This window comes from Arachis ipaensis, chromosome B5, assembly GCF_059453495.1.
Source record: "Arachis ipaensis isolate K30076 ecotype BB chromosome B5, ASM5945349v1, whole genome shotgun sequence".
Lineage (NCBI taxonomy): Eukaryota > Viridiplantae > Streptophyta > Magnoliopsida > Fabales > Fabaceae > Arachis > Arachis ipaensis.
Genome location: NC_142440.1, coordinates 39,383,104 through 39,455,192, shown reverse-complemented (window position 1 = coordinate 39,455,192; position 72,089 = coordinate 39,383,104). Strand labels below are relative to the sequence as shown.

Here is a 72,089-nt window from a genome sequence, read left to right as displayed (position 1 = left end):
TGTGCCCATTTTTGGCGTTAAACGCCAGCTCTGTGCCCCTTTCTGGCATTAAACGCCCAGAATGGTGCCAGACTGGGCGTTTAACGCCCATTCTGCTACCCTTACTGGCGTTTAAACGACATTAAGCTTCTCCTCTAGGGTGTGCTATTTTTAATACTATTTTTCATTTTGTTTTTGCTTTTTCAGTTGTTTTTGTGACTTCACATGATCATCAACCTATAGAAAACATAAAATAACAATAGAAAATAAATAGATATAATAAAATTGGGTTGCCTCCCAACAAGCGCTTCTTTATTGTCTTTAGCTAGTCCTTGACTGAGTTTTATTCTAGTCTCAGTTTTGAGCATTCTTGCTCAAAATTGCTTTCGAGATAGTGTTTGATTCTCTGTCCATTAACAATGAACTTTTTGTCAGAATCAATATCCTGAAGCTCAACATATCCATATGGTGACACACTTGTAATCACATATGGTCCTCTCCACCGGGATTTTAATTTCCCGGGGAATAATCTAAGTCCAGAGTTAAACAGCAGAACCTTCTGTCCTGGCTCAAAAACTCTAGATGACAGTTTCTTATCATGCCACCTTTTTGCTTTTTCCTTATAAATTTTTGCATTTTCAAAAGCATTGAGTCTGAATTCCTCTAGCTCATTCAGCTGGAGCAATCTTTTCTCTCTAGCTAACTTAGCATCCAGGTTTAGGAATCTGGTTGCCCAGTAGGCCTTATGTTCCAATTCCACGGACAGATGACAGGCCTTGCCATATACAAGCTGGTATGGAGAGGTTCCTATAGGAGTCTTGAATGCTGTTCTGTATGCCCACAGAGCATCATCTAAGCTTTTTGCCCAATCCTTTCTACAGGCAATTACTGTCCGTTCCAGGATTCTTTTTAGTTCTCTATTAGAGACTTCAGCCTGCCCATTTGTCTGTGGGTGATATGGAGTTGCTACTTTGTGGTTAATTCCATATCAGACCATAGCAGAGTATAGCTGTTTATTGCAGAAATGAGTGCCCCCGTCACTGATTAGTACTCTGGGGATGCCAAATCTGCTGAAGATATGTTTTTGGAGGAATTTCAGTACGGTCTTAGTATCATTAGTGGGTGTAGCAATTGCTTCTACCCATTTAGATACATAGTCTACTGCCACCAGAATGTAAGTATTTGAGTATGATGGTGGGAAGGGACCCATGAAGTCAATACCCCATACATCAAAAAACTTAATCTCTAAGATCCCTTGTTGAGGCATAGCTTAACCATGAGGCAAGTTGCCAGCTCTTTGGCAACTATCACAGTTACGCACAAACTCTTGGGCATCTCTATAGAGAGTAGGCCAGTAGAAGCCACATTGGAGGATCTTAGTGGCTGTTCGCTCACCTCCAAAATGTCCTCCATACTGTGATGCATGGCAGTGCCATAGGATCTTCTGTGCCTCTTCTCTCGATACGCATCTGTTGATCATTCCGTCTGCACATTTCTTAAAGAGATATGGTTCATCCCATAAGTAGTACTTTGCATCTGAAATTAGTTTTTTCGTCTACACCCTGCTGTACTCTTTGGGTATGAACCTCACAGCTTTATAATTCGCAATGTCTGCAAATCATGGTGCTTCATGAATGGCGAAAAGTTGCTCATCCGGAAAGGTTTCAGAGATCTCAGTAGGAGGGAGGGACGCCCTGCTACTAGTTCTATCCGGGATAGGTGATCAGCTACCTGGTTCTCTGTCCCTTTTCTGTCTCTTATTTCTATATCAAACTCTTGCAGAAGCAACACCCATCTTATGAGCCTGGGTTTTGAATCCTGCTTTATGAGTAGGTATTTAAGAGCAGCATGGTCAGTATACACAATCACTTTTGAACCTACTACATAGGATCTAAACTTGTCAATGGCATAAACCACTGCAAGTAACTCTTTTTCTGTGGTTGTGTAATTCTTCTATGCATCATTTAAAACATGGCTAGCATAGTAAATGACGTGCAGAAGCTTGTTATGCCTCTGTCCCAACATTACACCAGTGGCATGGTCACTAGCATCACACATTAGTTCGAATGGTAATGTCCAGTTTGGTACAGAGATGACTGGTGCTATGACCAGCTTAGCTTTCAGAGTTTCAAACGCCTGCAGACACTCTGTGTCAAACACAAATGGTGTGTCAGCAGCTAGCAGATTGCTCAGAGGTTTTACAATTTTTGAAAAATCCTTTATAAACCTCCTATAGAATCCTGTATGCCCCAAAAAGCTTCTGATTGCCTTAACATTGGCAAGGTGTGGTAATTTTTCAATTACCTCCACTTTAGCTTGATTCACCTCTATTCCCTTGTTTGAAATTTTATGCCCAAGGACAATTCCTTCAGTCACCATAAAGTGACATTTTTCCCAGTTTAAAACTAGGTTGGTCTCTTGGCATCTTTTCAGAACAAGTGCCAAATGGTCAAGACAGGAGCTGAATGAGTCTCCAAATACTGAAAAGTCATCCATGAAGACTTCCAGAAATTTCTCTACCATATCAGAGAAGATAGAGAGCATACACCTCTGAAAGGTTGCAGGTGCATTGCACAAACCAAAGGGCATCCTTCTGTAGGCAAATACTCTAGAAGGACATATGAATGCTGTTTTCTCTTGGTCCTGAGGATCCACTGCAATTTGGTTATAACCTGAATAGCCATCCAAAAAGCAGTAATGTTCATGACCTGCTAGTCTCTCTAGCATCTGGTCTATGAATGGTAAAGGAAAGTGATCCTTCCTGGTGGCTGTTTTGAGCCTTCTGTAGTCAATACACATACGCCACCCTGTAACTGTTCTTATAGGAACTAGTTCATTCTTTTCATTATGTATCACTGTCATGCCTCCCTTCTTGGGAACAACGTGGACAGGGCTCACCCAGGGACTATCAAAAATAGGATAAATAATCCCAACCTCTAGTAACTTAGTGACCTCTTTCTGCACCACCTCCTTCATGGCTGGATTTAGCCGCCTCTGTGGTTGAACCACTGGCTTAGCATCATCCTCCAATAGGATTTTGTGCATGCATCTTGCTGGGCTAATGCCTTTAAGATCACTTATGGACCACCCAAGAGCTGTCTTGTGAGTCATCAGCACCTGAATTAGTGCTTTCTCTTCCTGTGGATTTAAAGCAGAGCTTATGATCACCGGAAAAGTGTCACCTTCTTCCAGAAATGCATATTTCTGGGATGGTGGTAGTGGTTTGAGCTCGGGTTTAGGAGGTTTATCCTCTTCCTGAGGAATTTTCAGAGGTTCTTTTATTTCCTCAGGTTCCTCTAGATCAGGCTGAACATCTTTAAAGATGTCCTCTAGCTCTGATTCGAGACTCTCAGTTATATTGATCTCTTCCACCAAGGAGTCAATAATATCAACGCTCATGCAGTCATTTGATGTGTCTGGATGCTGCATAGCTTTGAAAACATTTAACTTGAACTCATCTTCATTGACTCTCAGGGTCACTTCCCCTTTTTGGACATCAATGAGAGTTTGTCCAGTTGCTAGGAAGGGTCTTCCTAGAATGAGAGTTGCACTCTTGTGCTCCTCCATTTCCAGCACTATAAAGTCAGTGGGAAAGGCAAATGGCCCAACCTTGACAATCATGTCTTCAATTATGCCTGATGGGTATTTAATGGAGCCATCAGCAAGTTGAAGACATATCCGGGTTGGTTTGACTTCTTCAGTCAAGCCAAGCTTTCTGATAGTGGATGCAGGTATTAGGTTGATACTTGCTCCAAGGTCACATAGGGCTGTCTTGGTACAAGCATCCTCTAATGTGCATGGTATCATAAAGCTTCCCGGATCTGTAAGCTTCTCTGGTAAGCTTTTCAAAATGACTGCACTGCATTCTTCAGTGAGAAACACCTTTTCAATTTCTCTCCAATCCTTCTTATGACTTAAGATCTCTTTCATGAACTTAGCATAAGAGGATATTTGCTTAAGTGCCTCTGCAAATGGGATCTTTATCTCAAGAGTCCTGAGATAGTCTGCAAAGCGGGAAAATTGTTTATCCTGTTCCGCTTGGTGGAGTTTCTAAGGATAAGGCATCTTGGCTTTATATTCTTCAACTTTAGTTGCTGCAGGTTTATTCCCTACAGAGGTGGTTGGAGAAGCCTTCTTAGAGGGGTTACTATCAGCACTTGCAGGTGTCTGATCCCTCATTGGCATTTGAATGCCAGGATTGGGTCCTGGATGGGCGTTTAACACCAGCTTCCCACCCTTTTCTGGCGTTTGAACGCTAGAACTGGGCAAGGAACGGGTGTTCAATGCCAACTTTTCTCCCTTTTCTGGCGTTTGAACGCCAGAAGTTGGCATCCACTGGGCATTTGACGCCAATATTTCACCCTTTTCTGGTGTTTGAACGCCAGAATTATTCCTCTCTGGGCTCTTGCTGTCCTCAGAGGGATTTTGGTAAGTGGTTTGGTCATCGTCTGTCAGTTGTTCCTTTCTTGGCTTTCTGCTACTTTGAGCTGATTTATTCAATGTTTTCCCGCTCCTTAGTTGAACAGTTTGGCATTCTTCTGTTATCTGTTTAGATAGCTGCTGCCTTGTCTGATTCAATTGTGCTTCCATATTCTTGTTAGCATTTTTATTGTCTTGGAGCATCTCTTTAAATTCTGCTAATTGTTTTGTCATAAGGAGTAATTGCTGATTAAGTTCAATGATCTGTTCTTGAGGATTAGGATCAGTAGTTACTGCCCTAGCCTCTTCTTTTATGGAGGACTCACTGCTTGAGTACAAATGTTGATTTCTAGCAACCGTATCTATGAGCTCTTGAGCCTCTTCAATCGTCTTTTTCATGTGTATAGATCCACCAGCTGAGTGGTCTAGGGACATCTGGGCTCTCTCTGTAAGCCCGTAATAGAAGATGTCTAGCTGCACCCACTCTGAAAATATTTCGGAGGGGCATTTTCTCAGCATCCCTCTGTACCTCTCCCAGGCATTATAAAGGGATTCATTATCCTCTTGTTTAAAGCCCTGGATATCCAGCCTTAGCTGTGTCATCCTCTTTGGAGGGAAAAATTGATCCAGGAATTTGTCTGATAACTGTTTTCATGTTCTTATGCTTGCTGTGGGTTGGTTATTTAACCACCTTTTAGCTTGATCCTTCACAGCAAATGGAAACAGTATTAATCTGTAGACATCCTGGTCTACATCTTTATCATATACGGTGTCAGCAATTTGTAAAAACTGTGCCAGAAACTCAGTAGGTTCTTCTTGTGGAAGACCGAAATACTGACAATTTTGCTGCACCATGATAACGAGCTGAGGGTTTAGCTCAAAACTGCTGGCTCTAATGGGAGGTATACAGATACTACTTCCATATGAAGCAGTAGTGGGGTTAGCATATGACCCCAGAGTCCTTCTGGACTGTTCGTTTCCACTTAAGTCCATGATGGAGAAAGGGAGATGATGTGGATGAAAATTTTTTTTTATTCTTTTATTATTATTATTATTATTATTATTATTATTTTTTTTTTTTTGAATACCGAAATTAAAATAAAATAAAATAAAATAAAATAATTGAAAAATTGAATATAAGTTCGAAAATTAGAAGAAAATGAAATAAAAGCAAATTGAAAACTAAGTTAATTAATTAATTAAAAAGATTTTGGAAAAATAATGCTTAGTTAATTTCGAAATATGAAAGAGAAAAGTAGTTAGGTGATTTTTTGAAAAAGATTTTGAAATTAGCAATCAAAAAGATATGATTGAAATTATTTTGAAAAAGATATGATTGAGAAGATATGATTGCAATTTATTAAAAACAAGATATGATTGAAGAAATTAAAAAGATTTAATTTTTGAAAAAGATTTGAAAAGATCAATGTTTTGAAATTAGAATTTTGACTTGACTAAAAAAAAAGATTTGATTTTGAAAATCTTTGACTAATTTAATGCAAAATTTCAAAATTTATGAATAAAATAAGGAAAAGATATTTTTTTAATTTTTAAATTTTAATGAGGAAAGAGAAAAACAACAAAATGACACTAAACTTAGAAATTTTAGATCAAAACAAAGAGAACAAACAAGAAAACTTTGAATGTCAAGATGAACACTAAGAATACTTTGAAGATCAAGATGAACACCAAGAACAAATTTTTGAAAAATTTTTAAGTAAATAAAAGCACAAGGGACACCAAACTTAAAATTTTTAGAAAATCAAGCACAAATTTTCGAAAATTTAAAGGAGAACACAAAGAAGACACCAAACTTAGAATTTTTAAAGATCAAGAAAGAACTAAGAACATGTAATTTCAAAAAATTGAAAGAAAATAAAAGCATGCAATTGACACCAAACTTAAAATATGAAACTAATCTCAAATAAAAGACTCAAATTTAGTGACTCTAAACCAACAAAAATAAATTATTCCTAATCTAAGCAACAAGATAAACCGTCAGTTGTCCAAACTCGAACAATCCCCGGCAACGGCGCCAAAAACTTGGTGCACGAAATCACAATCATACTTTTGCAATTCCGTACAACTAACCAGCAAGTGCACTGGGTCATCCAAGTAATACCTTACGTGAGTAAGGGTCGATCCCACGGAGATTGTTGGCTTGAAGCAAGCTATGGCTATCTTGTAACTCTTAGTCAGGATATCAATAATTCTCAGATTTAATTGTAAAAAGAACATGAAATAAATACTTGTTATGCAGTAATGGGGAATAGGTTGAGGTTTTGGAGATGCTCTGTCTTCTGAATCTCTGCTTTCCTACTATTTTCTTCTTCACACACGCACGGCTCCTTCCATGGCAAGCTGTATGTTGGTGGATCACCGTTGTCAATGGCTACCATCCGTCCTCTCAGTGAAAATGGTCCAAATACGCTGTCACCGCACGACTAATCATCTGTCGTTATCACTCATGCTGGAATAGGATCCATTGATCCTTTTGCGTCTGTCACTACGCCCAGCACTTGTGAGTTTGAAGCTCGTCATAGTCATCCCTTCCCAGATCCTACTCGGAATACCACAGACAAGGTTTAGACTTTCCGGATCTCAGGAATGGCTACCAATAATTCTAGCTTATACCACGAAGACTCTAATCTGAATCAGGAGGCTAAGAGATAAGCACTCAATCTAAGGTAGAACGGAGGTAGTTGTCAGGCATGCGTTCATAGGTTGAGAATGGTGATGAGTGTCACAGATCATCACATTCATCAAGTTGAAGTACGAGTGAATATCTTAGAATGGAAGCAAGCGTGATTGAATGGAAAACAGTAGTAATTGCATTAATCCATCAAAACACAACAGAGCTCCTCACCCCCAACCATGGGGTTTAGAGACTCATGCCGTAGAAGATACAATATGAAACGTGTAAAGTGTCATGAGGTACAAGATGAATCACTAAAAGTAGTTTTTATAATAAACTAGTGACCTATGATTACAGAAAATGAGTAAGCTAGAATAGTTAGTGTAGAAATCCACTTCTGGGGCCAACTTGGTGTGTGCTTGGGCTGAGAATTGAAGCTTTCACGTGTGGAGACCTTTCTTGGAGTTAAACGCCAGCTTTTGTGCCAGTTTGGGCGTTTAACTCCAGTTTTCATGCTAGTTCTGGCGTTTTGACGCCAGAATTTCTATGCTAACTTGGAACACCAGTTTGGGCCATCAAATCTCGGGAAAGTATAAACTATTATATATTACTGGAAAGCCCAGGATGTCTACTTTCCAACACAATTAAGAGCGCACCAATTGGGCTTCTGTAGCTCCAGAAAATCCACTTCGAGTGCAGGGAGGTCAGAATCCAATAGCATCTGTAGTCCTTTTTTAGCCGCTGAATAAGATTTTTGCTCCGGTCCCTCAATTTCAGCCAGAAAATACCTGAAATCACAAAAAAAATACACAAACTCATAGTAAAGTCCAGAAATATGATTTTTGAATAAAAACTAATAAAAACATAATAAAAACTAACTAAGATATACTAAAAATATACTAAAAACAATAAAATAAATTTACAGCTTCAGCCCACAAAAATTTTGGAACATCATTTTCACAAAGCATAGCCCTAGTCATCTCTTGAAGGCTTCTATTCCTTCTTTCAACTACCCCATTTTGTTGAGGAGTTCTAGGGCATGAAAAGTTATGTGCAATTCCAAAATCATCACAAAATTTTTCAAAGTCTTGATTTTCAAATTCTTTTCCATGATCACTTCTCAAGTGGGCAATTTTCAAATCTTTTTCAATTTGAATTCTTTTACAAAGGGTTGAAAAAGCATGAAAAACATCATTCTTATGAGCAAGGAAAAGTACCTAACCGAATCTAGAGTAATCATCTACCACTACTAAGCCATAGTGTTTACCTCTTAAGCTTTGAGTTCTTGTGGGACCAAAAAGATCAATGTGCAACATTTCTAATGGCCTCTTGGTAGAAATTTCATCTTTTGGTTTAAAAGAGATTTTTACTTGTTTGCCTAATTGACAAGCATCACAAGTAATATCCTTATCAAATTTAATATTTGGAATTCCTCTTACCAAGTTTTTTTTAACAAGTTTAGAGATTTGGTACATGCTTGCATGACCCAATTTCTTATGCCATAGCCATTTTTCAGATTCAAGAGAGGTAAAGCATGTTACATTTTGATCTTTTAAATCTTCAAGAGTTAATCCATACACACTGTTACATCTCTTGGCTTCAAACAAAATATTCCCAGATTTTTCACAAATAACTAAGCATACCAATTTTCTAAAAACAACTTCATATCCAAGATCACATAATTGGCTTACACTTAGTAAATTGTGTTTCAAACCATCAACAAGAAGCACATCATTTATAGAAGATGAGAAGCTTTTACCAACTTTTCCAATAGCCACTATTTTTCCTTTACCATCATCATCGAATATGACAAACCCTCCATCATACTCATCAAGCATAATGAAGAAGGTTGCCTTTCCAGTCATATGCTTAGAGCATCTACTATCCATGTACCACATATTGTCCTTCTGCTTGGATGCTAGGCACACCTGTTCAACGTGATCTGCCATGAGACATGTGATAAACCACTATTTTATGGTTTATCATGTGCTCAATTGAGTAGTTTTTATCAAGTCTTTGCACACTTATTCATACTAATTACATGGTTTTACATTTTCCTTCCTGATTTTGTGCTATGATTGAAAACATGCTTCTTTGGCCTTATATTTGCTAATATTAATCCTCTCTTATTACCATTCGATACCGTGATATGTGCATTAAGTGATTTCAGGGATTACAGGGCAGGAATGACTTGGAGGATGGAAAGGAAGCATGCAAAAGTGGAAGAAATACAAGAAAATAAAGGAACTGCTAAAGCTGTCCAGCCTGACCTCTTGGTACTAAATTGACCATAACTTGAGCTACAAAGATCCAAAGGAGGCGGTTCCAGTTGTGTTGGAAAGCTAACATCCCGGGCTTTGCAACGATATATAATTTTCTATATCTGCCCCGAAGATAGGTGATGTGCACACGTGGATCACGCGCATGCATGACCTGGAGAAAATTCAATCCACGCGTATGCGTGACTTTGCCGCGTGCTGGACGTATCAGAAATCGCTGGGCTGTTTTTGACCCAGTTTTTAGCCCAGAAAACACAGATTAGAGGCTATAAAGTGGGAGAATCAATCCATTCATTCATATAACATTCATAATTCACAATTTTAGGTTTTAGATGTAGTTTTCTAGAGAGAGGCTCGCTCCTCTCTCTAGGTTTTAGAATTTAGGATTTCTCTTAGGTTAGGTTTACTTCTTCTCAATTCCAGGTTTAATGTTCCTTTAATTTAACTTCTCTTCTACTTTTATTTGTTTTAGCTTACTTGTTTATTCTATTTTTCTTGTTGATTCTCTTTTTATCCAAATTGGCTTATGAACTCTTTATGTTAGATTTGAATTTCTATTTAATGCAAATTGAGGTATTTTAGATTTATGATTTTAATTTAGCTTTTTAAATTCTTAGCTTGAATTGATTAATTGGTGATACTTGAGTTATCAAACTCCATTGTTGATTGATAATTGGAATTTGCTGGTTGATTTGGATCCCTCTAAAGCTAGTCTTTCCATAGGACTTGACTAGGACTTGAGGAATCAAATTGATTAGTCCACTTGACTTTCCTTTATTTAGTAAGGGTTAACTAAGTGGGAGCAATAAACGATTCTCATCACAATTGATAAGGATAACTAGGATGGAATTTTCAGTTTTTATATCTTGCTAAGAGCTTTATTAGTTATTATTTTAATTCTTGCAATTTACTTTTCCTGTTCATTATTCAAAAACCCCAAAAAGATAATCTTTCATAACCAATAATAAATACACCTCCCTGCAATTCTTTGAGAGACGACTCGAGGTTTAAATACTTCGGTTATCAATTTTATTAGTGGTTTATTACTACTGACAAACAAGTTTTTGTACGAAAGGATTCTTTGCTGGTTTAGAAACTATACTTGCAACGAGACTTTATCTGTAAAATTCTTTACCGGCAGAAATCCGTTCGTCAAAATGGTGCCGTTGCCAGGGAATTACAAACGTGTGCCTTATTATTGGTTATTGTAAATATTTGCTTTTTCGTTTCTTTGTTAATGTTTCTAGTTTTAGGAGTTTATTTTTATTAATTTTTATTTTCTTTAGCTACTATGAATTCTCACCCCTCTGGTTTCAAGTTTGGTTCCAATGTTGTTGTAAGGAATGGAAGCTATAATGAGAACAGGCATCAAGGTTGGAAGAATCAAAGATGGGAGGAGCCACAAGGATTTGATTAACCCTCTTGGCAACAACCCCTTCCAATGCGCTATAACCAACAACCATTTTGTGATGCATACCAAGACAATAGTTATGGTGGACCCTTTCGTGACAAACCACCTCCACCAAATTACTATGGTCAAGAGCCATTCCAGGGAGCATACTAAGATGATGAATATGGTGACCCCCTTGTAGTTACCAACAAGCCCCTGATGGATATTTTGGAAAACGAATTCCAAAACACCTAAAACTCACCGGCAAGTATACCGGGTCGCATCAAGTAGTAAAACTCACTTAGAGTGAGGTCGATCCCACAGGGATTGATGGATCAAGCAACTTTAGTGGATGATTAGTTTAGTCAAGCTAACATTGAGTGAATTGTGTGAAGTTGATCAACAGAAAGTAAATAGCAAGTAAAATTAAAGTGCAGAAAGTAAAGTAACTGAAACTTAAAGAACAAGAAATGTAAATTGACAGAATCTTAAATGACAAGAAATGTAAATTGCATCAAATGTAAAGGAGATTGGGTGCAGGGAATTTAAAGAAAGCAATAGATCAAGGCTTAGAGCAACTGCAGAGAATTAAACTTGCTAAAAAAGTAAATCAGATCATGAACAGAAATGTAAAATGCCAAACAATTGTAGAAGAATTAAATTGCTTGAAAGTAAATTGAATTGGGTGCTAGGAATTTAAATTCAACAATCAAGTGTAAAGTGAAATCAATCAGAGAGCTAGAATATGAAATGGGATGCAGCAGATCTCAAACAGAAAAGAAAAATTGCTTGAAGAAGCAATGCAGAAACTAAATTCAGCTCAGTTGCAATAGCCAAAAGAAAAGTTGAAGATCTCAGGGGTGGAGGAGACTAGAAAACAAGTCTAGATCTCAATTCTTTCCTTGATCCAACAGGGAACAATTTGCAAAAGAGAAGAAGATGAAAGCAGTAAAGGAAACTCAGATTAAATTTTCAATTCACTAAGATTATGCAGAAAAAGAACAAAGAGATTTTAAATCAAGATTTGAAACAGAATTCCTTCAAATCTCAATCCAAAATTCAGAAACAGAAAGTAGAATTTCAGAAGTAAGAGCAAAGAGAAGAGAGAGCTCTCTAATGGAGCCAACCTCCTATGCTCTCTAATGGAGCTGACCTTCTTTACAAAGATGAAAATGATGCCTTATATAGGCTTTACAAAGTGAAAATCAAAATGATATTGAAATTAAAAACAAATTACAATTTAAATGAAATTCCTATTCTAACTTGTTCTTGTGCCTTTGAGTGATGATGTGGGCTTTTCTTGCTTTGGATTTGAAGAAGAGTGGATCCAAAATGGCTTTTTAATTGAAATTGTGCCATGGAGCACCTCCCAGGAATGGCTCAGTTGTGAAAGTTAACTGAGCACTCAATCCTTGCTTTTGGCCTTGCAATTTGTTGCGCAACAAGTCTTCCTTGGTGCAGGCCCGATAAAGCTCGGTTGATTAAGTGAACTGAGCGCTCCTTGCTTATTGATGAGCCCCAGCTTCAAACCTTGGTGGAAGCATTGTGGAGTAAATTCTTTGTGAATTAGTGGAAGGTGGCGCCTTGCCTTGAGTGGAAGGCCTCAAGTTCGAATCCTTGCTGAGCCATTTTGCTTATTTTCCTTGCAAGAAGTGTAGCGCTCCTTCCTTGCGTCATGGATTCGAGAGTTGGTAGCTTCATTCCTTGAAATTGTGCCTTAAATTTATTTTGGAGAAGCCCCGATAAAGTTAACTTAGTGAACCGAGCTGTGTATGTCTTTGTGCTTCTTTGTAGCACTCAGTTTGGTGTTTCAACTGAGCTCCATTGCCTTTCAACGCTGGGCTTCCAGACAATGCATGCTTTCATTGATTTAATAATAATACCGTATGCATTGCACTCTCACATAACAATAATGATTTAATGCCTCATGCATGCATGCTTGTTTAATGATGCCGTATGCATTGCATTCATTTCCAATCAGCATTAATGATTAAATGCTTTATGTATGCATGCTTCCCTTGGCCGTGGCATAATGAATAAGCCAATGAATATATAATGCCAATTACTTTATATTACTTAGTAATGTGTAAAGCTTGATTGGCATTATTAAATTCACGCATGCTTTAATGAATGCATAAGGCATTGCTAAATGCCACGGTTTCATGGTCATGGGCCACGCTTTTAAAAGCGTGGCCTAAAGTTTCAAAGCGTGCTCAATCTTTAAAGCGTGCCCAAAATTTCTTTTTCTTCTTTTTAGCTTATTTTGTACTCTTTTGCTTCTTTTTCTTCTTATTTCTTACAAAATTTATAAAATCAAAAGATCAAGAAAATCTACCATTTAAGCACAAAAGAATGCAATATTTAAGCACTAATCATCAATTTCTTGTATGAAAAAGCATAGAAAAACATGACATGATGACATGTCATCACAACACCAAACTTAAACCTTACTTGTCCCCAAGCAAGAAAAGAATCATGCAATTAAGATTGACAACCCAAGGTAAGAAGAATAGCAACTCAATGTTCATGGTTAGCTAGTTTTCTATGCATGCCACAATCACAAAAGAAATATATTGATTGATGCTTCTATCTAGCTCAATTTATGAAATCTTTTTCTTATATTTCTTCCTTGAAACAAGCTTTTGATTTTTTTATTAGCTTCTTCTTTTGGGTGCTTTGCCCCATGAGTTGATAACAAAACTACGACTCTAAATGCTTTGTCTTCAAGTATTACCACTTGATACATAAGCACTACAAGCATTTAATTAGAGGACTTCATTAAGCTCATTTGTTTCTTTTCTTGACTCTCTAATCATTGATGCTCAGAGCCTTGAGCTTTGAGGGAGTGCTTTTTGCACTTTGAGCCTAACCTTGACTTCTAAGTGTTTTGTTTTCAAGTATTTTGCTTGATACATAAACACCACAAGTACTTAACAATTTAATTGTCATTGGTACTCAGAGCCTTCAGCTTTCTCATTCTTTCCCTTTTTCTTTTCTTGCATTAATTGTATTTGCTTCTTCAAGATTTTCATGATTTTCAAAAGATTTCACAAAATGTACTAGATGAAAACTTTAATTAAATAAAATCCAATGCAATTAAGCAACAATTAATCATACTAGCTTTCCAATACTTGTATGCACATGCTAATTTCTTCTTTAATTCCTTGTTTGTTTATGATCATGATGCTTTATTGCTTTTGAACTCATAAAACTCAAGTTGGTAGTCATAATGCCACAGCAACATGTTACAAATCAAGATTCAAGCTATGCTTTATTCATACACACATGTAAACAGAGAAGATGAAGATAATCATGCAATTTAAGTGCTGGAAACAAATGAGAAGAAAAGAAACTCTACAACTTTGTAGTTCATCTTCATTATTGTTGTTCTTTTTCCTCTATTCTTCATCTTTCCCTTGCCAAACTCAGAATGCTTGCTCATCCTCAAGCAACAATTCGAACAATGGCTATGGGGCTAAGATGGATCATGAATGTCTTACATAATGAAATATTAGTAGCACATGTGTTTTAAGCAAGAAAAATTAAAGATAATAATCAAGGCACAAGAGAGAGAGACATTGTGATTGCAAACTTAAGAAGGTGTGCACAATACTTTACATAAAGAATAAGTGGCACACCAAACTTAGTGTGACACTTTCACTTGAAATTGATGAAAGTATCTAGTAGATATGGGAACCAAATTTTTGTTGCATAGCAACACCAAACTTAGAATGCAATCACATGTCAATTTTATTTGAATTAAAACTAAGCAAATGAAACTGTTATTTGTTAAGTACAATCACCAAGCCAAGAATCTGTCATGAATAAGGATCTCTTGGTGATGTACTAACAAACACACTTAATAAGCAAACTAGAGGAAAGCATTAAAAAAAAAACAGAAAAATAACTATAGCAAGTAGAATAAAAAAGTGTTAAATCAAAAGAGAAAAATAAAACTGCAGAGGCATTATGATTATGCAGACAAGTAGTGTTGCTTGAATGACTTGCATAGAAAATTAAGTGGCACACCAAACTTATAATTTTAGTGTGACACTTTAAAATTGATGCAATCATCCACGGGATTGAAAACAAAGTGTTGCATGGCAACACCAAACTTAGAATGTAACCATATGCCAATTTGTTGAATTTAAACAAAGCAAAGAAAGAAATGTACCTACGGTCTACCTGTTCTTCACTTTCTTCCTCTTCTTCCAATTTGTTAAGAGGAATGACCTCAAGGGGGATAGGTTTCAGCTATTGTCCCCTTTCTTGGTTTTCTCTCAGCAAGCTTTCTTTTGTACATGGCTTGATTGAGCTTGCTTGCTAATGGTCCAGGGGTTGGATTGCTTGTGGTTGACCCTTTATTCTTCATGAATATTGTCCTTGGTAGCTTGGTCACAATCCTCTTCTTGGTGCTTTTGTTAATTGCCTTCACTTCCTTGAATCCAAGTCTTGGTGGTTGTGTGATTGTTGGAGTCTTCTTTTCATCAAGAGCCTCTTGTATTGGTGGTTCCCTGAGCCTTTCCTCTTTCTTCTTTACTTCACTTGAGTGTGAATTCTCTTGAGTATCTTCCTCCATTTTTTCTTCATGATTTTCCACTAATTCCTTTGGGAGGGAATCTTTATGTTTCATTGTCACCTCAAGTAGCTTTTGTGATTGTAAAATCCTTGGCTCATATCCCTCATCCTTTATTGCAATTTCACTTGCAACAGGGACCTTTTGTTCTTGTTTTTCCACTTCCTCACTCACAAATTGGTTTTCATCTTCACTGTTTGATGGTTCTAAGTTCCCCCTTGTTTGCTCTAAGGGCCCATTCATCTTCTTGAAGATGATTTCTTTCCAGGATTGGGATTGTGTGTATCTTTCCATGAGTTTTCTGTGTATTTCAATGGCTTGGCATTGGCTTTCTAAGGGTTCTTTGGACCATTGAAGGTAATCCTCATCCGCTGGTTCAAGAGATGAAGGTTGAGAGTAATTTTGGTGACATAGATGTGTTGTGGTGAAGTTGTGTTGAGGGGTGTGGAATGAGTTGTGTGATTGATAGGATGACTTGTATGGATTTTGGAGGAAACATTGTGTTGAGGCATAATCAAGTGATGAAGAACTTTTAAATGAGAAACTGGGACGTGAGGGTGGATGCTCTTTCATTCCTTGGTAATACTCCTAGCCACCATTAGAATAATGACTTGCATCATTTTGTGGTGGAGAAAAATATCCCATATGATTCTCTTGCTCATCTTGTGTCTCTGAAGTAAATCTCCATGAATTGGAGTGCTCAGAATTTGTATTTTCTTGGTGATATTTCCAGCCATCATTAGAGATTGATGATGGTGGGTGATATCCCATAAAATTTTGTTTGACCATAAGATGAGTTGAACTCTATTTGTATTTTGTAAAATGTAACATCAATGAAAATTAAAATTACTCATACAGATATGAGAATTTCTTAGTGAGGAAAAAACACAAACACCTTGGTTTCAAGAACAAAAACAAAAAAATGCTTAATCTAGACTTCTCACCCACTTAATCATTATTGATCTAAATGAATCCCCGGCAACGGCGCCAAAAACTTGATGGATATTTTGGAAAATGAATTCCAAAACACCTAAAACTCACCGGCAAGTATACCGGGTCGCATCAAGTAGTGAAACTCACTTAGAGTGGGGTCGATCCCACAGGGATTGATGGATCAAGCAACTTTAGTGGGTGATTAGTTTAGTCAAGCTAACATTGAGTGAATTGTGTGAAGTTGATCAACAGAAAGTAAATAGCAAGTAAAATTAAAGTGCAGAAAGTAAAGTAACTGAAACTTAAAGAACAAGAAATGTAAATTGACAGAATCTTAAATGACAAAAAATATAAATTGCATCAAATGTAAAGGGGATTGGGTGTAGGGAATTTAAAGAAAGCAATAGATCAAGGCTTAGAGCAACTGCAGAGAATTAAACTTGCTGAAAAAATAAATCAGATCATGAACAGAAATGTAAAATGCCAAACAAGTGTAGAAGAATTAAATTGCTTGAAAGTAAATTGAATTGGGTGATGGGAATTTAAATTCAACAATAAAGTGTAAAGTGCAATCAATCAGAGAGCTAGAATATGAAATGGGATGCAGCAGCTCTCAAACAGAAAAGAAAAATTGCTTGAAGAAGCAATGCAGAAACTAAATTCAGCTCAGTTGCAATAGCCAAAAGAAAAGTTGAAGATCTCAGGGGTGGAGGAGACTAGAAAATAAGTCTAGATCTCAATTCCTTCCTTAATCCAACAGAGAACAATTTGCAAAAGAGAAGAAGATGAAAGCAGTAAAGAAAACTCAGATTAAATTTTCAATTCACTAAGATTATACAGAAAAAGAACAAAGATTTCAAATCAAGATTTGAAACAGAATTCCTTCAAATCTCAATACAAAATTCAGAAACAGAAAGTAGAATTTCAGAAGTAAGAGCAAAGAGAAGAGAGAGCTCTCTAATGGAGCCAACCTCCTATGCTCTCTAATGGAGCTGACCTTCTTTACAAAGATGAAAATGATGCCTTATATAGGCTTTACAAAGTGAAAATCAAAATGAAATTGAAATTAAAAATAAATTACAATTTAAATGAAATTCCTATTCTAACTTGTTCTTGCTTGCTTTGGATTTGAAGAAGAGTGGATCCAAAATGGCTTTTTAATTGAAATTGTGCCATGGAGCACCTCCCAGGAACGGCTCAGTTGTGAAAGTTAACTGAGCACTCAATCCTTGCTTTTGGCCTTGCAATTTGTTGCACAACAAGCCTTCCTTGGTGCAGGCCCGATAAAGCTCGGTTGATTAAGTGAACTGAGGGCTCCTTGCTTATTGATGAGCCCCAGCTTCAAACTTTGGTGGAAGAATTGTAGAGTAAATTCTTTGTGAATTAGTGGAAGGTGGCGCCTTGCCTTGAGTGAAAGGCCTCAAGTTCGAATCCTTGCTGAGCCATTTTGCTTATTTTCCTTGCAAGAAGTGTAGCGCTCCTTCCTTGCGTCATGGGTTCGAGAGTTGGTAGCTTCATTCCTTGGAATTGTACCTTGAATTTATGTTGGAAAAGCCCCGATAACGTTAACTTAGTGAACCGAGCTGTGCATGTCTTTGTGCTTCTTTGTAGCGCTCAGTTTGGTATTTCAACTGAGCTCCACTGCCTTTCAACGTTGGGCCTCTAGACAATGCATGCTTTCATTGATTTAATAATAATACCATATGCATTGCACTCTCACATAGCAATAATGATTTAATGCCTCATGCATGCATGCTTGTTTAATGATGCCGTATGCATTACATTCATTTCCAATCAGCATTAATGATTAAATGCTTTATGCATGCATGCTTCCCTTGCCCGTGGCATAATGAATAAGCCAATGAATATATAATGCCAATTACTTTATATTACTTAGTAATGTGTAAAGCTTGATTGGCATTATTAAATTCACGCATGCTTTAATGAATGCATAAGGCATTGCTAAATGCCACAGTTTTATGGTCCTGGGCCACGTTTTTAAAAGCGTGGCCTAAAGTTCCAAAGCGTGCTCAATCTTCAAAGCGTGCTCAAAATTCTTTTTAGCTTATTTTGTGCTCTTTTGCTTCTTTTTCTTCTTATTTCCTACAAAATTTATAAAATCAAAAGATCAAGGAAATCTACCATTTAAGCACAAAAGAATGCAATATTTAGGCACTAATCATCATTTTCTTGTATGAAAAAGCATATAAAAACATGACATGATGACATGTCATCAGCCCCACCATATGCTTATGAACCACCTCCTCAACATAACTTTGAACCACCACACTCACAAGCCCCTGTCCATCATCACTTCCATATGACCCTAATCCTTATCCACCACACCAACCACCATATGAACCACACCCAGAACCACCACCTCAATATTCACCATCTCCATATCCTTATCAAGAAGAACCACCTCCGTATTATGAGCCATTTCTCCCAACAAATGAACCCTCCTATCCACCCCAACCTCCATTGGATAACAACACACTCATCTCTAATATCATTGGTCTCACCTCTACACTCCAAAATCTTATATCCCGCATGAACCAACCATCTACCTCCAATATTCAACCCTCAAGCTCTAGTATACTTCCTTTTCAACCACATAATGATCTTTCCATCCCATCACCACCCTCCATGGAAGAGCACCCACATCCATCAATCCAAGAGTAAGATGATCCCAATTATGCTATTGATATGGAACAAGAAAGAAGGAATCATCTTCGCGAATCCATACTTCATAAGAAGCTAGAGGTGGCCCTAAAGGTAGCGGCAGGAGAGACCCTTGAAGATGAAATAATAGTTGAAAGGAGTTGTCATAGAAAGGAAGACATCAAGGAGGAGTCTGATTTTGTACTAGAGCAAGTGGAGGAAGCCAAAATTACTAAAGAAGAGGAAGTGGTTGAAGATTTAGGAGATGATGAACCTCCATGGGAAAGTCCAGTCATAGAGCCTCCTTCCAAGGTGTTTGATGTTGATGTTGAGGAGGGTGTACAACCTCTGAGGCATATCATGGTTGAAGACTTTGCAGAGGTTGATCAAGAGATGGAGATTAAAGAGGAAGAGGTTGAAACTGAAGAAGCTTACAAAGAGGTGGAAGTTGTCAAGGAAGAGCTCAAGGGAATGGAGCTGGAAATCACCTTGCCAAAGTTGCTAGAGACCTCTCCCCCAAAGCCATCACCATCCATTCCTTCATTCAAGTGGGTAAATCTTTCATCTCTAAGCTTAATTAGTCCACTTGAATATGCTTTGCTTGAGACGGATGGTCAACTTAGAGCTCTTTGTGGCTTTAAGAATAAGAGGGAGATGGTTAGTGGTAGGAGTTGCCATGCAAGGCTCAATATGGTTGCATACTCCAATTTGAAGTGCAAGGGTTAGTATAATTCTTAATTGAATGGGTCTAGAAGGATGTTTGGGCGCTTAATTGAGAATTCCAAGGCTGAACCACCCGGAATCATGATGATCAACAAGAAGACGGCTGTAAAAGCAAGGTCTGGGACCCCAGAATTCATTCTAGCAATCAACACTCTTGGGGCCTTGTCACTTGCTTTAACTTGCTTGAAGGCTTTCTATGCTTAGTTTGGGATCCCAAAGGCCATTGGAATTACAAACATTGGTGGAGATTCCTGGAAGAGTTCAAGCATAAGCCACCATGACAAGAAGCTCACTAAATGTCCAACTTAAGGACTTTAACTAAAAGTGTTAGGTGGGAGACAACCCACCATGGTATGATCGTTCTTTTTCAATCTTAGTTTTATTTTATTTTATTTTATTCTTAGTTTTATTTTATCCTATTTTTATTAGTGTTCATTCATAATGTCCGCATCAGCATCTGTATTTTGAATTCTGCATTCTACATAATAAAAAAAATGGTGGATGACACGCAAGCGTCCCTGACCCGTGCGTGTCACCCTTAAATTCGGCGTAAATATGTGTTTGGCAGAGAGTTGCGATGGCCTGGCGATGGTATCGTGCTAAAAGCACAAATTCACCCACGCATGTGTGTCCCTGACGCGTACGCGTCACTTTCACCATATGGTCATCCACGCGTGCGTGTACCTGACGCGCACACGTCGCAAGCAATTTTGGCCATTGTGCGAGACGAACAAAGAGTTGTGCGTGCGCGGGGCTGGTCTCGCGCGATTCGCACACCCAGAGGCACGCGAATGGGTCCCAGACGCGTACGCGTCGCCTGAAATTAACGTGATCCACGCGTACGCGTGATGCACGCGTACGCGTCGCACACAACGCCCAACTAAAACACCTCAGCGCCTGATTTCAAATCATCCACCCCTCAAATCCTAATTCTTTTCAATCCGAATTATTTCTTACTTTCTTCTTCTTCATCTCTTTAACTTCTCATCCTTCTTCACTTTCATTCTATTTTACTTAATTTATTTGCATACTTTCATTCGTTGCATTATAATTTTGTGCATATTTTTATTTTCTTTTCTAAATTTATTATTTTTCCATTGGTGTTAAATTTTCTTTTTCAACTGTTGTATCTTTTCTGGTATTATTTTGGTGCTTAGTGACTTGTTTTACACTGTTGGATGATATTATTTATCTGTCACTGCCAATCTTTTATGTTACCTGTATCCCTTTTGCATTGACATGAATTTATATTTTCTTGCATTACCCACATTCTCTTCCCCATTGTTGCAAATTTTTTCACTCTTGATTTGCCATGTGCTTCTACTATTTTCTCACTTGCATGTTGTAGCTACCATGTAATTGAGACTCTCACCATTTGGCATTAACCCAACCATATTTTAAATTGTTTCCTATCTTTGTTTTTGGGTTACTTTTCTTCTTTTTCCTCTTCTTTTAGGATGGCCACCGAGGAAGGGAAACAAAAAATGTTTACATGGGGTGACAGACAAGTCCATCTGCATAATCTTTGGAGAAAAGCATCAGTTGTAGCAGCCCATTCACTTGCACTTCTTTTCATGCACCGAGGACGGTGCAATCTTGAAGTGTGGAGAGGTCGATACCGATCTCCATGGGTTAGTTATTTTTTTCTCAACACCAATATTTTACTTTATTTGTTAGTTCATTGTTGCATTTGCATGTTTGATTGCATATTTGTTTGATTTTATGCATTTAGCTACTACTTGGTTAAAGTAATGAGTTTCTTTTTCAAAACCTTTTTATAGTATTTCACTAATTTAATTTAAAACTTTTGTGTCAAACTTGTTTGAAGACTGTAAATTGGAACATGATTTTTGAGTTAAGAACACACAACCTGTGAGATTTGAGCTTAATTACATGGTTACATTATTTAACCATAATATTTTATTCTTGTGTGTTCTCTTCTCTATGATTGTAATCTTTGCTTTGTTTCATTCTATATGTCCAATGTTTAGTGTATTTATATGTATGCATATGATTGAGGCCATCATTTGTTATTAGCTCACCTATCCCAAATAGCCTACCCTTTTAATCACTTTTGTTAGCCACCTAGAGCCTTTTTATCCCCATTTGTTCTATATGTTACCACATCACTAGCCTTAAGCAGAAAAACAAATAATTACCCCAAGTGAATCTTTGGTTAGCTTAAGTTAGAGATTGTGTATCAATTAAGTGTGGGGAACTGTGAAAACTTGGGTTGATGAAAGTGTGTTGTGTTTAATGACAAAAGTATTGGAAGTTTGGGTGCATACTCATATGAGACCAGAAAAAAAAACTCATGTACATTGATATGTTATGTTTACTTTTATATTTTCAATTAAAAAAAAAGAAAAAGGAAAAAGAAAAAATATATATACAATATAAATAAATAAATTAAATAAATAAATAAGGGGACAAAATTACCCCAGTGCTAAGTTCAATAAAAGATCAATGCATATGTGGTGAAATTAAAGAAAAGTTGATACATGAGTATGTGAAATATACAAAAGTGGGAATTTTGGGTAGCTAGGCATAATTTTAAAGAGTGTATGTATAGGTGAAGAGCTTAGGTTAATCAAAGATTCAATTTATAGCTCACTTAGCCATATATATACCCTCACCTTTACCTTAGCCCCATTACAACGTTGAAAAGACCTCATAATGTTTGCATTGGTACATTAAATACTTGTTGATTGGTTAGGTGAAGAACAAAGTTTAGAAAGCATGACTAGAGAAGAGTAGAGTGATTACCCTATACACTTGAGTGATTAGAGTGCATATACACCATCAATGAGGGTTCAATGCTTGATTCTATATTCCCTGCTTTCATGAGCTATCTTCTTACAAGTTTACTTGTTTTTATTGTATGATTTGAATTAGTGGGATTTGATTTATGTTTGTCTTAAAGAACTTGTTCACTTTTGACCAAGTAGACAGAATCATCTCAGCATATAGTTGCATTCATAGGTTGCATTTCATGAGTCTTACTTTCCCCATTCATTATTTATAGCTTCTCTTGAGCTTAGCATGAGGACATGCTAATGTTTAAGTGTGGGGAGGTTGATAAACCAATATTTTATGGTTTATCATGTGCTCAATTGAGTGATTTTTATCAAGTCTTTGCACAGTTATTCATACGAATTGCATGGTTTTACATTTTCCTTCCTGATTTTGTGCTATGATTGAAAACATGCTTCTTTGGCCTTATATTTGCTAATATTAATCCTCTCTTATTACCACTCGATGCCGTGATATATGCGTTAAGTGATTTCAGGGATTACAGGGCAGGAATGGCTTGGAGGATGGAAAGGAAGCATGCAAAAGTGGAAGGAATACAAGAAACTGAAGGAACTGCTAAAGCTGTCCAGCTTGACCTCTTGGTACTAAACCGACCATAACTTGAGCTACAGAGATCCAAATGAGGCGGTTTTAGTTGAGTTGGAAAGCTAACATCCGGGGCTTCGCAACAATATATAATTTGACATAGCTGCCCTGAAGATAGGCGACACGCATGCGTGGATCACGCGCACACGTGACCTGGAGAAAATTCAATCCACGCGTATGCGTGGACGACGCGTACGCGTGACTTTGCCATGTGCTGGACCTATCAAAAATCGTTGGGGGCGATTTCTGGGCTGTTTTTGACCCAGTTTTTGGCCCAGAAAACACAGATTAGAGGCTATAAAGTGGGAGAATCGATCAATTCATTCATATAATATTCATAATTCACAATTTTAGGTTTTAGATGTAGTTTTCTAGAGAGAGATGCTCTCTCCTCTCTCTAGCCTCTCCTCTCTCTAGGTTTTAGGATTTAGGATTTTGCTTAGGTTAGGTTTACTTCTTCTCAATTCCAGGTTCAATGTTCCTTTAATTTAACTTCTCTTCTACTTTTATTTGTTCTAGCTTATTTGTTTATTCTATTTTTCTTGTTGATTCTCTTTTTATCCAAATTGGCTTATGAACTCTTTATGTTAGATTTGAATTTCTATTTAATGCAAATTGAGATATTTCAGATTTATAATTTTAATTTAGCTTTTTACATTCTTAGATTGAATTGATTAATTGGTGACACTTGAGTTATCAAACTCCATGGTTGATTGATAATTGGAAGTTGTTGGTTGATTTGGATCCCTCTAAAGCTAGTCTTTCCATAGGACTTGACTAGGACTTGAGGAATCAAATTGATTAGTCCACTTTACTTTCCTTTATTTAGTAAGGGTTAACTAAGTGGGAGCAATAAACAATTCTCATCACAATTGATAAGGATAACTAGGATGGGATTTCCAGTTTTCATATCTTGCTAAGAGCTTTATTAGTTATTATTTTAAATCTTGCAATTTACTTTTCCTGTTCATTATTCAAAAACCCCAAAAAGATTACTTCCATAACCAATAATAAATACACCTCCCTACAATTCCTTGAGAGACGACCCGAGGTTTAAATACTTCGATTATAAATTTTATTAGGGGTTTGTTACTAGTGACAAACAAGTTTTTGTACGAAAGGATTCTTTGCTGGTTTAGAAACTATACTTGCAACGAGACTTTATCTGTAAAATTCTTTATCGGCAGAAATCCATTCGTCAACATGGTTGGGACTTGGTTTTTGATTCTTCATCATCTTCTGAGTCATTTTCCAAGTACTTCCAAGAAGCTATCAGTCCTTTCTTCCTTCCTTTCTTTGGCTTCTCTTCCTTTTTCAACTTAGGACAATCAAATTCGAAATGGCCAGTCTCTTTGCAGTTGTAGCAGATCATTTTGCTAAAATCTTTCTTTTATTTCCTAGAATTGCCTTCTTTGCTTCTTTCCTTGAGTTTCACCATTTTCCTGAATTTTTTGGCAAACAAAACAAATTCATTTTCAGAAGAATAATCACTAGATTCATCATCCAGGGGGTTAGTAATAGATGTGAAAGCTATTCCCTTCTTTTTTGTATCTTTTTTCAAATATGTATTTTCAATTGCAAGTAAGTTTCCTCTCAAATCATCATATGTCATGGAATCAAGACCACTACTCTCAGATATTATTAATGCTTTTGTTTTCCACTCTTTTGTGAGACATCTCAAGACTCTTCTCACAAGTACAGATTCAGGATACTTTATTCCCATAGCATCCAAGCCAACAATGATGATGTTGAATCTTTCAAACATTTCATCTGTTGATTCTCCTTCCTTCATTGAGAACATTTCATATTCTCTGTTTAGCATGTCTATCCTGTTCTTGTTTACTATGGTGGTTCCTTCATGAGTGACTTGAAGTTTGTCCCAGATTTCCTTTACCGTTGTGCATCGTGATACCCGTCGATATTCCTCGAAGCTGATTGCACAGTTGAGCAAGTTGATAGCCTTGGCATTGAGCTCCACCTTCTTTCTGTCTTCTTCGGTCCAACTGGCTTCTGGTTTAAGGGAGACTACTCCTTCAGCACTTGTGGTGGTTGGATATTGAGGACCCTCAAGGATGATCTTCCATAGTCTGTAATCTACTTCTTGCACAAATATCTCCATTCTCTCCTTCCAATAGGTATAGTTCGTCCTATTGAAGAGAGGAGGTCTGTTGCTTGACTGTCCTTTTGTCAGATTATAGAACACCAAGTTTGAGCCACTGTTTTCTGCCTTCTGGATCTTTTCTCCAAGCTACAAAGCTTGATCTCTTTGAGACCAAGCTCTGATACCAATTGATGGTTTATCAGTGGTTAAGAGAAGGGGGGTTGAAGCTTAGCCCCTTTTCGCTTGATAACACTTGCTGTCCTTACAGAACACTTGAGGAGATATTTCTTATTTTTGTCTCGTGCTTAGTCAAGAGACTTTTTCTTTTTGTCTTGTAACCAGACAAGAGATATTTTTCAGTTTTGTCTCCTACGCAGCAAAAAACAGAAATGGAGTAGAAACGAGAGAAAATCACACCAAGATGTATCCTGGTTCAGCTGCTAAGTGCAATGCAGCCTACATCCAGTCTCCATCACAACAATGATGGAATTTCACTATAATCATCATGATTACATACACCAATTCTCCCTAGGAACTATCCTTCCTATCCGGGACAAGTCCAGAATCTAAACCCAATCCTGAACTTGACTTGGTCACCTACCAAGCTTTCAACTGCTAAGTGCTAACCCAACTTACAAGGAGATTCTCACAGAATCATGGAACACAACACAGATGTACAAAGGACCTCTAGGATATCTATGGCTTTTTCTTTTAATTTTGTATACTCTACCTTTTTCTGCTCTATGGTTTTTTCTTACAAACCTCGCTGTTTGCCTTTTTCCATGAGACTCAAGACAGACAAAACTAAACAGAAAAATTACAAAAAGAAAACATTGAAGGAGAAGAACTTCTGTTAGCTTAGGTAGCTATGAGAACTTTATGCCTTACACTCTCACTCCTTGCTTCAAGCCCTGGCTGTTCACCTTTATTTATAGAAGGAGAAGCCTCCACAGTTGAAACTGTTGAACCAAACTAAACTTCTTCTTCTTCAAACCAAAAGGGAGAGATATTTATTTCAGTAAATATTTTTAAAATTATTTATTTCGATAATTATTATAATTAATTTATTTATTAAAATAAAAAATCCGTGGATGAGTTCATCCGTTTAAAATTTTATAAAAAAATTAATTTTTAATTATCTCTAGTAATATTTTATTTTCAATCAATACATAACATTTATGTATAATTAATAAAATAAAACATAATATAGTTTAATTATCCTTGTTGAATAAACTAGAATGTAATATCCATAATTGAAGGAAATTAACTCTAATTAATTATATTTAGAATTTTTAAAATTTTAGGTTGTTGCAATTATACCAACGTAAGACCATCGTAAATAAAATTAACTAATCTATCAACACATTAATTTTACCAACAACTTAGGACCATCGATAATATTTGATGAAACAACAATGCTAAGAACAAAAAGGGTATTAGCTAAAAACCAGTCAAATATTTCTGGGTGAATCCAAAATCTCTATGAGTTAATATATATAGATGTTTCTTCTGCTAAGTATCAGAATATTTCTTTTTCATACTAAATGGATGTTCTTTTATATATTTTTCGAATTTTTTTGTATTGCAAATGTGAATGTTTCTATTTCTTTAAGAATTTCATATTTTTTATTTAAATTTTATAGATATTTAATTATTTTTGCTAAAATATAACTGGATATTTCTTTTGTTAAGTATTAGAATATTTTTAACCAATTTCATATGATGATTTCATATGAATTTGGAATGATTACCTTAGCGTATCCAATTTTTAACCAAAAAAATTTAAAAATAAAAAAGATATAGGCATAGGGAGTATGGTGGAACATAGAGCAGCGTAGAGTACCCAACGCATCTGCATTCTGCTCCCACAGGCCACAGTCTGACCTCACCGACCTCGAACCCGAACCCTCTCTTCGTCTCACTGCCCCAAACAAGACCCAACCCATTCGATTCATTCTTGCCTATCGCACTCTTCTCTATTCTCTTCTTATTCTGTTATTCATCAAAGCAACACCAACACCACACAAATCTCTCATATTTCTCAGCTATTTTGTACTGTACAATCATCACAACAACATCAATATGGTTCCAGTAACATCTGGTTCACGAAAGGGAAGCGGTTCTTGTCGACGGTTGCGAATCTGACAAACCAGATGTCGGTGATAGAAGAGGAGTGGGTCGCGGCGGGGAGGCGGAGAGGGTCTGACGGTGAGAGAGAGAGGTTTGTGTGTGTGATTGTTGGAGGTGGGTAGGTTAATATGAGAGAGAAGAGGAAGGTTTTTATAGGTTTCAATTAGGTTTACTTAATAAATTTTAAATTTTTTAAATTTTGAATTTAAAATATTTAAAATTAATTATTAATATAAATTAATGTGATTTTGTTTAGTTTTTGGCTGGTAACCTCTTGTTCCATATACTTTTCCTTGATGAAATTTACCAACGCAGCTTTGCTGACTGTCATTTATTGACGACTTGGTCATCGATGAAATTAATTACCGATGACTTGGCCATCGGTACAATTGACGCTTCTTGTAGTGTTTGAGTTGAAATATAATAAAAGTATAATTTTTAATTTCAAGAGAATTCTAATTCTTACATTAAAATTCAAACTAAATTAGATTAAAATAAGTTTGATTTGCAATTTCATTATAACTAAAGATTGAAATATCAAAATTACCTTTATCAAACAAATTTTAACTCTATTACAAGAAGACAAATAAGAAAACCACAAAGATAAAATAGTAAAAATCACATAATTCATTTAATTAATGCAATTAGTTGTTCTAAAACTATAAGCACAGACACAGAAGATAACACGCACGTGTAACATCCTATCACACAGAATCTTATGCTTAAGTCATAAAATTGAGATGGCAATGTATTACGACCTCTAAAAGTAATATATATATATATATATATATATATATATATATATATATATATATATATATATATATATACATATAATACTTGAAAGAATATAATATACGAGGAGCCTTGAAGGATAGGTAAAACAAAATACATAGAAGCAACCCTAGTTCTCAGCCTACAAAGCTAAGGCTGGCCGGAGAATATTTATATACATACAAATAGAAATCCATAACCCAAAATACATAAAAGCAATCCTAGTTCTCCATAAACCTCCATGAGGTGTAAAAGTAAAACATATATACATAAAGAGAGTCTATACATATAGATATAATGGAATATAACAAAAATATAAAGTCCCAAAAGCCCACTTCGCTGCAGAGAACTCCAGATGCCTAACGAGGTACCTCTCGACCTGCATCTGAAAAATAACAATATTGTATGGGATGAGAACAGGGAGTTCTCAGTATGGTTAAGGTGCCCACATATATAATAAATAAGGTCCTGGGAAAGCCAAAGGCAATCCTAGAACTCCGACGCACTTGATTATAAAACTTAAAGATTTAAAGACAAAAGCCATAATCAGGGTGGTCCTCTAGGGTTCTTAAACTTAACCAAACTCTAACCAAAATCCCTCCAAAATTCATCTCCTTCCTCCAAAATTCTCCAAAACACCAATAGAGTCACACAGACAAACAAGACAGACAAAGACAAATACAAGTAGAATACAATTACAGCAGGTAGCAAGTTTAGCAAGTAAGCATAATAATCACATAGGCAAGCCCAATTAACGCACAAGCAAACAAAGCAAACATATGCATATGATGTATGTCTATCCTACTGGCCGTGAGCTCACGTGTCGGTTAAAACGCCAGAACCCGACACATCCGGTAGCTAATTCGATATGGTCTCTAGGTTGCACATCCCCAGGAGGAACCTTAACGAAGAAGAGTGCCTTTCCACCTTCTCGTAGAAGTATCACGAAGGAGAGTGCCTTTCCACATCGAAAGAGTGTGCCTTTTCACCTTGCAACCAGAGAAGAATGTAGGGGAAACAATACAAGGGAGACTGCCTTTCCACCTTCCCCATATTCACATCACGACAAGAGAGGTAATTCTCCGTCCTCAACTTGCCATCTGATAAGATTTTCAAGTTAACATGGAAGCGGGATCACACCGAAACCATGCCATCTCGACCATTCCGGCCATACTCGATCATTGCCCATCTCAATATTTACCTTTTGATACAGTCACACACAAATCAAATCTTATCATCCTCAACTCTATTATTAACCATACATCATCGTCAATTTTCCACTTCCTCAACCACAATTTATCACTCCGAACATTTCTTCGCTTCCAAGTAATTTCCTTTTATAGCTTAATCTCATCACTACACTTAAAACTAATATTTATGGTTTAAAAGAGTAAAAATAGAGGTTTAGAGGTTAAAAATCAGGTTTTAAAACATAAAATTCACTTTGTTGAAAACAGGGGTGTCACGTTCACATTCACCTCGCTCGCGTACGCAAGGGCTCATTTTACCTTGCTTGTGTACGCGAGATGCCAATCCTGAAAGGGTTGGTTGCGTCGTGTGTAGGTGGTCTCGTACACAACACCTTAAGATCACTGCTCGCGTACACATGTACCTTGCTTGTGTACATAAGATGCCAAACCCGAAAGGGTTGGTCACGTCGCAAGCAGGTGGTCGGGTACGCAAGTTCTGCAGAATGGGTAAAAAGGCTAAGTACTACAGAAATTGAGTTTTGCACACCGATCTTCCAATGCGCATAACTTTCTTGTTTAAAATATTTTTCATCCTTTCTTTGAATGGCATAAACTTCACGGACCCAATTTTCATATGAAACAAGTTTGAAAGAATTTGGGGGTCCGGAAGCCAAGTTATAGCTCGCCGAAATTCGGCCAAAAATCAGATTTTTCACAAAATCTTCCAAACCTCTATTTTCACAAAACATAATTCATTACCAAAATTCTTTACTCATTTCATCACCAAAACATACTATATCACAACAACACAGTCCCATGTCCTACCATAACCAATCATACCTCAATTCTAGACAATCTCATACAACAATTTCTCAATTATCCAAACAAGATCATCAATAATTCATCCCATATACATATTCATTCTTATCACCTTGTCAATCATCATTAAATCATCATTTAGTATCCCATGTTCATCACAAGCATTAATCACCAAACCAATATTTAACCCATTTCAATAATTATCATCAAAGGTACTAACCATCTACATACTCATGCATTCCAACCTATCCTATGGTCATCTAGCCTAAATTTTCACAAGAAATTATGGATTAAATACGTGAAACCAAAATCATACATCGGCCGATATCTCCCCTAAGCCAAAAACACCCAAATTAATAAGGTCACAAGCCTCCAACGCCAAAACTGCAGCACCCAAGGCTCAATCAAGTTTCCAATCTCTTCAAATGAGTTCCAATTTCACATATACACTACCTAACACATATTATCACATTTAAATACAAAATTTCAATACCCAAGCACATATAATCAAGGGGTTTACTAGGATTCAAGGATCCTTACCTTAACCGTGCCTCAAGCTAACAAAAAAACCCGCTAGTTTCTCAAGTCAATTTGATCCTAACATCAAGACATGAGGACTTTCAACACTCATGGCTCATAATTTCGAAAAATTAGGGAAAGGTGAGGCTGAGGTCAAAGATGAGGTTTTCTTACCAAATTTGTTATTGGGATTTGTAGAGCTTGATACTGCAGTCGCGTGGGCACAAACGGTGTAGCGATCAGAGCTTAGAGTAGGAAGTTATGGAAACTTGAAGTGGGTGTAAGGGTTTTGAAGCTTCTCCCCTTTCCCCCTTGTGTTTTGGAATGTGATGCTGAATGGGGGAGAAGGAGATGAGCTGAATCTCATTTTGTTTATGGATTGGGCTGGGCCTTTGGGCCCGTTTTGGTCCCGATTCTCTCGGTTCGGCTCGTTCGGCTCAATCTTGGGCCAAATTCATTAAAATTAGTGTCAAAATTCTTATCTTAATTAGCTCTATCTCATTAAACTATAAAATTCATATTTCTAATTTTCTTGATTAATAATTATTTTATTGACTAATTATTTATTAATTTCGTGGGTTTTACATCCTACTACCCTAACAGAAATTTTTGCCCTCGAAAATATCATTCGCCACACGAGTTTATGAGAGTAGCCCTCCTTCTTAACTCAATGTATGGTAATCCTAAGATCTTCCTATTCTACGTGCTTTCACTACCACACTCTGATTTGTTTATTTCTAGGAACCTTGATCATTCTTCTAACGCCAATGGAAATACCCTACTTGGAATGATTCAGTTTGGTTCTAAGTTTAATACTAAGTTTTACATTTTCAGTTTTGGGTTTTCATCCCTATCTTAGGCTATAAATAATCGTGGTATTCCAGGATGATACATTGCTCTTTAAATTCAGTTATTGCATTTACCTTAACCTTGTGGTTGTGATCGAACTGCATCATGAGTCCTCCCACGCGAACTAGGACAGTCCCTAACCAGATGCCCTGGTGATCCGCACCAGTAACACAGGCCTTGCCCGTTTTTATGCTGCCTATCCAGATGGTAGTTCCCAATTCTCTTGAATTCTTGACTCCGTGGTGCTAAGTTTTGATGGTGGTCTCTTCGGTGGAACTCCCGATTATTATTCTCTGCCACAACAACTTTTCTCACACATTCTTCAGTAATTCGACTCTTGGTCACAAGTTTAGAAACAAACCCTAATCTCAATCGGACCAACAGAGCTCAGAATGTCGCTCTGAAGTCCTCCCTTATACTTAATACATTTCCACTCAGCAAAGTCCTCTAGAACACCTTGATAGATTCGGGAAAATCGACACAGTTCTTCAAATTTGTTCGTATACTCAGCAGTCGACATTTGCCCCCTGTTTTAACTGTAGAAGTTCAAGCTCCTTAGTATTCCTAACTAAATTAGGGAAGTATTTCCGATAGAATTCAGTCTGAAAAACCTCCCACAATATCACAGTGCTGTCTGGTTGTAAAATACGCCGTGTTCCCTGCCACTAGTATTGAGCTTCACCTTGTAACTAGTAGGTTGCAAATTCCACCCACTGCTCCATGGGAACCCGTTGAACTTGCAGAGCCTGCTCCATTGCTTAGAGCCAGTTGTCGGCCTTTGTAGGGTTTGCAGTCCTTCCGAAGTTCGGAGGATGCACCTTTAGGAAAGCAGCAAGTGGCATTGGCCCGTCATCCCTGTTATTACCATTTCCATGGTTCGCCTAATTTCCTAGCTCTTCGGCTATTGCCTGCATAGCCACAGCAATATTTCCCAGGATAGCCATAAAGTCCACAGGGTTGTTCCCTGCCGTTTCAGGATTTGCATTGCCTAATCTACCCCTGCCTCGCCCGTGACTGCGTCTGCGAGTCGACATCTGGTTCCTGTTCACACCAAACAAGTGATATCAGGTTGATCAGTCTCAATATTGCAAGTCTAGTGCTTCAAAGTCCCAAATGCATGCTCATGGACATTCATGCCACATATATCAGTTAGATAACCTAATTTAGCATGTATAGACACTCAGAGTATGTCTAGAAGCATAGTCAGTCCATACCTTAGGCTCTACAGGAACGAATTGCTCTGATACCATAATGTAACACTCTACCACATAGGATCTTATGCTTAAGTCATAAAACTGAGGTGGTGAGGAATTATGACCTCTAAAAGTAAAATATATATACGTATAATACTTGAAAAATATAATATATGAGGAGCTTTGAAGGATAGATAAAACAAAATCGCAAAATTAAAAGCACAATGCTCAGGAATAAGGTTAACTTGTGTACATAGAAAGGTAAGGCACAAAAGCATATATATATAAAAAGCGAGAATAGAAGGTCAAGGGTATGAAATAACAAGCCTCTAACTCATCCTACGAAGCTAAGGCTGGCCGGAGAATATTTATATACATACATATAGAAATCTATAACCCAAAATACATAAAAGTAACCCTAGTTCTCCATAAACCTCCATAAGGTGCAAAAATAAAACATATATACATAAGGAGAGTCTATACATATAGATATAGCAGAATATAACAAAAATATAAAGTCCCAAAAGCCCACTTTGTTGCAGAGAACTCCAGATGCCTAGCAAGGTACCTCTCGACCTGCATCTGAAAAATAAAAATATCGTATGGGATGAGAACTAGAAGTTCTCAGTATGGTTAAGGTGCCCACATATATAATAAATAAGGTCCCAAAAAAGCCAGAGGCAATCATAGAACTCCGACGCACTTGATTGAAAACTTAAAGATTTAAAGACGAAAGCCATAATCAGGGTGGTCCTCTAGGGTTCTTAAACTTAACCAAACTCTAACCAAAATCCCTCTAAAATTCATCTCTTTCCTCCAAAATTCTCCAGAACACCAATAGAGTCACGCAGACAAACAAGACAGACAAAAGCAAACATAAGTAGAATACAATTACAGCAGGTAGCAAGTTTAGCAAGTAAGTATAATAATCACATAGGCAAGCCAAATTAATGCGCAAGCAAACAAAGCAAACATATGCAGATGATTTATGTCTATCCTACTGGCCGTGAGCTCACGCGTCGGTTAAAATGCCATAACCCAACACATCCGGTAGCTAACCCGGATATGGTCTCTAGGTTGCGCATCCCCAGATGGAACCTTAACGAAGGAGAGTGCCTTTCCACCTTCTCATGGAGGTTTCACGAAGGAGAGTGCCTTTCCACATAGAAGGAGCGTGCCTTTCCACCTTATAACCAGAGTAGAATGTGGGAGAAACAATATGAAGGATAGTGCCTTTCAACCTTCCCCACATCTACATCGCGACAAGAGAGGGAATCCTCCGTCCTCAACTTGCCATCTGATAAGATTTTCAAGTTAACACGCAAGCGGGATCACACCCAGACCATGCCATCTCGGCCATTCCGGCCATACTCGGTTGTTGCCCATCTCAACATTTACCTCTCGATATAGTCATATCACAATCAAATCTTATCATTCTCTACTCTGTCATTAACCATACATCATCGTCAATTTTCCACTTTCTCAACCACAATTTATCACTCCAAATGTTTTTTCACTTCCAAGTAACTCCCTTTTCATAGTTTAATCTCATCACTACACTTAAAACTAATATTTAGGGTCTAAAAGAGTAAAAATAGAGGTTTAGAGGTTAAAAATCAGGTTTTAAAACATAAAATTCACTTTACTGAAAATAGGGGCGTTGCGTACGCATGCATTTCATTACCAACATAACTCATTACCAAAACATAACTTATTACCAACATTTTATGCTCATATTCAGCACCAAAATATACTATATCACATCAACACAGTCCCACATCCTACCATAATCAATCATACCTCAATTCTAGACAATTTCATACAACAATTTCTCAATTATCCAAACAAGATAATCAATAATTCATCCCATATACATATTCATTGTTATCACCTTGTCAATCATCATTAAATCATCATTTAGCATCCCATGTTCATCACAAGTATTAATCACCAAACCAACACTCAACCCATTTTAACAATCATAATCAAAGTTACTAAGCATCTACATACTCATGCATTCCCACCTATCCTATAGTCATCTAGCCTAAGTTTTCGCAAGACATTATGGATTAAATACAAGAAACCAAAATTATACCTTGGCCGATTTCTCACCTAAGCCAAAAACACCCAAATTGATAAGGTCACAAGCCTCCAATGCCAAAACCTCAGCACCCAAGGCTCAATCAAGCTTCCAATCTCTTCAAATGAGTTCCAATTTCACATATACACTACCTAACACATATTATCAAATTTAAATACCAAATTTCAATACCCAAGCATATATAATCAAAGAATTTACCAGGGTTTGAGGATCGTTACATTAACCGTGCCTCAAGCTAACGACATCCTACTAGTTCCTCAAGTTAATTTGACCCTAACATCAATACATGAGGACTTTCAACACTCAAGGCTCATAATATTGAAAAATTAGAGAACGGTGAGGCTGAGGTCGAAGATGAGGTTTCCTTACCAATTTTTTTATCGGGCTTTGTAGAGGTCAACGCTGCGGTCGCGTGGCTGCAAACGGTGCAGCAATCAGAGCTCGCAGTAGGAAGTTATGGAAACTTAAAGTGGGTGCAAGGGTTTTGAAGCTTCTCCCCTTTCCCCCTTGTGTTTTGGAACGTGATGCTAAATGGGGGAGAAGAAGATGAGCTGAAGCTCATTTTGTTTATGGAGTTCACCCGGTTTGGCCCAATCATGGCCAAATTCTTTAAAATTAGTGTCAAAATTTATATTTTAATTAGATTTATTTTATTAAACTATAAAATTCATATTTCTAATTTTCTTGATTAATAATGATTTTATTAGCTAATTATTTATTAATTTTGTGGGTTTTACAACACGAGACACGTAGAGACAATAATTTTATTTTTTTTATAAGACACGAAGAGATAACATATATATAAACTATAAAGTACCTTTTAGAAAAATTGTAACAACTTTTTGATATTTTTATAATAAAATACAGATTAATATTATTAAATATTTTTAATATATATTTTAATTGTATAAAGTATTTAAAATAATTTTTTATTTAAAAAATCATATATGCTATTTTAAAATTTATTTAAGAATATATGTTAAGAATAAATTTGGACTGATTAACATGTGATGATATTTAGGTGTGTTTAAGCGTGTTCGTAAAAGTATTTTTTTATTTTTTGTTAAGACACAATTGGATGGACGACACGCATGTCAGGCGAGTGTTGAATGACTATTGTATTCGAAATATGTTCGACACAGCAGTAGTGGAGTAGTGTTGGTGACTGTGATTTGATGTGTGATGATGCATGATCTAAAGTTACAAGGGGAATTGAGGTTCATGATCGAAATTATATTTGAATTGAAAGTTATGATTGTAAAATTTAAATAAATAATAAATAGTTAATTAATAAATTAATTGTGAGTAAAAAGGGTTAAAGATTTAAAATTTATAATCTAAAAATTTATCGGTGAAAAATTTAACTTAAAAAATAAAATTGAGTACGAAAATATAATTAATTGCGAAAAAATGCGTACCAGTGTTAAAATTAACACACTGGCTTAAGTCTGTATGGTATTACGTGTGAGAAAATTAAAATTGCAAAAATTACAAGAAAAATATTTAGAATAAAAATTCGAACACTTAAAGATTTTGACCCTAGGTAGTGCTAATGGGCTAAAATCACAATGGGCCCTCATTAAAGCTCAAGCCCATGACTCTTAACCTTCTTACTTAGCAAATTTTATTACTTTTTATCCTTGAGAGAATGAGGAACGAAGAGAAGAGAGGAAAGGGAGAAACCATGCCCTGATTCACTATTCACAGTCACACTCAAATCCACATATCTCACAAACTATAGTTCCGATCGAAGACACATTTGTGGCTACGCAATCACCTTGTTGTCCTCTTTGATTCTACACTACTACAGTGAATATTTGATAAATTTATATTTGATGATATTTTTTGGTTTAAAATGAGTAGATTTCATCATATAAACTTGCATTTATTCATTTAAATAACACACTTTGTGAATTCTCCCTGAATTATGCCAAATTTTGGGGCATTATATTAGATAAAAAATATTATTTTTATAAAAAAATTATAAAAAGAAATAATTAGTTATATGCTGATATTTTTGTATATAATATTTATATTTATTTTAATTAAATTAGGTCATTTGACAGTTTGGTTATTTTTTTATTTTTTGAATTGGCATCAAGCAAGAAATGCGAAAACAGTTACACAAGAGGCAATTCAAAATTGGCCAAAAAATGGGGTTTTAAGTATAACTGTTAGTTGACATAGGAAGTCTATATATAGGTCTTTGATAAACTACTATTTTATGGTTTATCTTGTACTCAATTGAGTGGTTTTATCAAGTCTTTACACACTTATTCATACAGATTGCATGATTTTACAATTCCTTCCTAGTTTTGTTCCATAATTGAAATCTTGCTTCCTAAGCCTTTTAAATTGTGTATTTTAATTTTTCTTTTTTCCATTCGATGCCGTGATCTGTGCGTTAAGTGTTTTCAGGCTTATTAGGGCAGGAATGGCTTAGAGGATGGAGAGGAAGCTTGCAAAAATGAAAGGAGCACAAGAAATAGAGGAGACAACCAGCGAGCAGCGACGCGCACGCATGGCTCACGCGTGCGCGTGAATTGGAGTTTGCACGGCGACACATGCGCGTGCCTGATGCGTACGCGTGACACGCAAAGTTGACCAGCGACGCGTACGCGTGACTGACGTGTACGCGTGACATGCGCTACCTGCAGAATTTGCAGAAAGCGCTGGGGGCAATTTTGGGCCGAGTTTGGACCCAGTTTCTGGTCCAGAAACACAAACTAGAGCCAGGGGACAAGTAGAGACTCAACACACATTCTCATTCGCAGAGTTTTTAGTTTTAGATTGGAATCTTAGAAAAAAATCACTCTTCCTCTAGGTTTTCTATACACTCATAGTTTTTATAGTTTATGCTTTTGCTTTGGATTTTGAGGAAAGTCACTACCTCCATTGAAGTCGCTATTATTCTAGTTTGCTTTCTTATTCCTTTACTCTTTTGATTACTTATTAACCCTGTACAGATAAGGATGTTGTATTTTGGGATTTATTAATGCAAAAAACTATTTTTACTTTTAATTAATTTTTAATTCCTATTTTTATTTAATTTATCATGTCTTCTTCTTATATTTCTGTGAACGTTATATTCATGTCAATGGAGTAGACTCCTAACTTGACTTTGGAGTTGATTAATAGGAGAACCTTGAGTTGGAATACTTAAGTGTTAATTTTAATTGGAAATTGTTGGCTGATTCTCTAGTCTCTAACTCTAATCCTTCCTTGGGGAGAGGATTAGGACCTGATATTTATAGTTGGTTAGTTAGTTACTTGACTTTCCCTTATCAGGTAAGGGATGACTAAGTAGAACAACAACCTCTTAATATTACACTTGGGAAAATCCAACAAGGATAGAACTTCCAATTAATCTTCTCCGGGTCAAGGCTCTTATTTTGATTATATAAATTCTCTCATTAATTTTCATTGCTTTAATTTACAATTATTTACTTTTTCTATTCTTCAACCCCTTACAATTTCTCGAAAAACTCCTGACTAATAAAATAACACTCTTTTGTCAACTCGTTGGGAGACGACCTGGGATTCCTACTCCCAGTATTTTATTCTAAAATTTGTGACAACCCTTTCTAAATTGATAAGCGGATTTTTGCTGGTTAAGAACTGTACTTGCAATGTATTTCTTATATTAATCTCTTTATCGGCTAATTTCTACTCGCATCAGTTTTAAGCTAGCATTGTAAGAGAGTTCAGTTCTTTTGGAAAACACTGAGAAACCCAAAACACTCTCAGGCCTTTGGCATCATAGTAAAAATTGAGAATCTTAAGTAATTTCTTTGAACTCAAACACTTATAATTTGCTTTCTTTCTGTTTTTTATTAATAAAATTTCTCTATTTTTATGTCTTCCTCTCTTTTACGTTTATATTTCTTTCTTCATATTCTCTTTAATTTTTTGTTTGTTTTAATTTATGTAATTTATTTTGCCTCCAAAACCTTGCATTTCTTTATTTATTTATTACTTTCATTTCTTTTAATTTTTATTGACGTTACAATTGTGGCATTGAGATACCCACATTTTCTTTTAAACATTAACAAAATTTGAGTAAACAAATTAACTTAGGAGGGCATTATAATCTAGCTAGGATTATTGAATAAGTTTTAAACTATTTGGAATTTAATGTTGGTTGCTTAAATAGGCCATATTTCGTATCTGCTTTTTCTAAATGTGTCCGACAAGCAGAGCTTCCAAGAGGTTGGAAATTTCCAAAATCCCTTATGAAATTTTCAGGAGAAGAAAATGAGTCTACAGTAGAGCATATTGCTCAATATACTGTTGAAATTGGGAAAGCAACTCCTAACGAATATCTCAAGATGAGATATTTTTCTTTTTCTTTAACAAAAAATATATTTATGTAGTTCTCCAACTTGAGACCAAATTCCATTCATTCTTGGACGCAGTTAGAAAGAAATTTTCATGATCAAAATTTTCGAGGTGAATTGAAAGTTAGCCTTACGGATTTATTCTTTATCAGACGCACAGAAGGAGAATCTATTGATATTTATTTGGCATGGTTTAGAAACATGAGAAATAAGTATTTTACTCCCAATGAGTGAACTTCCAAAAAAATAAATGCCAATCATTTCTATCCATGTTCATAGTCCTAATGTGGTGAATGATTTGTTGTCTGACTTTGAAGGTTTAAATGAAGCATATGCATGTAGTATGGATATGAAGAAGGCCATAGTTAAATCTTGCTCTACTATCCAAAGTCACCTTCCAACAGAACAGCTCCATGATATACCTCCCACAGCCAAGACTGTTGACAAATCCATCCTGCTTTCCTTTGCCAAATAACTTGGTGCCATATTATCCAAACCTCTTTTAACACTTGCCACTGATCTAAACCTTAAGGCTTAACTTTCTAACATTCTTCAGACTTTTTCAATTACACCACATCCTGAGACTATAATCCTTTGTTGGCTCGCATACAAAAGATTTATGAGGACCTTTACATCAAATTTTTAAACTCTCAAGTAGCTATCTCATCACATTAACAATCAACTGAAGCTTTTTCCAAGTTAAAACAAGATACCTCATCTTTTGAGATTGTTAAAACTACCATGACTGTCCATATTGCAAAAGCCAAAGATCAGGTTTATGAATTATTTGAGAAGATTCAAGACTTGGAACAACAGCAAACTATTAAGAGAGAGATAAAAAGTAGGCTGGACACTGCTTTGGTAAAGAATGAAGGTCAATTTGTCTAAACAAGAAACATACTTGATAGTAGCAATGTATCCTTATAATCCCTTAAAAAAGAAGATGCTTTCCTCTCATCAAGCTGCAAAAGAAGCCTAAAACTTTCAAACTACTCTCAAAACTGAAGTTACCTTTTTAAAAGAGATCTTTAAGGCTTAGTCTTATATTTCTCATATGAACTTCTTTTCTTTTAATATGTCCTTACAATATTCACTTTTTTCAGAGTTTTTTTTTGTGTGCACCCTATCTTTATTTTGTAGACTGATTGACACTTGCTATATTTGAGAAGTTATTACATTACTTCATACTAAGCCAATTATTGATATCACAGTGACCTCTTTTGTATTTCATTTGAGATGACCTCCATGTTTGTCTATATCAGGTAGCATCGGTGCATGCCATCTCGTGTGTATTTGCCTCAAGTACTATCAAAGTAAATCAAATGTACATTTGTTGACATGCTTCTAGATTTGCACAAGTTTATTCACTAAACCTTTCATTTCTATATGTTGACATGTGTTGAACTGCACTCAGAAAGTGATGAGTTATTTTCTGCATTGACTCTTATTTTAAATTAATACCTTGCACACATATTTGCCTTATAAACTTAATACTTTACACTGTCAATAAAACTTGCAATTCATAGGAGTCACATGGATATGTCAGCTTTCACAAACTAAATTGTAAATATTAGTTAGCTCTTTATTTTAGACTTTGACATTTCAACCGGACATTTTTGTATTTCTAAACATGTGGAATGTTTATCTTATGAATGCCTGGCCTATATACTTTCAAATACTTTCCATTTATTAAAGGAATTCTTTTTCCTGATCTAACTTCAGTAATCTTATAAGCATTTTCAGAATTAAATTTGTCAACCATATAAGGTCTTTCCCAAGTTGGAGACCACTTACCATAAGTTTTTGACTTTTTTCATAGGAAAAATTATTTTTCACATTAAATCTCCAACTGCAAATATCTTTACTTTAACTTGGCGGTTGTATGATTTTGACATAATCTCTTTTTGCCAGATCACCCACTCAAAAGCTTTCCACCTTTCATTATCTAGTTCATTGAGCTCATCATACAAAGAATTCCAATAATCTAATACAGGTATCTCATCTTCTTTAGCCACCCTTATACTTTGAAAATTTTGATATCAATTAGCAACACTACATCATGACCGTAAACTAACTTATACGGGGTAGTTCTAATAGAACCTCTTGGAGAATTTTGGTAAGTCCAAAGAACTTGACTGAGAGTTTGGTGCCAATTTCTTGGTTGCTTTTCAATGTATTTTTGATTAATGCAATCAAAATTTTATTTGTTGCCTCCACTTGTCCATTTACTTGGGCATAATAAGGTGTAGAAGAAAACATTTTTATATTCTTAGACTTAGCATATTCCATGACCCTTTTTTCAATAAACATGGTTCCTTGATCAGTGGTAATAGATTGAGAAATTTCTAAACCTATGCATAATATGCTCCTCAATGAAATCAATTATTTTATTGTGAGCACCTCTCTTAAAGGGATAGTCTCTACCCATTTAGAAAAATAATCAATACCGACCAAAATAAACTTATGACCTTTAGAAGAAGGTGGGTGAATTTGCCCAATCAGATCTAAAGTCTAACCTTTAAACGGCCATGGTTTAATTATAACATGTAATTCTGACACTGGATGAAGATTTTCAAGTTTTTGGCATTTCTCACAAGACCTAGCATAATTTATACAATCGCTTTGAATGGTTGGCCAATACAATTTTTTCCTATTTATCACCCATTTTATCTTTTTTGACTGATAGGCACCACAAATTCCCTCATGCACTTCGGCAAGAGCCAAATACATTTCTTTTTCTCCCAAATATGTCAAAAGATTTTCATCAATAAATTTCTTAAACAACACATTATTCATTAGAACATAACTTTGAGCCCTGTATTTAAATTTTCTATCGGCACTAAGATTTGAATTTTCTAAATATTCCACAATTGACACTCTCCAATCTTCTGGGTCTAGTTTTTCTAACAACAACACTTCTCTTTCTCTCAAAGGCATAAATATTTCATTTATCCTTACCAATTTTTCTAGTAGTGAGGACTTGATCTCATATCTTGAAGTAATTTGAGCTAATTCATTTGCTTCTTGATTTAATTCTCTTGGAACATGCCTCACAATGATATTGTCAAACTTGCTCAACAACTTTGTAGCTACATTGAAATACTTTCTTAAATTTTTATTAACACACCTTTACTCAAGTGATACTTGACGGACTACAAGCTGTGAATTCTCAAAATTTTTTACATTTTTTACTCCTCTTTCTAATAATAATTTCAATCCCATTACTAACGCTTCATAATCTACGTCATTGTTAGAATATGAATAATTCAATTCAAAGAGAAATTTATTTGGCTCGCCATTTGGAGAAATAATTAAAATTCCTATACCAACACTACCCTTATGACATGAACTGTCAAAATATAATTTCCAAGGTACCAAACCAACAAAACTCAGTAAACTTTCATCAATGTTAATACAAGGATGGTCAACCAGAAAATCAGCTAGAACCTATCCCTTAACAGCTCTTGCAGGAATAAAATATAAAGAAAATTCTATTAAGGCCAACATTCATATTTCTAGTCTACCATGCAAGATTGGAAAAGACAACATATGTTTAAGAACATCAAACTTAGAAATTATATAACTCCTAGGAATTAAATAGTACTTAAGTTTTAAACAAGAAAAATATAGAAATTTGGGGAGATAATTGGCTTGAAGATAAACACAGATTGAAAGCACCAGAGAATGCAGGAAGAATGAAAGTTAAAGAGTTGTTAGTTAAAGGCCAAGGACGGGATGCTAATAAAGTCCACACTCTTTTTCTGAATTAATTATCTAAAAGAATACTAAGAATACCTGTCAACTTAGTGAATAAGAAAGATAGCTTAATTTGGCCTTATAAGATGGATGGAGATTACACAGTCAAGACATGATATTATGCAGCAAAAGAGGAGAAAAGAAAGGAAGGGGGAAAGAAGGAATCAACTAGCACAGATCTTAAAGCTCTTTGGAAGGAGATTTGGAGAATGCAAGTTCAACAAAAAATAAAATTTTTTCTCTGGAAGGTAGCACAAAACATAATAGCAGTTAATTCCAATCTGACTAAAAGAAAGATTGTAAAAAATCCTAACTGTAGGATATTTTAGGGGCAGAGGAGATATTGGAGCATGCTCTTTTATTATGTCCTTAGCCAATGCAGTTTGGTTCGACTCACAAATCCAATGCATACCAACACCAATCTCAGTATCCTCTTTTGGAGAATAGTTCCTAGAAATGATTCAAAAATTTAGAACTGGTGGTGTAAGGGAGGCAGAGGAAGAAATAGGCAGTTTAGGTTTCCTATGTTGGGCTGTGTGGAAATCCAGAAACCATTTTGTCTTTCCAAATAATGAAGTCAATCCTAAAGCAACTATAATCATGGCAAAGAGAATGAAGGCAGATTTTGGAAGAACTAAAGACACACAACAAGAAACACAACAACATAATAGAAGAGAAAAGCAAGTTACCTGGAGGCCTTCACCGAAGGAATGACTAAAAATAAATCTTGATGCGTCCTTTTGTAGAGAAATGGGGGAAGCAACTTCAGCTGCAATAATTAGAGATAACATGGGAAGCGTCATTATAGAATCTTCACCAATTTTCAAAGCCAAATTATAACTCCCCATATTTTTGAAACTTTAATTATTATCAATTTATCTTAAGTTATGATTTATTTATTAAATTGAACTCATTATTTTTAGATATTATTTTATTAAAAGTAATTAAATTAATTTTGTAACTGTTTGAGTTCAATTAAATTCAGATTCTTATATATATTTTTGTTTTGATGAAATAATTTACATATTTGAAACTATAATTTTAGTAATTTATAAGTAATGAAAATTATATATATATATATATATTTGAGTAAATAACATTTTTAATTTACAATTAGAGTTTAGTTAATGATATTATTATCGAGCTCGATATCCACCGATATGAGTAAATATCACTACTCTTCTGTGAACTTAGCTTTGCTAATGCTTCATCGTATATCTTTTACCATTATGTTACTGATGTCATTTATATTAGTAACTCATATATGTTATTACTTGTGTTTTAATATATCCAGCTTTCATAATTACCCATAATAATCCTTCCATCCTCATGCATCACCGAACATGCATTTGGAGAAAGAAAAGAAAGAAAACCAATAGAGAGAGAGCGTGAACTTCATGGAAACATAAACCTTCTAGCTTTAATTTCTTGTGATTCGTAACTCCAATAAAAAATTTAATTTGATAAAAGTGTTCGTATCTTCCTCCTCTATACATTTGCATCAATTTTGTTTGGGAGAAGTCACCGAAGGGAGCTGCTGAACCTTCCATAACAGTAGTCATGAGGAGCGTCGCCATCGAGCTGCCGCGAGAAGAGCCATAGGAGAAAGAAAGCAAGCATGAATATGAGGAGAGAGAGAGAAATCGAAGAAGAGAAGAACGCGAAGAGGAGGAACTGGGATCGCTGCTGTCGCCACTGCTGCTGAGGGCCAGCCACCGCACTGAGCTTCTACTGCCGTCAGGTCCGTCGTCTGGTCACTGGGTATTGCATGGGTGTAGCCGGAATCACTGCTGGAGCTACCGCCGCTTTGTTCTTAGTTCCTTTCTTTGTTTGAGTTGCTGTCGTTGCTACAGAAGTGATTTGGAGTTGAGGTTGCGGCTGCCGAGGTTATAGGCCGAGAACAAGTGGTTTTGACGTGCTGTATAACTTTCAGGTTTTGACTATTTGAGGTATGGGCATTTTCTTTAATTCATTTTTACTTTCAAGAGTTGTTATAAGTCAAAAATAGTATGAAAAATATATTTTTATGTTTATGTGAGTCTTATGAATTGAATTGAACTATTTGGATGGATGTGATTATTTATGTAATTGATTTATTAAATTATTGAGGAAGCTTGTTATCTTGATTTGTTGGTTTAGTTTGTTGAGTTGGTCGTTGATGGACTGATTTCTTGAATTCGGTTTTTGGATTATGATAGGATGATTTGAGAATATTGGAATTTGTTTGTTTGATTTATCGGAAATGATTCTGAGAATTGGATATAATTTGAGATATGAAAATGATTTGATTTTGTAAGTGGTTTGATTTTAGAAATGTTTTGATGTTAGAAATGATTTTGGTTTATTGGAAATGATTTTGCTGTTAGAATTGGTTTGGTTTATTGGAAATAATTTGAAAAGAGTTTGAGAAATGGTTTATATGAGACCCGAGAAGGGTGGCAAAGTCCGAGTTTTAGGGGAGGTGTTGCCGAACATTTTAGAAGAATTTTGAGAAGTTTTATTTTGGTTAATTTGGTTTTATGGAATATATGTTTTAGGTTTGATTTATTTAAGAAAAGAATGAATTATGCTTGAGTTTAAATGATTTGATTTTGAAATGAGATTAGTTGTCGCTCCTCTAAAGTCTAGTGGCCTTGCCGAGGGGTTTAACTAATAAATGATTTTTCTTTGTCTTTTGAAAAAAAGTTTAAATTCGAAAATGGTTTTGAAGCTGGCTTAAGGAATATGAGAATAAATGAGACGTAATTATGGCAATGATGATACTGATGAGTTGGATGTGGGAAAGGTGGTAGGGCGTTAATCCCTCGATTCATTCCCCCACATTCTTTATGAATTCTATTTTGTGGGATGTGGGAAAGGCGGTAGGGCGCTAATCCCTCGATTCATTCCCCCGCATTCTTTGTGATTTGTGTTTTGTGGGATGTGAGGAAGGTAGTAGGGCACTAATCCCCCAACATTTTTCCTCACATTCTATCTCTCTCTGTCTGCAAGGTGGTAAGGCACTAATCCCTCGACCGATATGACACAGCCTTACTAGGGGAAGGTGATAGGGCACTAATCCTCCAAATTTATTCCCCCTTGGTGTCTGCCTACAGGAGAAGGTGGTAGGGCACTAATCCCCCGATCTTATGCCTCCTGGAGAAGCACAGTCGAGAGACGGTATCTGGGTTAGCTACCGGATGTATCAGGTTCTGGCAGCACAACCGACATGTGAGCTAACAGCCAGTAGGACAGACATACATCATGTTGCATTTGTTTGCTTTGTTTGGGTGTGCTTAAGTGCTTTGGTTTGCCTATCTGATGAATTCTACTTAATTGGTAACTATGATATTTGCTATAACTATTCTTAAAATGTGTTTGCCTTGTATTTGTTTGTGCTTGTGATTGATTTCTATTTTAAAGTATTGGTGGTAGATTGATGATAGCAGTAATTTGTTTTGAATTGGGCCTGAGGCCGAGTTGATTGATTTGATTTCGGCCAGAGGCCGGGATTGGATGTACTAGTAGTAGTTTTATTTAAAATAGTATCTTAGTAAGCGGTGAAATGTATGGAGTGCTGTTTTATTCGAAATTTTATAAGAAAATATAAGTTTTTAAATTTGGATAATAAACTGACGTTCACTGTGATTGAAAACAATTTTATTTAAAATACTTTCTTATAACAATTCTTCAAAATCCTCTACTAAAAACCAGCGAGGACGATGTTCTCACCCCTATAGATTTTCTTTTTCAGGACGAACAAAGAGATTGAGGAGTTTTCTGCGCCTTGATTAAGTTTTATATTATTATATATACAGTTATAGTTTTTTCTCGCCTTTATTATTATATGTGTAAGAGGGATAGGAGTTGTAATTATATGTTTTGTATGTATATTTACAAGTTACTTGTATAAGAATTTTTGTATATATATATATGCATGTTTGTTTTCAAACAAAAAGAACTTTTGGTTTTTTAAAGAAAACAACGATACAGTTTCGAGTCAAATGCTCCTATTTTATTATTAAATATATGAAAGTCATCGTAATATCCTCGCTGTCAGAGTAGCGCAGTCGGAAGCGTGACATTCTGGTAGTGAGGGTGTTACACAAATCATGCCTAATTGTAGAGGCCACTGCACTCAGGGAAGCTATCATTATGAAAAAAAAAAACTTAATACTTGAAAAGACTATTATAGAATCAGATAGCCAAATACTTGTTCAAGCAGTAAAATCAAAAGGAAAAAATTGGAAAATTGATGCAATTCTCAAAGATATTTTCATGCTTTTGAATGATTTGCAGGATACATGGTTCACTTGGATGCCTAGAGAGAAAAACAGACTAGCTCATGAGATCGTAGCTAGGACATCGATGGAAAGCTTAGGAAACCAATGGAGAATTTACCCTCCACCTAAAATTGCAACCATTATGAGAAGTGAAGCCAAAGTCAGAATATGTTGAACGAGCTATAAGCCTACAATACCAAAACATATTTGGTTTTGCTATTACTTTAACTACAAGGAAAATCACTTTTAGCGGTCATTTATTTTGCTTTTAACGGCAATAAAAATAGTTGTTAATACATTTACCGGTGACGATCGGATTTTCTGTCAGTAAAGAATTTTTATAAAATTAATCGCGTTGTAAGTATAGTTTCTAAACCAACAGAGAATCCTTTCGTACAAAAGTTTGGTTGTCACAAGTAACAAAACCCAATAAAATTTATAACCGAAGTATTTAAACCTCGGGTCGTCTTCTCAAGGAATTGCAGGGAGGTGTGTTTATTATTGGTTATGGAAAAAGGTATGTTTTGGATTTTTTGAAATAGAGAACAAGTAATGTAAATGGCAAGAAAAATAAATTAATAATTATAAAGAATCTCTTGGCAAGGTATGAGAACTGGAAATCCTATCCTAGTTATCCTTATTAGGTGTGATGAGAATTAGATTTTGCTCCCACTTAGTTAACCCTTACTAAATAAAGGAAAGTCAAGTGGGCTAATCAATTTGATTCCTCAAGTCCTAGTCAACTCCTAAGGAAAGACTAACTTTAGAGGGATTCAAATCAACCAGCAAACTTCAAATATTAATCAACAACTGAGTTTGATAACTCAAGTGTTACCAATTATTCAACCAAAGCCAAAAGGAAAGAAAATCTACTTGAATAAAAATAATTTGGATAAATCGAAAGCATTAATAAATTAAAGAAAACAATCATAAGTCTGAAATACCTCAAATTATATTAAATAAAAGAAATCAAATCTAACATGGAAATTCATAAATTAAATTGGAAAAATAAATAACTAAGTGATAAAGTAAACAAAAGTAGAAGAGAAATTAAATTAAAGGAGCATTGAACCTGGAATGAAGAAAAGTAGCCTAAACATAATAGAAATTCTAAATCCTAATCCTAAGAGAGAGGAGAGAGCATCTCTCTCTCTAAAACTACATCTAAAACCTAAAATTGTGAATATAAAAGTTGTATGAATTTTTTGGATGGATTCTCCCACTTTATAGCCTCTAATATGTGTTTTCTGGGCCGAGAACTGGGCCAGATACAGCCCAGAAATCGCTGGTTGCGAAATCTGCCATGCTGATTTTTCGTCACTGCAACGCGTCCGCGTGAATCATGCATTCACGTCACTTATCGTCAGGGCAACTATGGAATATTATATATCATTTCGAATCTCTGGACGTTAGCTTTCCAACGCAATTAGAACCGAGTCATTTGGACCTCTGTAGCTCAAGTTATGACTATTTGAGTGCGAAGAGGTCAGGCTGGACAGCGTAGCAATTTCTCCAACTTCTTGTATTCCTTCCACTTTTGCATGCTTTCTTTCCATCCTCTAAGCCATTCCTGCCCTGTAAACTCTGAAATCACTTAACACACATATCATGGCATCAAATAGTAATAAGAGGGGATTAAACATAGCAAATTAAGATCAAAGAAACATGTTTTCAATCATAGCACAAAATCAGGAAGGAAAACGTAAAACATGCGAATTGTATGAATAAGTGTATGAAAGATTGATAAAATTCACTCAATTGAGCATAAGATAAACCGTAAAATAGTGGTTTATCAACCTCCCCACACTTAAACATTAGCATGTCCTCATGCTAAGCTCAAGAGAAGCTATAAAGGAGTGAAGAGGAATGGTAAAAATGTATGAAATGCAACCTATGTATATGAATGCAACTATATATGCTAAGATGTTTCTATCTACTTGGTTAAAAGTAAACAAGTTCTCCAAGACAAATATAAATTAAATTCCACTAATTCAAATCATACAATAAAAGACAAGTAAACTTGTAAGAAGACAACTCATGAAAGCAGGGAACATAGAATCAAGCATTGAACCATCACTAATGGTGTATATCACTCTAACTCTCAAGTGTCTAGGGTTAATCTCTCTACTCTTCTCTAGTCATGCTTTCTAAACTTTGTTCTTCACCTAACCAATCAACATTATTTAATGCGTCAATGCAAACATCATGAGGTCTTTTCAAGGTTGTAATGGGGCTAAGGTAAAGCTAAGGGTATGCATATGGCTAAGTGAGCTATAAATTAAATCTTTAATTAACCTAAGCTTTCACCTAACATACATATACTCTATATAACTCTAGAATCATGCCTAGCTACCCATAATTTTCACTTTTGCATTACATACTCATGCATCAACTCTCTTTTAATTTTTATCACATATGCATTGGAGCTTTACTTAACTTAGAATTGGAGTAATTTTGTCCCCTTATTTATTTAAATATTTATTGAATATTTTTGAATTTTTTTTAGGTAGGAAAATAAACATAGCTTATCAATGAATATGGATTTTTTTATTTTTATAGTTTCACATGAGTAGGTACCCAAATTCCCATTATTTTATCATGACACATTCCCTTATTAACCCATGTTCCCACAATCTTCCCATACTCAATTAACACACAATTTCTATCTTAAGCTGACCAAAGATTCAATTGAGATATTTAATTATATTTCCGCTTAAGGCTAGTAATGTGGTAAAATATAGAACAAATGGGATTTAAAAGGATCAAAGTGGCTAATAAGGGTGATTGAAAGGGTAGGCTTATTTGGGATAAGTGAGCTAAACAAATAATGGCCTCAATCATATTCATGCATATAACACATTAAACATTGGACATATAGGATGGGACAAAATATAGATTACAATCATAGAGAAGTAAATACACAAGAATAAAATATTATGGTTAAATAATGTAACCATATAAATAAGCTCAAAATCTCACAGGTTGTGTGTTCTTAGCTTTTTAAACTATGTTCTAAATACAACTTCAAACAAATTTAACAGAAAAATTTTATTCAAATTAGTGAAATACTCTAAAGGTTTCTTGAAAAAGAAAATATTACTTTAACCAAGTGGTGGTAAAATATGCACAAAATGAAACAAACATGCAAATGCAACAACTCGTTTAACAAAGAAAATTTAAACATTGGTGTTGAGAAGGAAATAACTAACCCATGAAAATTAGTATCGACCTCCCCACACTTAAAGATTGCACCGTCCTCGGTGCATGCTGAGATGTATAGGTGGACGGGCTGCTACAACTGATGCTTTTCTCGAGAGATTGTGCATATAGACTTGTCTGTTGCCCCATATATAAGTTTCTTTTTCTCTTTCTCGGTGGCCAGCCTGAAAGAAGAGGAAAAAGAAGAAAAAATAACCTAAAATCAAAGATAGGAAATAAATAAAGTATGGGCGTTAATGCCAAATAATAAGGGTGTCAATTACATGGTAGCTACAACATGCAAGTGAGAAAAACAGTAGAAGCAAATGGCATATCAATAGTGCAAAAATTGCAACAAAGGGAAAGAGAGTGTGGGTAATGCAAGACAGTGTAAGTTCATATCAATGCAAGAGGAGTACAAGTATCATAAAAGATTAGCATTGACTTATGAATAATAATACCCAATAGTGGAAAACAAGTCACTAAGCACCAAAAGAAAGCAATAGAAATGCAACAGTAGAATAAGAACATTTAACACCAATAGAAAAATAATAAACACAGAAAAGAAAATAAAAACATGCATACGGTTAAAATGCAATGAATGAAAATATGCAGATAAATTAAGTAAAATAGAGTGGAAGTAAAGAAGGATGGGAGGTTAAAGGGATGAAGAAGAAGAAAGTAAGAAAGGAGGAAGAAAGAATAAGAAAAGATAGAAGAAAGAAGAAAGAATGATAATAGAAAGATAAGTAAGATTGGAGAAGAAAAGATAGGAATTCTGGCGCTGATCTGGAGAAACTGTGCGTCGCATGCGACCCGGACGCGTGGAGCACGCGTTCGCGTGGGTTGGGCTGTTTTCAAGTGACATGGACGCGTGGGTCACGCGGTCGCGTGACTTGATTTGTGCGAATGGCGTGAGAGCAGCCACGTGTTCGCATAACTCTCTGTTTCAAACTCATTTTGCCAAAATTTAGGGTGACACGTTCGCGTGGGTGACCCGATCGCGTGAATGGCCATATTTTGAGGACGAGGAGGCCGCATGGAGCACACGGTCGCATGATGGGGCTTGTGCTTCTAGCACCATTCCAGTCCAACTCCATCATAACTTACTGCCATATACCTTTTTTACGTCAATTTTTAGGGGCACGCGGTCGCGTGGGTGACGCGGACGCGTGGGAGGCTCATTTCCAAAATGACGCGGACGCGTCATTGACGCGGTCGCGTGGGCATGATTGTGCCTAAGGCACGCCTCCAGCCACGCTTTCACGTGACTTTCTGTTCAATTCTCTTTTCTTCCTAACGTAACTATGACGCAGACGTGTCAGCGACGCTTACGCGTCGCGTGCATTTTTTTGATGCAGTATGCAGAATACAAAATGCAGAATGCAGATGATTATGCAGAAATTATGAATAAACACGAATGAAAATAAAATAAAATAAAACTAAGAACAAAAAGGAAAGAGTATACCATGGTGGGTTGTCTCCCACCTAACACTTTTAGTTAAAGTCCTTAAGTTGGACATTGGTGAGCTCCTTGTCATGGTGGCTTGTGCTTGAACTCATCTTGAAACTTCCACCAATGCCTGGACTTGCAATAAGTTGTATCAATACCAAGTAAATTTCTCAAGCTTTGATGGAGTTCTTCACAAGCTTTGAGCTCCCAAATTTGATCCTCATATATTCCTGGATTCCAAATCTTGTTTCTGCCCTGTCTTCAAGTGGAACATGATGATTCCATCCGGGTGGTAAGCAATCCGAATTCTCACTAAGGCATCCAAACAGCTTCCTTGACCCATTCATTTGAGCTTTACACCAATACTTGCATTTCAACTTAGAGTGTGCAACTGTATTGAACCTTGCAGGGCAACTCCTACCACTAACCATTTTTCTCTTACTCTTAATGCCACAAAGAGCTCTAAGTTGACCATCTGTCTCAAGTAAACCATATTCAAGTGGGATGAGAAAGCTAAGGAATATGAATTTTACCCACTTGAATGTTGTGAAGGATGATGGTGACTTAGGCGGAGAGGTCTCCAACAACTTTGGCAAGGTGATTTCAAGCTCCACTCTCTTGTGCTCTTCTTTGACAACTTCCACCTCTTTGCAAGCTTCTTCAATTCCAACCTCTTCCTCTTGGTAGCTTTTTTCCAAATCAAACTCTTCTTTATGGCTTACCAAGGGCATGGGAGGTTGTATTTCCTCTTCTTTAATCTCCATCTCTTGATCAACCTCTGCAAAGTCTTCAACCATGATATGCCTTGGAGGTTGTACACCTTCCTCAACATCAAAATCAAACATCTTGGAAAGAGGCTCTATGACTGGACTTTCCCATGGCAGTTCAACATCTCCTAAGTCTGCAACCTCTTCTTCTTCTTCAATAATTGCTGCTTTGTCCAGTTGTTTTAGTATAAAATCGTACTCCTTCTTGATGATTTTCTTTCCATGATAACTCCTTTCAACTATTCCTTCATCTTCAAGGGTCTCTCCTATCTCCACATTTTGGGTCTTCTCTTGCTCTGAGACAAAATTAGACTCCTCCTTAATGTCTTCCTTCACTAATTCTTCAATCACTCCTTCGACTTAAAGGGTCTCTACTACCTTCATCTGTAGGGCCTCCTCTAGCTTCTTATGAAGTATGGATTCGCGAAGATGATTCCTTCTTTTTTGTTCCATATCAATAGCATAACTAGGATCATCTTGCTCTTGGATCGATGGATGTGGGTGCGCTTCCATGGAGGGTGGTGATGGGATGGAAAGATTATTATGTGGTTGAAAAGGAAGCGCACTGAAGCTTGAGGGTTGAATATTGGAGGTAGAGGGTTGGTCCATGCGGAATATAAGATTTTGGAGTGTAGAGGTGAGACTAGTGATAGAGGCAAGTGTAGTATGAAGCTCTGTTTGCCCTTGGTGAATAACACCAAGGGTGTTGTTATCCAGTGGAGGTTGGGGTGGATATGGGTTAGGGTCATATGGAGGTGAATGGTGTAAAGGGGCTTGTGAGTATGGTGGTTCAAAGGTGTGTTGGGGAGGTGGTTCATTGGCATATGATGGAGCTTGTTGGTAACTACAAGAGGGTCCACCATATCTATCATCTTGGTACGCACCTCGGAATGGCTCTTGACCATAGCAAACTGGTGGAGGTTGGTTGTCACGAAAGGATCCACCATATCTAATGTCTGGGCATGCATTGTAGGATGGTTGTTGTCCATGGTATCTTGGAAGGTGTTGTTGCCGAAAGGGTTGATCAGATCCTCGTGGCTCCTTCCAACTTTGATTGTTTCGACCTTGATGCATGTTCCTGTTATAGCTTCCATTCCTTTCAACAACATTAGAACCAAACTCAAAGCGACGGGGGTGAGAACTCATAGAAACTAATAAAAATTAAAAACAAAAAATAAATAAACAAGCAAAGGAAAATAAAATAAAATAAAATAAATAAGAGAAAAAGTTTGAAAAAGATTTGATTTTAAGATTAGAAAAGATAAGATAAGTTAGGTAAGAGAAGATAAGTTTTTAAATTAAAAGGTTTTGAAATTTAATTTTGAATTTGAAAATTAAATTTTGAATTTTAAATTTTGAATTTTGAATTTTAAAAAAGTCAACAATATAAGATAAAGATTTGAAAAAGATTTAAATTTTGAAATTTGAATTTTGAATTTTGGAATTTAAATATTGAAATTTGAAATTAGATTTTTGAAATAAGATAAGATAAGATTTTGAAAAAGATATGATTTTTGAAAAAAAAATTTAAAATAAAAATCTAAACTTTTTTTTCGAAAAAATCAATTTAAAAGTAAATATTTACAATAACCAATAATAAGGCATACGTTTGCAATTCTCCGGCAGCGGCGCCATTTTGATGATCGAATTTTCCATCAGTAAAGAATTTTTATAAAATTAATCGCGTTGTAAGTATAGTTTCTAAACCAACAGAGAATCCTTTCGTACAAAAGTTTGGTTGTCACAAGTAACAAAACCTAATAAAATTTATAACCGAAGTATTTAAACCTCGGGTCGTCTTCTCAAGGAATTGCAGGGAGGTGTGTTTATTATTGGTTATAGAAAAAGGTATGGTTTGGATTTTTTGAAATAGAGAACAAGTAATTTAAATGGCAAGAAAAATAAATTAATAATTATAAAGAATCTCTTGGCAAGGTATGAGAACTAAAAATCATATCCTAGTTATCCTTATCAAGTGTGATGAGAATTGGATTTTGCTCCCACTTAGTTAACCCTTACTAAATAAAGGAAAGTCAAGTGGGCTAATCAATTTGATTCCTCAAGTCCTAGTCAACTCCTAAGGAAAGACTAGCTTTAGAGGGATTCAAATCAACCAGCAAACTTCAAATATTAATCAACAGCTGAGTTTGATAACTCAAGTGTCACCAATTATTCAGCCAAATCCAAAAGGGAAGAAAATCTACTTGAATGAAAATAATTTGGATAAATCGAAAGTATTAATAAATTAAAGAAAACAATCATAAGTCTGAAATACCTCAAATTATATTAAATAAAAGAAATCAAATCTAACATGGAAATTCATAAATTAAATTAGAAAAATAAATAACTAAGTGATAAAGTAAACAAAAGTAGAAGAGAAATTAAATTAAAGGAACATTAAACCTGGAATGAAGAAAAGTAGCATAAACATAATAGAAATTCTAAATCATAATCCTAAGAGAGAGGAGAAAGCCTCTCTCTCTCTAAAACTACATCTAAAACCTAAAATTGTGAATATAAAAGTTGTATGAATTGTTTGGATGGATTCTCCCACTTTATAACCTCTAATATGTGTTTTTTGGGCCGAGAAATGGGCCAGAAACAGCCCATAAATCGCTGGTTGCGAAATCCGCCACGCTGGTTTTTCGTCACTACGATGCGTCCGCGTGAATCACGCGTTCACGTCACTTATCTTCAGGGAAACCATGGTATATTATATATTATTTCGAAGTTCCGGACGTTAGCTTTCCAACGCAACTGGAACCGCATCATTTGGATCTCTATAGCTCAAGTTATGACCGTTTGAGTGCAAAGTGGTCAGACTGGACAGCTTAGCAATTTTTCCAACTTCTTGTATTCCTTCCACTTTTGCATGCTTCCTTTCCATCCTCTAAGCCATTCCTGCCTTGTAAACTCTGAAATCACTTAACACACATATCATGGCATCGAATGGTAATAAGAGGGGATTAAACATAGCAAATTAAGATCAAAGAAACATGTTTTCAATCATAGCACAAAATCAGGAAGGAAAATGTAAAACATGCGAATTGTATGAATAAGTGTATGAAAGATTGATAAAATCCACTCAATTGAGCACAAGATAAACCGTAAAATAGTGGTTTATCAACTGGCAATTAGACATTAGCCGTCTTATGCTTTGTCACTAAAAGGTTTTAGTAACAATTATAACATTTGCCAGTAAAGACCATTTTAAAGGCCGCAAAAAGTATATAACTTTTATCGGCCATTTTCTTGGTAATTTATATTATCACTAAAAGTAATTCTAAGATTTTAATGTTATTCACTTTTAGTTGCCATTACTATTGTCGCTAAAATTCATTTTACCGAAAATTTATATGACCACTAAAAAAAATTTTAAAATTATAATATTATTCAATATTAACTACCATTACTATTGTCGTAAAAATCTTAAAGACTTTTTTAATTATACTCACTTTATTTAGAAAACAACTTATACCTCAAGCACCGATCCAATACAAAAGATACACGTACAATTATATAGTTAAAATGTTTGGTTTGATCATGCATTCATGTGAGAATATTATATTTCTACATAACTTTATTATTATAAATCATATTAATCTTCATCCTAAAGTACACAGATGTCACGTGTTATGTTAAGAAGGGATCAATCAATTATGCAATAAGCAAAGTTAGGGGAAAAGATAATTTATTTTGTAGAAGGTATTTAATGAGGCAGAATGTAATACCCTAACTACCAAAGCTCACGCTTCCGGCTGTGCGATTCTGATAGCTCGGACATTACGACGACTTTTATACTATTTAATACTAAAATATGAGCCTGTTTGAAACTTTATACCGCAATACCGCTCCCAAAAATACTTTTGCTATACAACGTACATCAATACATACCATACAACTTACATAAACTCATAAAGAGTACATACATATATATAAGTATTATTACAAGCATTAACCAATACAATCCCTATCCCTCTTATAGAAATATATCAAGATAAAGGCGAGGGTACAATAAATAATCTACATCAATACCGAACATTTCAATAACTAAATAAACTCTTCGTAACTTCTGCGCCCATATCCTGAAAGGGGAAAAATGTAGGGGGGTGAGAACATCATCCTCGAAAGGGTTCTCAGTAGAGGGTTTTTAGGAATTACTGTAATAGGATACGTGAAGATAACTGCACCAGTGATTCATAACCGTCTTATGCCTCTTTTCAAAAACAACGGTTTACAATGAAAGTAAAGTCAGAAATCTTTTCGGAAAGAAGAACCATTCAATTTTCAAAAACTCAAAGGCCTTTCAAAACGGTTTATCTATGCGGAACCAAAATAGCCTTTCATAATTTTATTCCAAACCAGAAACACAAAACCGAAATCAACCATCAGTTCATCTCTTTCCAACCACGGCCCTAGGCCCAAACAATCCAACCAACAACCAGTCACCACAATCCAACAGAGTCCCAGATGCAAACACAGATAGGAAGTTCAAGCACAAACAAATAGTTATTACAAATAGAACAGTTAGCAATTAATCACATAGGCAAACCAAGTATAATATGCACACCCAACCAATGTCACACAAATGCATATGATGCATGCCTGTCCCTAGTGGCTGATGATATCATCTGTCAGTTATAGAGCCAACCCGACAAGTCCTGGTAGCTAACCATTGGACTGTCCCTCTGTCGTGCATCCCCAACTCGAGTTATACTCATCATAAACTTGATCATAATCATGATCCATATCCATCACCCTCACTGGTGAATATTTATCCATCACCATCACTGGTGAATATTTATGGGGGCGAGCTCATCCGGGCCTTTCACAGTGCCCGGCCACACTTACGACATTGGGTTAACAGAGCTTCGAGTCTCAACCTGGAGCACATGGTGGCTAGCCATTGCTACTACCCAGGGAAACCCTCATCTCCAATAGTGGAAGTGCAAAAATCACAATTATCAATAATTCAGCATATACATGCATTCATTCTCATCTATGGATCAACATCCATCTCAGCCATCCGGCTTACGGTTCAGTCCAGAACCAGCCAATATTGATAATCACACACAGCCATTCCGGCTCACGGTTCAATCCAAAACCAGTCAATATTCATAATCATACATAGCCATTCCGGCTCATAATAAAACAGCACTCCCACCATTCAAAATCATCAGATTTATGAAATCGGCATTTAAGCCATAAATCATTTTCTCAATTCATTTCACTTTGAAATCAAGTTTCAACTCTTTTCAGCCTTGGCTTTAAAGATCTCATTTCTCAAATCATCTCAGGCTCATAAGCCACTTTTACTCAAGGTAAATTCCCCTTTTAAAACAATGCCACTCTCGGCATCCTCTTTCCAAAACTTCCATAATCATGGCAAGTTAAAAGCCTCTTTGAGATATTCAAAATCACCCATCCAACAATGGGATTTTATAACAAAAGTTTCTCGGCAGAGTCCCAAGTCTTTAGGGGAGAATAACATAACTCATTTCGCCAAATTCATTTAAAATCATTAAAATATTGGCTTTCCGATTTGAGTAATAAAATAGGATCTAAGACAAACCGAGTCACATAATCATTTACTTCTTTCAAAGCCGTTTCCTTTACTTAGGCAAAACTAACTTCAACCCCCATGATAAGTTCTAAAGCATTTCAACTGTTCAAGATTGTTTTAGTCTTGCAAAAATTCAGAATTCCAAGAGTACTTAAAACCTTTCTCAAAACATTTCAAAATAAAACTTGTCAATAGACATTCAGGTTCTTTCAAAGCTATTGAAACTTCTTTAATTGAAACCCCCAAGTCAAATTCAAAGGCATAAACCCTTTTCACGTTCAAACAGCTTTAAAACACAAGTTTCATGTAAATAACTTTCTCTTGAAAGAGACACAATGCCTTTCTTAAGAAGCAAGACTAAATTACAATTTCCCCTTTTACTAACTCATTTCAAAAGCATGAATCATCCTTTTCTTGATGATTCAAATAAAATAGTAGAAGTCTTTAACTAATCATTCTCCAAACAACATTTCAATAAAGACTCGGATTTTATAGAAATTTCGGCAGCACCTCCCCTAAAACTTGGACTTTGCCACCCGGTTCGGGTCCCAACTAAACCGTTTCACAATCTTTTTCAACAGCCCAAATTTCCAAAATTAGTCCAAGGCCAGCCAAAATCCAATAGTCATCTCAATTCCATATTTCAAGAAAACCGTTTCAACATCAAATTATTATCAGCCGAATAAACTCATTTCTAAAGCTTTTAAGAAACGGTTCAGTAACAATCATTTATCAAAAACCAGATCATTTAAAGCCAGCCAGGCTAAACTCAAGAGTGGATTCTATTTTTCACATCATCAAAATAATTGACTCAATTCAAACCAATCCTCAACGGATTAAACTCATTTCAAATCTTTAAAGAATCGACTTCAAACATTACGTTTCACAAGCCACACAACGATTTAGCCAAAACAACATCCATAGTCATTCGAGTCAATCAAATAATACATAAGGCAGATACAATCACCAAATACTCAATATCTCACATTAGTATCCATATGTAAAAATTCCAATACATAAAACATAGTTTTTGGAAAGCGCCCCTACCTCAAAACGCAATTCCATAATCCAAACGTCTCACAGAGTCCTTTCCGCCTCAACCCGAACTGACGGCAACCAAAACCTCAGCTCCCAGTCACGTTCGCAATAACCATAGCAACACTAATCGCAACATACAATAATCAGGACTCGACCCCACGTTATCAAAACTCATATTCATTAACCGAACACAACAGAATACTAACGCGAGGCTTTTCGAAACATGATTTCTTACCGGAATAACAACACAAAGCAGTTCTGATTTCGAACCGGCAGCAGCAACAGCTCCGGCGGCGGCCAGAAGCTCCGGTGGATTAACTATAGAAACCACGCAGCATTAAAACCTTCTCGAAATCCAAAAAGGCAGAAACCTCAATTAAAACCCTTACCGGAAGAGTCCTCCGGCGACGGCAGCGAGATTTTTCTGACGACAGAGGCTCGGTCCGAAGCTCCAACGGTGGTCTGGGAAGTCATAGAACCACTCCCGGCGGTCAGAAACACAGAGGCGCAGCTCCATTCTCCGGCAGCGACACCTGCGGCAGTCTGAACCCTCTTTTGACTGTGGTTCAGCTTGCCATCACCAGCAACGGCGAGCTTGGATGGTGGCAGTGGCGACGGCCGTTCCGATGGAGGCGGTGGTGTCCACGACGACGGCATAGCGACGGCGCTGGTTCTCCCCAGCTCATCGAGGTTCAGGCCCGGTCTCTCCTCTCGTCTGGGCTCGACGGCGACACGGGCTTCAGGGAATGGCGATGGCGCGGTTACAGTGACGGCGGCAGCAGATCGGCTTGGACGAGCTTGTGGCAGGCGCGACGTCCTTCTCCTCGCGGTCGAGCTCCTTCGCGCGCGCCCCTCTCTCCCAGTGTCATTCACTCACGGCGGACTAGGGAAGCAGAAACGGAGCTCCATCGTGCTTCTCGTTCGGAGATGGCAAGGGCGACGACGCGGTGACCCTGATGGCGACTGGGCGCAGCTCGCGGCTCCATGGGTGACAGCGAGGCCCGCCGGTGCTAGCCCGTGCCTCTCTTCCTCCCCTGCTTCCCTCTGCGTTCCCCTCCGATCTCTCCTTTCTTTGTTTTTTTTGTTTCTTTGTTTACGGAGAAGGGGGAAACCATGGGTGTTGCGTTCTATTGGGGAAAGGGGGAAGATCTGCTGCTGGTGCTGTGTATGGAGATAAGGGAACCGGGTCATGGTAACGGGTTACTGGGTTAGGGTTTCCTTATTTTGAAAATTAGGGTTAGGGGTAAATTGGTAATTTCACATAAAATTGAGAATAATATAATGATTGAAACCCAAATTAAATCCAACACTAATTATATATAGAAAATACTATTTGCTCATCAATTTCACAAATTATTTTCAATAAAATGCCCCAATCTAAAAATTAGAAATAATATACTTAATTCCTTAATTTTCTAAAATAGCAGTAATAATATTTAAAATATTAATTATTTAATCCAAATCATATAGAAATCCTTATTATTTCACAACTATCAACTTTATAATTTGGATATAGAAAACAATCCAATAATTGTGAAATTGGATAATAATCATAACGTATCTCAAATCCCATAAATCAAAACTTGCCTTAATTACCTTTAATAAAATAATTTCTGAAATTAAGGCTATAAATAACTATATGATTTGAGACTTGATCATAATAAGACTTCTCAAAAGTTCTGGGTCTTACACAGAGAGGCTACTCTGCCTAACCAACAATATTCTTGATGAAGCCACGCTCTTTTTCAATAAAAAAATCTAAAATAATAACAATATATGTTTGTGTATTATGCTGTATCATCCGAACATAAAAAAAAGCATTAGTAGCCACACAAACTATACTTGTTAAAATACTTTGTTGATTGAAATTCATCTCCTAAATTTCTTTATCAAAATTTTATTTACTTTCTTGATTCTCCTAAAGATGAACAACAACCTATCAATATAAGATATAAAAATATTTATCATTTAGTATTGGATTCAAACAAACAATAATAGATGAAGATATAATCTTTCAAAAAAATAACTATTAGCATCAAGATTCAAACCTTTACTAAATGAGAAAGACAAGAGTGAATATTTTACTGAATAGATCTTCTTAGTGGAATCAGAATCTAAATTTCCAGTAAAAGTATTTTAAATTCCTCAGTGGATCCAATGAATGAATTAGAAAAATAGAAGAAGTGATAGTTGCTAAGAAGTTTTATTTCACAGAAAGAAATTTATGGAGCTATTTGTCATAGAAAGTATATATAAACATAACTAAATAGCTCCATGAATCTAGAGTGATGCCTAAATATGTTTGAAAAAGCTTAAAAGAGGTCATTCTATTATAGCAGAACTATTCCAGCAGTAAATTATCAGAGGTTTTACAATGAAATCTACTTTTCTAAGAGTACAAACAAGGCTCTTCATCTACGTTGCTTGTCAAATAGTACCATAACAAACAACAAATTCAGCATGTATAGCAGAAGAGCTAATAAGAGTTTGTTTAACACTCTTCCAAGAAAATAGCTCCTCTAGTTAACACCAACTAAATCTGTATCCATGTAGTAAATTTCATTGAAGTCCTCAACTCTTTGGAGAAAAACATGTTAGGAACTTGGGTCTTTCACATCTTGGAATTTAATCAAAGTTCTAGTTAATTTTTATTTACTCTCAGGATCAAACCTTTTTACTATATAGTTTGGATGCAAAGTTTTTCTCCACCTTATATATCAAGTTGCAACCAAACAAATAAGGCTTCATTTTTTTTTCGCCCAACAAAAATTATTGTTAATTTAGGTCTAACATTGTATAGGTTTGTGAAGAACATTGTTGATTTCCAGTAAAATTATTAGAAAAACCTTAAATTATGATATTAACTAGTTAGGCCATATGTCATTTGCTGTCATAGGCTTAGCAGATTAATCACAACGCATGAAGTTGAACATTCCAAAAGGATATAGAAAACTATTGAGTGATAACCCAGTAAAATTGACACCAAATAAGAAAATCTTGTGTCTTAGACAGGTATTGATTTAATTTACCTATCGATCTATCATTGATAAATAATCTGAACTCAACATAAAAAAATGCTACTGACAACTATCATAATGAATATGCCAAATTCAAACAGCACAATATAGTGATAGTGCATCTAAAACCACAAATTCGAACAGTAATTATATTAATCAAAACACAATATTCATGCAATTAAACAAACAAAGAGACACGAATGAAGAGAAATTATGAAATTATACTGAACTAATGAAGCAATCAAATACATTATCGTTTTGAAGAGTGAGAACAAAGAGAGTGTGCATTTTCACTTCAAATAAACGCAGAGACACAAATCAAATCATAGGCAAAAGTAAAATAAAAATAAAAAGAGATGGATCAAAGTAAAGAGAATGCGCATAAGAGTTACTTGCTACAACGAATTGCTGCAGTGTCGTCAATGGACTCAATGAAGGGCAAATGTGACAGCGGAAGCAACAAAGGTTGATGACTGTGATGGCGAGGGCAACAACGACTGTGACTGCGACAGCAACGACAACACTGTTCGGTGCCTAGAGCAGCGACACGGATCTAAGTGGACCTGGCATGGATTTGACCTAGATTTGAGGCAGAGCATGTAAACATGAAGACAGATGTGCGTGTAGGAAGATAGGTGGTGATGGCAAGGACTGTGATAGTGGTGGTAGGCGGTTGTCAATGGAGAAAGTTGAGATGGAGTGGGTTTTCAAGAAGTGGGTTATCGGAGACGGGTTTGCAATTTAGGAAATTAATAAAATATTATAATAAAATATTAGTGGCAATTAAATAATTACTAGTATTAATTTTAAAAAATTAAAATTAAAAGTAAAAATTGTCATTATAATATATAATAACAGTGTCAAATATATAATTACCACTAAAATTTGTTTTTAAAACTTTTTTCATGTATTTTTTAGAGGTAATAATAATAATTGTCATTATAATATATAGTATTAATGGCAAATATATAATGGCCATAAAAACATAACTTAAATAAAAGAAATAGTGGCCATTATGTTATTACCGCTAAAAGTTTATCGCTAAAACTCATTTTTCTTAGGATAGGAAACCGGTTCTAGGTCAAGGTGGGTTGGGTGTTCGAGTATAGATCATGGGTTTAGCCCAAGATGGAAAGAAAAAAATATTAACATGTTATGACCAAAATAAAAAAGGATAAAGTCTAATTTTCATTCAAGGTCAATAAAAATGTGATTTTCATCCAAGTCCAAAAAAATATGTAATTTTCATATATCCTACTATACAAGCCTCAAGAAAAAAGAATGCTGAATTCGTTAGCCTGTTCCATTTCATACATCTCATCAGTTGAATCATGCAGCTCATTGGTTAGGTTATGTATGTTATAATCCTATCATCATTCATATAATATGTATATCCCATGAATTATGAGTTGTTAGTTCATGTACACCTGACAACATGCATGAATTTTTTTTTTCATAACCCATGCCTACTTTTTGAACATCTAAATCTCATAATAGCTTCTCGCTTTTTGACTTTTGTTACTTCTTCACAAAATACATACATATCTACATATAATAAAATTTTCAAAAATTTTATTTTTGAATAAGTGAATAATATTTGTTATGTGATTATTTAAATATTTTTTTTATACGAAGGTGATATATATGAATTCTAATATTTTTTAATTATAGTCTTTATATAAGAATAATTTTGTGACTACTAAATTTTATTTTTTTGGTCAATATTTTATCATTTTAAATACTAAAAATTAAATTGTCAACTTTAAATTTTAAAGTTTTATAGTATAAAAATAAAATATCAAGGATAACGAAGTGGTGATTAATATTAATAAAAAAGTACCCAAAATTTACAACACTTTTCAATTAATAATGAGGTTCTACCATTAAAATTTTTTTTTTATCGAAAATATCCTTCCTCTTTAACTTTAGTAATGACACAACCAGAACTATCCATTGAAGAAGCTGATTATCTTCAACGAAGTAAGAAGAAGATACGCAACGATGAAGGAGGCTTTGGAGGAGAAACGTCCAAAGTTCCTAGAGAGGAGCCGTGGATTTTTGACAAAACTGCTTTCATAGGGAAGAGGAACACATGCTGATCTAGTTATCCATGGTAGTCTTGAACCACTGGTCGAAGATTCGGAAGATGAAGAGTTGATGTTGGAAGACTCATCTAAGAGTGACAATGAGACAAATATGGAGGAGTTGGAGATGTGTAAAGCTCAGAGAGAGGCCATCCGTCAAATGAAGAAAGAGGAGCGTAACAACCTTTCTATCTCGGTTAGAAGATTATAGGATGGTACTTTTAGCATCCATGTCAACAAAGATGAGAAGAAAAGGTTGGAGAAACCATGGAAGCATGCACTTATAATCAAATTGCTAGGGAGAAGAATTAGCTATGGAGTTCTTAAGCGAAGACTTGATACTATGAGGGCTAAAATAGGTGGTATGCATCTCATAGACCTCGGGAATGAATATTTTGTAGTTAGGTTGTATAGTGAAGATGACTATTGGCATGTCATGGAAGGAGGGCCACGCCTTTTGTTTGACCACTATCTCACCATTCGACATTGGACACCTAATTTCCACCAATTTAGAGTAGCCATCAACAAGATCGCTACTTGGGTACGTCTTTCAAATATCCTCATTGAATACTATGACAAGAGGTTTTTGGGGATGGTTGGGGATCAAATTGGAAAAAACTCTGAAGGTCAATATGAACATTGCTAGCCAGACCAGAGGTAAATTTGTCCGCCTTTGTGTAGAACTAGATCTAAGCAATCCCCTGCATTCGAAGGACCTTGTTCATGGGAGGAACTACCATATTGAATATGAAGGTCTGTATATGATTTGTTTCACTTGTGAAAAATTTGGCCATACTGAGGGATGTGTAGAGAAGGTTCATAATGTAAATGAAGGAGCATGCGGTGAGAATACAATAGGAGGCCAGAAGGATGCATGATGCGTGAGCATCCTTTCTATCTTTTCCTAGTGAATTTGCATTCAAATTGTTGAGTTTAATCAAGATTTAATTACCTTTAGCTACTATCAATGCTACTTTGAGTTTTTTTCAATTTCTGTTTATTTCAGGTAGAATTCGGATGGATTTGACGGAGTTTTGTAGCAGAAAAGGAAGAAAGCGAATGATGCTGTCAACCCCGACCTCTTTGCACTCAAACAGAAATAACTTGAGCTACAGAGGTTCAATTGATGTGATTTTAGCGGCATTGGAAAGCTAACTTCCAGATATATTGTTCACAACTTGTTTGCTGCTTGCTTTCTAATATTCTGAATTCACTGTTAATGCTTTTGAACCTTCAAACACCACTTTCTGTTTGTCTGACTAAGCAAATCACTTGACCATTGTTGTTTGATCCATCAATCCTCGTGGGATCAACCCTCATTCACTTGAGGTACTACTTGGTACGCCCCATGCACTTGCCAGTTAGTTTGTGGTTTTAAATTCTGCACCAATGCACTTACGGAGGGAGGCCATAGTAGCATCAGAGACAAAGGAGAAGGGAATGACAAGGACAAGGACAAAATGGTAATTTAAGGGACTCTAATGTTTGGACCATGGATGGTAGTGAAAAAGTAGAAGAGGACAAGGAGACATGAAAATGATGAAGGAAGGAATGTGGCTGGAAGCGCACCAAGAAGGACAAAAAGGACAAAAGGACGTTGGGGGGGGGATAAAATCAAGGTATGAGGTTCTCGCTATAGAGGACATACATGATGAAATCAATAATAATTTGGCCAAAAACAACGATCATACACAGAATCTTATGAATGGACAAGTAGAGAGTTCCCCTAAAGAGTTCTTGTCAGGAAGCCAAATACGAAGGGCAAAAGCGCTGGGCACATAACGAAACAAGGAGCAAATACAACTAGGCGCAAACCAGGAGCAACCTCAGCTATCCCAAAATGAAAATACCCAACCCACTACACTACAAAAAAAAGGCCTATGGTCACGGTAAAAAATCGTGACCATAGCTAGTAAAAAGGGTGACCATAGATCTATAGTCACGATTTTTTACCGTGGCCTATTCTGTCGTGGCCATAGGTCAATGGTCACGATTTTTTTTATCTATGGTCACGGTTATAATTTTCAAATTCTGGCACTTTAGGCCAGGTTTTTTCACCATGACCATAGGTTAATCTATGGTCACGCAAAAAAAACCGTGACCATAGATAAGGCTCAAAACCGTGACCATAGCCTCTATGGTCACTCCTCCTTAAAACCGTGACCATAGCCTTATCTATGGTCATGGTTTTGCTTAAAATAGAAGAGTAATTAAAATAGAAGAGTAATAGTATCAATTCATACAATAAACAGAGCTCCTAACCTTAACAGTGGAGATTTTGTTGCTCATGGCTCAGAGAGAAAACTAGGATTCAGAAAAACGGTAAAGTGTGGAATGAGGTAATAGAGAAGAGAAGCCAAAGGGCTGAATCTTTTCCCTTTTATGTCTAATCCTAATTAATGTAAAATATATTTTCTAAAATTAAATAATTTCTTTTCCTATTTGTAATTAAAATAAAAGTTTTAATCAAAATCTAAAATAATCTCGTTGCATAGCTAGTGAAGGACGTGGGGACCTTTCCTTATTAATGAATTGGCGCCTAACTTCACTAATGTGAGTGTTCCGAGGGTTACCTGAAACTGTAGGTCGATCTCGGACGAGATCTTCTTTGTATTGATCGGAGCTGTTGTGTCCAATTTGTTGGGCTTAGTTAGTGGTGCTGATCCTTCGTCACCGGAGGGTGGTGGTACCTGCAAGGGACTCCGATGCTTAAGTTAGCAAGGGTATTAAGCAGGTTTTTAGTAGAATCAGAGTATGAGTTATACCTGGGTGCTCCAGTGTATTTATAATAGTGTGGAGTGACCTTTCTGGAGATAAGATAGTTATCTTATCTTATTTTTGAGTGAAGTCATCTTATCTTTAAGGGGAACCGCCTTTATCTTTCTAGGCTTTAGCTGCCATTAGATTTGGGTCGTGTTCCTCTGTTTGGGCCCTTTTTGGCCTTTTCCTGGTGATTTGGCCGAACTCTTTAAGAAGAGGTCAGGTAATCCTGACCTGAAGAGGTCGGTCGACTTGTCGTCAATCAGCCCGGGTCATACAGCTCGACCAGCGCATGAACAGTGAGGTTAGGCGTGGCTGAGGCAGCATGCTTTTGTAAGTGTAAGCTTTCTTCCAGTGCCTAACTTGGGATAATCCCAAGTTAGGCGCTAATATGGCCATACAGGTTGGAGAGGAAGTGTATACTATTATATATCGTTGGAAAGTTCTAGAAGTTATCTTTTCAATGTTTCTAGAATCACGTCAATTGGACCTCTGTAGTTCAAGTTATTCTTGTTTGAGTGCAAAGAGGTCAGGATTCACAGCATCATCCACTTTCTTCCTCTTCTTCTATAAACTCTGTCAAATCCATCTGAATGTTACCTAAAATAAAAAAAAATTGCACACAACTCAAAGTAGCATTTATAATGACTAAAAAGTATTTAAATCTTGCTTAAACTTAACAATTCAAATGCAAATTTACTAGGAAAAGATAGAAAAGATGCTCACACATCAAAAGGTGAAAATAGAAATTGACTCGTAGGCAATTATTAGCAGCGTCACTTAGAATAGGAAGTTTTTAGATGATGAATCAATGCTATACTATAGGATTAAAGAGCTTATGAGAAGGAATTAGACAGGTAACATCGTTCACACTTACAAAACAACAAATGCTTGTGCAGATTGGTTAGCTAATTTTAATCTTGAGCAACACTATTCCAATTAATATTGAAACTCTCCTCCAACTGGGATAGAATATTTGTTATTTGGTGATGTTTCTGGAGTGGTTCATCCCCGTAATATAATTTCTATGTAGCTTGGGCCTTTAACCCTTTGTTCACCAAAATATATATATATATATATATATATATATATATATATAATTTTTATAACTTTTTTCAATCAAAGTGGATATATGGATAGTCATATCCCGATCCAGAATACTATGGTATATATAAAAAAAAAATAATACTTATCATTATATTAAACTATTAATAACATAAATATTTTCTACACATGAAATAGTAAATATTATTTTCTCTCTATAAAATAGTAGATATTATTTTTATTGAATAGTAAATATTATTTTTGTTTTTAATATTTATATTTTATTTTAATTTTATCTTTAATATTTAGTTTTAATTTTACTCACGTTTTATATAGTATGTTTTAATCAGGGGCGGAGCTAGGCTAACTATTTAGGGGGGGGCGGTGTTATATTTTATATTACTATTTCTATTGATAAAATTAAAAAAATATATATATAATCTCAATCAAAATAAGACAATAATATATAAAAATTACTACTTACAGTTTTGTATCATGAAAAGGCTATTCGACGTTTTTTTCTATTTTCAAAATCATCTATAATTGAATTTGTGTCAAAAATAGCTGCTAATTCTTTTTCTATATAGATGACCAAATTGTCTGCAAGAAATTCATCAGCCATCTTACTTCGGAGTCTTGTCTTAACAATTTTCATTGCTGAAAAAGCTCTTTCTGTAAGACCCAGGACTTTGAAAAGTCTTATTATGATCAAGTCTCAAAATTATATAGTTATTTATAGCCTTAATTTCAGAAATTATTTTATTAAAGATAATTAAGGCAGATTGTGATTTATTGAATTTGAGACAAGTTATGATTTATTATCCAATTTGATAATTATTGGATTATTTTCTATAATTATATTATAAAGTTGGTAGTTGTGAAATAATAAGGATTTTATATGATTTGGACTAGATAAGTAATATTTTAAATATTAATACTGCTACTTTGGAAAAATAAAGGGGTTTAATTATATTATTTCTAATTATCTTGATTTGGGCATTTTATGAAAAATAATTTATGAAATTGATGAGCAAATTGTATTTCCTATATACAATTAGTGTTGGACTTAATTTGGGTTTCAATTACTATATTATTCCCAATTTTATGTGAAATTACCACAATGCCCTTAACCCTAATTTTATTCAAAAACCCTAACCCTAAAACTTTAACCCGGTTACCCGGTTTCCCCATCAGCAGCAGATCTCCCCTTCTCTCCATTTTGATGCGCAGCCCTATCCCACACACACTCACGGTTCCCTGAACCAGGGGATGAGAAAGAACGAAAATGGAAAGGAAGGGGGAAAGGGGAACGAGGTCGCTGCCCAATCTGTGCCACCATCGTCGTTCGTCCATGGAACCAGGAGTCGTGCCTCTGTCACTGAAAGGAGGATGGAGAAGGCGCGATGCTAGAGGAGCGCGACCCGCTGCGCTGCCGTGGGTCCCTCGCCGTCGAGTTCGAAGGAGCAGGGGAGAACGACGCTGGGTTTGAGGGAGGCAGAGGTGGTGTGGTGCGAGGTGGGAGGCGAGCTGTTCGCGTCATCGTTGCTGCGCCGTAGCGCCGCCGCCGCCATGTCTCTCACTACTGTGCGTCGCCGTCGTGCCCTGGCGCCAGTAATGGAGGACGCCACCGTCGTCTGAGAAGAACCCGACGCGAGAGAGAGGGGGAAGCCACCCGCGACGCCGCCGGAGCTTCCATTGCCGTCAGAAGCTGCCGCCGTCCAGCCAGCTGCTGCGGTGGTCGTCGCCTGTCGTGAATGGCTGCCGGAGAAGTGGTTGTGGCTGCCGGAGCCACACCGGAGCTTCTGGCCGTTTCTGCCACTTGAGACCCCGCTGCCGTCGCCGGAAAACGCCTCTGCCGCCGTCGAGATCCAATGCCGGTAAGGGTTTTATTTGGGATTTCTGCCCTTTTTGAATTCCGAGGTTACTATGGTCACTACCTGTTGGTTTCAGTCATCGTGATTGGAATTTGTCGCCGCTGCCGCTTGGGGTGGCTGCCGGGCTGCCGCCGAGCCGGTTCGGAGACCGCCGCTGTGTCGGTTCAGCCGTTCCTCCTTCGGTTCGGTAAGCGTTTTTGATTTGAAAGTCCTTTAGTTACTATTCTGTTATCATACGCTGAGGTTGTGGCATTAATCGCTATACGATTGAGTTTCGGTTGTTGTATGTTGCGATTAGAGTTGTTGAGACTGTTGCGAAAGTGGCTTGGAACCGAGGTTTTGGCTGCCGGGATTTCGATTGTTGATCTCGGGCTGAGGCGGGAAGGATTCTGTGACGCGTTTGGATTATGAATTTGTGTTTTGAGGTAGGGGCGCTTTCCAAAAACTATAGTTTATTATTGGAATTATTACATATGGGTACTGATGTGAGATATTGTGTATTTGGTGATTGTATCTGCCTTATGTATTATTTGATTGACTCGAATGACTATGGATGTTGGTTTGGCCGAATTGTTGTGTGGCTTGTGAAATGTAATGTTTGAAGTTGATTCTTTAAAGATTTGAAATGAGTTTAATCCGTTGGGGATTGGTTTGAATTGAGTCAATTATTTTGATGATGTGGAAGATAGAATACTCTTGAAATTCAGCCTGGGTTGCTTTAATTGATTTGGTTTTGATAAATGATTTATTGCTGAACCGATTCTTTAAAGCTTTAGAAATGAGTTAAATCGGTTGATGTTGAGTTGATTTTTGAAATGGTTTTCTTGAGATAAGCCACTGAGGCGACTGTTGGATTTAGCTTGCTTTTGAATTGATTTCTGTTTTTGAGCTGCTGAAAAGGAATGAGAAACGGTTTAGTTAGGACCCGAACCGGGTGGCTAAAGTCCAAGTTTTAGGGGAGGTGCTGCCAAAATTTCTATAGAATCCGAGTCCTTATTTGAAATGTTAATTGGGGAATTTTGAGTTTAATGCCTTTCCTATCTATTTTGAGGATTGTGACATTATGGCTTCTTTATTACCTTTACTTAGAACAATTAAGAAAGCAATGAAGTTATGCTTTGAAAGAATTATTGAAAAGAGAATCATGATTTATCCTTATTTTCCAAGAAGAACAGTATGTCTTTGGGTACAAGTCATTTGAAAGAGAATTTTGCTTTGAGGCTGTTTTAAAAGGTAAAACGGGTTTATGTTTTTCTCTATTAAACACAAAGATTGTCCCTTGGGAGAGTTTTCGTGATTTTAAAAGGGATTGGATTTCGATTGATGAGCCTCATTATTTTGACGTTTTAAATAAGATTCAAAGTATCTTTTGAACTCTAGTTTAACACAACAAAAATGATTCTCTTATCAGTTTGAAACGCTTCAGATTTAGTTATGGAATTGAAGCCGGTTTTGTTTAAGTAAAGGAAATGGTTTTGAAAGAAGTAAAGATTACGTGACTCGGTTTGGCTTAGATCCTATTTCCTTACTCAAATCAGAAAGCCAATGTTTTAATGATTTTAAATGAATTTGGTGAAAAGAGATATGTTATTCTCCCCTAAAGACTTGGGACTCTGCCGAGAAACTTTTGTTATAAAATCCCATTGTTGGATGGGTGATTTTGAATATCTCAAAGAGGCTTTTAACTTGCCATGATTATGGAAGTTTTGGAAAGAGGATGCCGAGAGTGGCATTGTTTTGAAAGGAGAATTTACCTTGAGTAAAAGTGGCTTATGAGCCTGAGATGATTTGAGAAATGAGATCTTTAAAGCCAAGGCTGAAAAGAGTTGAAACTTGATTTCAAAGTGAAATGAGTCGAGAAAATGATTTATGGCTTAAATGCCGATTTCATGAAATTGATGATTTTGAATGTGGAAGTGTTGTTTTATTGAGAGCCGGAATGGCTGTGTATGTTTATACATATTGATTGGTTCTGGATTGAACCGTGAGCCGGAATGGCTGTGTATGATATGAATATTGGCTGGTTCTAGAATGAACCGTGAGCCGGATGGCTGAGATGGATGTTGATCCATGGATGAGATTGATTGCATGTTTATGCTGAATCATTGATAAATGTGAATGTTGCACTTCCACTATCTGAGATACGAGTTTCCCTGGGTAGTAGCAGTGGCTAGCCACCACGTGCTCCAGGTTGAGACTTGATACTCTGTTGACCCTATGTCGTAAGTGTGGCCGGGCACTGTGAAAGGCCCGGATGAGCTCGCCC

At 36.1% G+C, this 72,089-nt stretch overlaps 1 protein-coding gene and 1 pseudogene across 1 annotated transcript; one reads left to right on the top strand and one right to left on the bottom strand.

Moving 5' to 3' along the window:
* Positions 1-59,083: 59,083 nt before the first annotated feature.
* LOC148563918 (uncharacterized) lies at positions 59,084-59,701 on the bottom strand. Its single transcript, XM_088486563.1, has 3 exons — positions 59,434-59,701; positions 59,280-59,362; positions 59,084-59,167 (listed from the first exon to the last, which is right to left on the bottom strand). The coding sequence occupies exons 1-3, from the start codon at positions 59,699-59,701 to the stop codon at positions 59,084-59,086; spliced, it is 435 nt and encodes a 144-aa protein (XP_088342689.1).
* A 4,291-nt stretch (positions 59,702-63,992) lies between these two features.
* On the top strand, positions 63,993-65,023 carry LOC148563917 (uncharacterized; annotated as a pseudogene).
* Positions 65,024-72,089: the final 7,066 nt, after the last annotated feature.

Bases quoted from the DNA above. Each gene is read 5' to 3' on its own strand.
- LOC148563918 (XM_088486563.1), bottom strand. From the start codon at position 59,701: ATGCCGTCGTCGTGGACACCACCGCCTCCATCGGAACGGCCGTCGCCA. The intron at 59,363-59,433 runs GTAAGGGTTTTA...TGGTTTCTATAG, and splicing joins GTCGCCGGAGGACTCTTCCG to TTAATCCACCGGAGCTTCTG. The intron at 59,168-59,279 runs GTAAGAAATCAT...TGTTGCGATTAG, and splicing joins TGCTTTGTGTTGTTATTCCG to TGTTGCTATGGTTATTGCGA.